The sequence below is a fragment of the Dendrobates tinctorius genome, unplaced genomic scaffold (genome assembly GCF_039654945.1).
Source record: "Dendrobates tinctorius isolate UK_male_01 unplaced genomic scaffold, ASM3965494v1 ptg000003l, whole genome shotgun sequence".
In the NCBI taxonomy this organism is placed as follows: Eukaryota; Metazoa; Chordata; class Amphibia; order Anura; family Dendrobatidae; genus Dendrobates; species Dendrobates tinctorius.
In genome coordinates, this window is record NW_027361671.1 from 18,755,490 (window position 1) to 18,827,578 (window position 72,089).

The window sequence follows — 72,089 nt, forward strand, 5'->3', positions numbered from 1 at the left end:
ATTGCTGCTATACCTGGCTGTAAGCAGCCTGGCAGGCCTGCATTACATTCAACTGGAGATCAGGCGGTAGGTTTTCTGACACGCACCGCTCGATTAAAGAAAAAAATGTTGTGCCGGTCTCTGAAGGTCGACTTCCAGACGGTTGAGGCATCTGTGGACTTCCTGGAAAAGTGTGTTTACCTGAGTGAACCCACTACTCATTCTTTCCAAAACCGCCTTCATCCCATCCCAGAAGATCGAGCCTAAATGAATAAACTCGGGAATGACTGGCCTCTCCCAGGCCCTCTGCCACTGACGAGAAGAACCAACAAAACCAGTGGGAGAGGGGAAAACCAGATGGAACGGCTGCCAGTTCCCCAGGCTGTGAAGCCTGCCTGGTTGCTCCATCACTGGTAGATGATTGGGATTGGGCCTATTTGTTGGGCGGTCGATGAGGGTCCGCTCCAACTGAGGACAATCCAGGTAGTGTTGTACTGCTCCAGGTTCTGTGTGGAAAATAAATGAAAAACATTACTAAAAAATGTATATAGTTTATATAATAGTAAGACAACATAAAAGATACTCACGTTAGCTGAGCAAGATCAGGCCTCAGAAGCAAAAGATGATGTTACCAACCTTTCTGGTTGCCTAGCTTATTCCCCGACTATCCTCCTCGGTGACTTAATCATAGCTGTTACTTTTTTAAACCAAGCATAGGTAAAAAATTGTGGAATCACTCAATTCTGAGGAAAAAATTATATGTTTGGTGGCTACTTCATAACTATGCAAGTATTATCTATTTTGTATGTAGATATGATAATATATCTTATTGTGCGCAGGCACTTATGTTCTGTGTAGTTTAACAATGATCTTCCATCTGCGCATGCGCCTATCCATGCCATTATTTGAATTCAGTGTTGGATCCTGACTTTGACCGGCGCTCTGTATGTATATTTCAACTGATGTCATGTCCTGATGGAGCAAGTGCTGTAGGCTCCATGTTTCTCACAGGACACTGCAATTAGCGCATACGCATACATCAATTGTAGTTCAACGGAGTCGATTCATCTGTACATGCGTCAATCTGCTGTTGATATGTTACCTTAGTTTTGTGACTTATTTCTGCTTTGCTCTGGTCACTTCCCACCTGGTAAGCGCCGCAGCTGCTTTAGATTTTTAATTTGTATTTTGATATTTATAGGATGCATAAGGACGATATCTCCAGCCCCTGACGAAGCCATTGAGGGTGGCGACATGCGTCAGGCATTCCTCTTGGTCCCCCTTGGTGATCTCTTTGGCAAGAACTTTTCACTTATGGTCACTGGACCTGGTATTGTGTAACTCAGATTTATTCACTTTCACTGGATTACCATTTTTTGTCTTAGAACCTAGGTTCTGGACATTTCTTCCCATTTGCACTTTTATGCTTATTTAACGTCTGTTTAGTGGACATTATAGCATATTATAATTATCTTATCTTGGATTATTAGATCCTTCTTTGACCCAGATGAGTGATAGTGGCATGGATGTTTGAATCTTTTTCTATTTGATATATTTACTTTTTGGAAGGTTCTATATTGTATATCCCTATATTATGGGTTTTCACTTGTTTACTATCATTGCTGCTTATAATAGATTTGCCTGCAACTTTTTGTCTGATATTTAATCTATATCAATCACAGGGGTCATGAATTTAGGTGTCAACCATATCCACCTTACACAGAATGCTGATATAGTGCTTGTATAGTTTAATGTCCACCCTGTATGTTGATCCATGTTTGCACCTTGGGGGCTGTAGCTCTATTATGGGCGATTGTGTGTAGTTTGTATGTCATGGTATGACTTTTTAAATGCTTTTATATGGTGTTGTTCTTTTTGTATCCAGTAAAATATATTTGTATTTTTAGTGATCCTTGTTATGGTCTGTAGATCATGAGGGTTTAGGAATGCTGATCGCTCTCGTACAGATTGAATGAATTGGTCGTTATCAATCTCTGATTGTGGTACCTATAGATAAAAAAAATAATAATAATTTGTAAGTACAACTGAAAACAAATTCAATTACAACTCTGATAATGAAAAGACTACTTACACCCCGTCTTTCCTCCTCGGAAACTTGAGGCAGGCGACCCTGGGAAGATTCATTTTCACTTGACTGTTCATGCTCTTCCGCACTGCAAGGTACCTGTAAAGAAAATACATGATTTACCACTTGTATAGTATTGCCAGTCAATACATACCAATCAGTGTATCAAATGTGATTATATATTCAGTGTCATGTCCACTCTGGGAAGCTTCACTGGAGGACATGCTGGATGAGCAGACAGCAGTCAAGTGAAACACTACAGAAAAGAACATAAGAAAAAATGAAAAATTAATCTTGTTAAGAGCCAAAAAAAAAATATATTAAAAACACAATGGACACCGATACTTACATTACAGGCAGTAGTCCAACAAAACAGCAGTCAGACAGCACAGAACGGGACAGCAGCACAGCATCGGAACAGCAGCACAGCAACGGGACGCCAGCACAACACCGGGATGGAGAAATCCTGGACAGGAGAACTGAAAGGCCAATACCACACCACTGACCAGAGTATAAAATATTGGACTAAGTAAAAAAGGCGGTTTGAGTTGGCATACATGCAGCACATAAACGCATGTTCACATTGACCATAAAACATACAAAACCTACAAGAGACAAAATGAGCAAAAACCCTGCTGTAGCTAAATAAGTAAAAAGCAAAAGTGCATTTAAATAACACAGAGTTCTTAGTAATACTGTTTTTGATTAAAAATAGCATAAAAGCCATCCCACCACCGACAAGGTGACTCTGATCAGGACAGTCCTACACTGCCTAATATTAAAAACCTTACCATGTGAATTAATGAGAAAAAAAATGAACTTTTTGAATTTATCAAATGGTTGCAATGAAACAAAGAGTGAAAAATTTTAAGGGGTCTGAATACTTTCCATACCCACTGTATGCTCCTGCTTGGGGGCGGCCAGTGGGGGGTCTGTATGTTGTGCTCTAATAAACTATTCATAATAAAGACTGTTGATAGGTCACTGATCGCTCAGTGACCTGCCCACCTAGTTTATATTATGAATATTATATATACATAGAAAAAAAAACCTTCTGCAGGCAGGCCCCAGCCATGGCATCTGTACTGCAGCATGAACGTGTATGTAATGTGTATACAACTAATGTTTGAGGTTCTCCGGATATTCAAAAAAAAAATCCATTTGAAAATTGCGCCCACTGAACCTGCACAGTAGCAGCTATCGGTGATCTGATAGTTGCTACTACACAGGTGCCGGTGACGCCATCTTGCTAGATAAAAAAAAATTCCTCCTCCAAGATGGCACTGCTGATGCCTGCGCAGTAGCAGCTATCGGTGACAGTCAGCAGCTGCTATTGCACAGGTGCCGGTGACACCATCTTGCTAAAGAAGAAAAAAGATTTCCTCTTCCAAGATGGCGCAGCGGGAGCCTGCGCAGTAGCATTTATCGGTGATCACTGATAGCTGCTAATGCACAGGCGCAGCAGGCTTTATTTTCAAATGGATTTTTTTTTTTGGAATATCAGAAAAACCGCAAACATATTAATTATATGCAAAGTAAATATGCAATTATGCTGCAGCGCAGGTGCCACAGATGGGGCCCGCCGGAAGAAGGGTTTTTTACGATATATATATATAAAATTCATTTTATTAACTAGGGGGCAGGTCAGTGAGGGATCAGTGACCTCTCAGCAGTGTTCATTATGAATAGCTAATCAGAGCACCACATGACGACCCCCTCACAGGCCGCCCTGGAGCACGAGCATATCATTAACTCAAAACTGAAAATAAAGATTAAACAACAACCACAAGACAAATTTCATCATCCAAGGTATCATTTCAATCAGTATAATGGCACCAACCTGACACTGTAGGTTACTGTGCACAAACCTGCTGACAGGTTCCCTTTAATGTACTTGCAGAAGCTAAATTTCCATATCTAAAGGTACCTATACTTCCATTGTCTAGCCATGCAGTAGAACGACTAGGATTTTTGTACATACTGTGCAATAATTAATCACAGATTTATCTACCTTTTTTGTACATGATAGCTGGGAAGCATGGCAGAATCCTGTTTTAGTCTGGGTCAGCTGTAAAAATTTCCCAATATTTGTAAAAAAAAAGTATTAAGTTACGTACCGGTAACGGTATTTTTCGGAAGCCCATGACAGCACCACGAGAGAGGGGATCCGCCCTATAGGAACAGGAAACCTACAGATACAAAAAGGGCGGCACCTCTCCCACGCATCAGTTGGATTACAGAGCTTGAGAGGCTACCATGGTTAGTACACAATATATACAACCTATCTACCCTATTTACCAGAATTATTTTATACCATCTCCCACATAAGGTGATTTTATGAACAATCTTCTAAAGGAGTGCACCCCTATATGTGAACAAGGGAGGGAACTAAGGGTGCTGTTATGGGCTTCCGAAAAATACCGTTACCGGTACGTAACTTAATACTTTATTCGGACTCCCATGACAGCACCACGAGAGAATTACAGAGATGTAAACTAACTTAGGAAGGGACTACAGCCTGCAGCACCCTTAGCCCGAAGGTGAGGTCTGAGGAGGCACCCATGTCTAACCGATAGTGGTTAAAAAAGGTGGAAGGAGATGACCAGGTGCCTTACATATTTGATCAATTGATACTCCAGATCTTTCCGCCCAGGATGATGCCATGGCCCGAGTGGAATGCGCCCTCAGATTCTGTGGAGCTGGGCCGCCACCTGCTGTGTAGGCAAGAGAGATAGCCTCCCTAATCCACCTTGCTAATGTGCGTTTTGATACTCTGTATCCTTTCCTGGGACCTTGGAAGGATAGGAATAATGCGTTCTCCTTCTTCCAAGGATCCGTGGCTGCTAAATATGTCAGTAAGCATCTCCTAATATCTAACGCCTGAAGTTTCTGCTCTTTAGGGTTGGTTGGGTTAGGGAGGAAGGAAGGCAGAACTATCTCCTGTGTCCTGTGGAATTGTGTTGCTACCTTGGGAAGGTATGCTGGATCTGGCCTTAGGATTACTCTATCTTGTAAGAACTCTGTGTAAGGGGGCAATCTGGAAAGTGCCTGTATGTCGCTCACCCTACGTGCGGATGTTATCGCTACCAGAAATGCTGTCTTAAGAGATATAACCTTTAGTGAGGCGGAATCTAAAGGTTCAAACGGACTTTCCGTCATGGCTGTAAGGACTAAGTTTAAGTCCCACGGTACGCATCTGTCTTTGTGTCTAGGTCTCGATCTGGCCGCTGCTCTGATGAACCTTGCTACCCAATAATTTTTTGCAATATCCCCTGCAAACAGGGCCCCTAAGGCTGAAACTTGCACCTTTAGCGTACTTGTGGAGAGACCCAATTCGAAACCTTTCTGGAGAAATTCCAGAATATGTTTCGTGGGAATTCCGTCTCTGATGTCAAATTGAAAGGTGTACAGGAAGTGTTTCCAGGTCCTAGCATAGATATTAGTGGTAGTTAATTTTCTGCTTTTTAGGAGGGTGTCAATTAAGTTCTTGGAGAACCCTCTATTTTTTAATAGTGACCTTTCAAACACCACGCCGTCAAATGGAGTCCCGCTACCTGTGGGTGGCTGACTGGCCCCTGGTAGAGGAGATCCGGAAGGTTCGGCAGTACCCAGGGATCGCATACCGACATGGTCCTCAACCACGCGAACCAGGTCCTCCTGGGCCAAAAGGGGGCAATCAGTATGACTCTTGCCCGATCCTCTCTGATCTTCCTGACTACCAGAGGAAGAAGATTCAATGGTGGGAAGGCGTATGCCAGAGAAAAGTCCCATCTTATCAGGAGGGCATCCACCGCCAGGGGATCTTCCCTGGGGTTCAGAGAGCAGAACAATCTTTCTTTTCTGTTTTCTCTGGTGGCAAAGAGGTCTACCTCTGGCTGACCCCATCTGCGGACAATCTGGTGGTAAATATCTTTGTTCAAAGCCCATTCTCCTTGTCTTAGAGCCTTGCGGCTTAAAAAGTCTGCTCTTACGTTGTCCTTTCCACTGATGTGGAGCGCGGTTAAAGATAGACAATTTCTCTCTGCTATCTGGAGGAGCCGTTCTGTTATCTGCATCAGAGCGCTGGAGCGGGTTCCACCTTGGTGGTTGACATATGCTACCGCTACCTGGTTGTCCGAGTGTATCCTCACATGATGGCCCTGTAGGTAGATAATGAGTTTCTTGACTGCCCGTTCTATCGCCAATAGCTCTCTCTGGTTGGATGAGATTTCAGAATCAGAATCCCACTGTCCCTGTAACACTATGTTCCCCATATGGGCTCCCCAACCGAAGGAACTTGCGTCTGTGGTTATAATACGGGTTATCTGTGTTATCCAGGGCACCCCTGACGCTAGGTTCTCGCTATCAAGCCACCATCTCAGTGATGTAACAGTTGAGGGGCTTAGCAACATCCGACCTTGTAAGGAGCCTTCCAGGGCCCTGCTATTAACCAAGACGTCGTTTTGAAGGGGTCTGGTATGGAATTGTGCCCACCTAACTGCTGGGATGCATGACGTTAGAGAGCCTAACAGGGACATGGCCTGTCTGAGGGTCATAGATGGATTATCAATTGCCCGAAGAACCTGCTCCTGTATCTTTTGTAACTTATCTAGTGGCAGTAGGCACTGCTGAGTCTCTGAATTTAGTAATAACCCTAAAAATTTCTGTATTTTTAAGGGCTGGAGTCGGGATTTTTCGTAGTTTAAAATCCATCCAAGGTTTTCTAACTTGGATCTAGCTTTTTCTATCTGGGATTTACAATGACCCACTGATTTTCCTACAATCAAGAAATCGTCTAAATATGGAATGATTAAGACGTCAACCTCCCGTAAATGAGCCATAACTTCGGCCACTATCTTCGTAAAAACCCTGGGTGCTGCTGAGAGACCAAAGGGAAGGGCTCTATACTGAAAATGACGCACTGAGCCCTCTACTGAAACTGCCACCCTCAGGAACTGCTGGAAGTCTGTATGGATAGGTACATGATAGTACGCATCTTTCAAATCTATGACTGCCATAAAACAACCTTTAAACAATATTTTTATTGTTGTATTAATGGACTCCATTTTAAATGTACGATTAAACAAAAACTCGTTAAGAGAACGAAGGTTTATAATCGTTCTGAATGTCTTATCAGGTTTCTGGATTAGAAACAGGGGAGAGTAAAACCCTCTCCCTCTTTCAGCTTCTGGAACCTCTACCAGGACATTTTTCTGGCATAGGCTCAAGACTTCCGCTTCTAAAGCCGCTTGTTCGAGATGAGAAGATCTTAAGGGGGTTAGCTTAAAGGTGTCCCGCGGGATCTGGGTAAATTCCAACCTAAGCCCGGTGGATATTACCTGGCGCACCCAGTCACTATTCGTAATCTGTGACCATGCCGGGAAGAAGGATGACAGTCTACCCCCCACGGGAATTGCTAGTCATTGATTTGGTCTCTTTTGATCTCTCGACGAGCGTGTGAACATATAGCCCGTACCTCGTCTCCTTCTGTCTTCCCATCTGGGCCGCTCTCTAACAGGCGAAGAGTTGCGCCTTCTCCCCTGGCCAAATCTCCTTCTACCAAATGGACAACGGTAGGACGCAGACGAAAGGTTTGGGAATTTTTTCTTGTCGTCCCCCACCTTCTCAAGCAGCTCGTCTAGGACAGCTCCAAACAAATATTCGCCCTCACATGGAATCGCACAGAGCTTTGCTCTGGACTGGATGTCTCCCTGCCAGCACTTTAGCCACAGGGCTCTGCGAGCTGCGTTAGAGAGACCTGCTGCTCTGGCGGCCATTCTCACTGCATCCGCTGAGGCATCTGCTAGGAAGGCTGCTCCCTCCTGGATGGTCGGTAGGGCCCCAAGAATTGTCTGTCTTGATGTACCCTGTTTCAGTTGTGACTCCAACTGGTCCAACCAGACCATCATGGACCTGGCCGTGCACGTTGAAGCCACTGCTGGTCTTAAAGACCCGGCCGCCATTTCCCAGGTGTTTTTCAGGAAAGTATCAGCCTTCCTGTCTAGGGGATCTTTAAGGGATCCCATGTCCTCAAAGGGGAGCGAGGATTTTTTTGATGCCTTTGCAATGGCTGCGTCTAATTTGGGGGCTCTGTCCCAAGAATTCACTGCCGGATCGTCGAAGGGGTATCTTCGTTTGAGGGCTGGTGGTAGCGACCCTCTTTTTTCCGGTTTTTTCCACTCTCTGTGGATCAGATCCTGTATCTTTTGATTTAACGGAAAGACTCTCCGCTTCCTCTGTTTCAGCCCACAGAACATGACATCCTGCATGGACAATTGGGGCTTAGGCTCCTCTACCTCCATTGTCCCTCTGACTGCTTTGACCAGCTTGTCTACCCGGTCAAGAGGCAGACAAAATCGCCCCGAGTCCTCTTCTCCTGAGGAGGACGAGGGAGATGAAGCCTGGGAGTCTCTGCTCTTTCTCCACTCTACCGAGGAATCGGACTCCGCCGGGACCTCGCCCCTTAGACTTTCCGGCTGGGACAAGGACTTTAGGGTTTCCCTCATTTCTGCCCTGACAATGTCCCTTAAACTCGCCGCTACCGTGGGCGACTCTTCTGCCACCGTCTGCTGAATACAGGGGGGCACAATCTTTTGAGGCACGCGTCCGGTAATGGGCATGCACAGAGTGCGCATTCCCTATGTTTATTTTTACTTGTAGCTTTTTTCCCCTAGAAAAAAACACAGAAGGGGGGTCCCGTCACTGAGTGAACTTTCACGAAGATCACTTACCAGTGCCACAATCAAGTACCGGAGAATGAGGGGGATTTCTTTCAGTTGATGCTCCTGTCTGCCTGGAGGAGCTCTTACGAGTGGACTGGTCACCTCGTCCCGGCCGCTCATTACTGTCACGGGACACTTTCTTTTTCTGTTTGACCTGCCGAAGGTCATCCAGGGGCGGCAGTGATGTTTGCCGCTGCTGTCGCCCTTGCTTCTGTCGCTGCTGCTGCTGCTGCTGCTCTCGATCACTCTCCATTACCACTGCTGCTGCTGTACGCTGCTGCATGTAATAATGTGGCCAAGGCAAGGTACCCTGCCAGGGTCCTGCCTAAATACCCCTCCTCCGGTCAGCAGTATGCATGCCGTGCCCCTCCCCCCTTAACAGGGCTCCCTACCCCAGCTGGCGCCGGACCCGGTCCGAAAGCCGATGCTATCGGTGTTTTTGATGGGCGCCGCCCCCTGACGTCACCGCTACCCCGGGAAAGACCGGAAGTCACGTGGGACGCCCGGGAGCCCTGGAAGCAGCGCCACCCGGTTGCAGCCCCCTGCAGCCGCGCTGCCGTCGTACCTGCGCCGCCGGAGCGGGGAATATACTCACCGGCGGCGGCCTAATTCCGGAGACGGACATCCTCCGGACGCCGCTCCCTGCTGCACCCGCCACCGCCGTGTCACCCATCCTGGGCCACCGTGGCGTCCTCCAGGAGATCCGCACCAGGCCGAGGTAGGAGACCCCCTCGCTACCGGTATCGGCTGGCCGGCCTGGGATCCGGTTCTTCTGTAGGATCCCGTCCCCTCAGGAACAGGAAACCAACTGATGCGTGGGAGAGGTGCCGCCCTTTTTGTATCTGTAGGTTTCCTGTTCCTATAGGGTGGATCCCCTCTCTCGTGGTGCTGTCATGGGAGTCCGAATAAATATTTCTCACTTCTTGGGCATGGTTGTCAATAATCCGGTATATTACCAATAATCAATAATGGTTGTCAATAATCAATAATCAATAATCCTAGTTTGTTCAGTTTCTTCCTTCTCACATTGTCTTAGCAAAGAGGATCTATTTTTAGTGCATCCTCATATGCCATATTCAAGGTGTCCGGTGGGTAGCCTCTCTCCAAAAATCTCTGTCTTAATTCCCTAGCTTGAACATAAAAAGTACTATTTGTAGAACAATTCCTTCTTATCCTACGGTACAGACCTTTAGATATCCCCTTTTTTAGATCATATGGATGATGACTCCCCAATGTTGTAAGTTATTTGTGGAAGTTGTTTCATGAAATATTTTAGTTACAAACTCGCCTTCTTGATCTCTTTGAATGGTAATGTCCAAAAAAATGATACTGCTATAATTTATCTGAGATGTGAACCTCAGTCCAATTGTGTTATTATTGAAATCAGTTATAAATTTAGCAAATGATACAGTATTTCCTGAAGAGAGTAATAGGACATTGTTAACATATCACCCCCAAAATATGATATGTGTGCTCCAACAGAGGACATCTACTTCCCTAATCATCAAGGTGACCTCCCACCAGCCCAGTGACAGTTTAGCATATGTGGAAACACATGGGCTCCCCATCGCAGTGCCCCTGAGCTGGTAGTAAAATTTGCCATCAAATTGGAAATAGTTATGGCTCAGCACAAAGTCGATAATCCTAGAAATGAACTGATTGTGACCACACAAATGGATACTTCAAGAAGTATGAAAATAATTGGTCACTTTTTTACGATGTTCATGAGGGATATTGCTATAAAGTGCCTTAACATCAATGTCGGCCAGCTGTATATCATCATCAATATTAATATCTTCAAGTTTTTGTATTACCATATATACTCGTGTATAAGCTGAGATTTTAAGCCCATTTCTTTGGGCTGAAAGTCCCCCTCTCGGCTTATACACGAGTCATATACCGGGGGGGGTCGGGGGTGTCAGAGATCAAACTCACCCCCTGCAGCCCCCCTGCTTGCTCCATGTTCTCTGCGCTGCTGTGCTCTTCCTGCTTCAGCGGTCATGTGGTACCACTCATGAATATGCGCATATTTGTGAGTTTAATGAGTGGTACCACATGACCGCTGAAGCAGGAAGAGCACAGCAGCACCGAGAATATGGAACAAGCAGGGGTTGGGCTGCAGAGACAAGTGCCATGATGGAGTGAGTATGAACGGGGGGTCATATTCACCTGTTCTCGTTCCAGAGCTGGCAACGCTGATGAGCAGCGGGAGGTGAGTATACAGTTTTTCTTTTGTAATGGAAGCAGTGGCAGCAGCAGCAACATGATGGGGCCACTCACTGTCCTAATTATCTGGGGTCACACACTGTGCAGCAAAACTGGGGCCACTCACTGTGCAGCATTATCTGGGGCCACACACTGTGCAGCCTTATCTGGGGCCACTCACTGTGCAGCATTATCTTTGGCCACTCACTGTCCTCATTATCTGGGGCCACTCACAGTCCTCATTATCTGGGGCCACTCACTGTGCAATAAAACTGGGGCCACTCACTGTGCACCCTAGGCTTATACGCGAGTCAATACGTTTTCCCTGTTTTTTTGTGACAAAATTAGGAGAGTCGTCTTATACAATGGTCGGCTTATACACGAGTATATAAGGTAAATCTGAGGTTTCCCTCATATACGAAGATAGGGACATCACAAATTTTTTAAGGATCTTATCCAAATAGGCACTGCAATTCTGAGTCAATGAGCCAATACCGGAAACAAAAGGATGACCCTTGAGCAGTGTAAGTCCCTTCTGTATGTTTGGGTTGGAATAGCACATAGTTATCGTAGAGTGCTTAACTTGCATAAAGTCAAATTCATTTTTTATATAAGTCTTAGATGAAATGCTTTGGTAAGAATGTTCTCTAATTTCCTCCCAAATATAATGGTGGGGTCTTCTTGCAACATAGTATAGGTTGAACCATCCTGCAAGATATCAAAACACTTCTTTTTGTATATTGTATGATCAAAAATTACACGATTACTACCACCCTTCCCAGATGATTTAAAGATCAAGTCTTGATTTCTTGATAATTTATCAAGAGCCTCCCTTTCTGCTGATGGTAAATTTCTAGGATAACTTTTATTACATTTCGCTAATTTTGAGAGGTCCACTATTACCAATTTATTTAGTAAAGATGTCTATACTTGTCCACTCTGACACTGGGGCCATGCAAGTGCTGGTTGGTCTATGGGTAGTAAAAGGTCCTTTCTCCGGGTCCCTGCTGTTTTCATCTAAAAGACTGACTAATGTTTTAACACTAGGCAATTCCTTCTCCATTATAACCAAAGCAATGCTTTCCTCTCTATCATGGTTCTTAAAAAAAATTCCATTTTACTTTCCAAGCGAAAAGATTTATGTCTTTAATCCACTCAAAGTCACTGTATCGACTTATAGGTACGTATGATAGTCCTTTGTATAGGAAGTAAAGTTCCAAAGCGGAAAGAGAATATTTATTGAGGGTGATCAGCTTATTATCACATTGGGAGATTATTTCCGATACGAACGCCTGGTTCATTCTCTCAGGCCACACCTGCCATTGTCACATATCGCAGTTACATTTGTTCTTTTGTCTTTTGTTTGTCCGAAATGTCTGAAAATACCAATGGTCAGGAAAGTGTTCTTCTACCCAGTAGTTGGCCAATGTATAAGATGCATAAAGTTCAAAATAATTCCATGATGTCCATCTCGCTAGTTTGTGTCCAGATACAGCGACATGTCTGGCTGTGCCTGGTATTGCAAATCAGTTATATTTACTAATTACATTTTTAAGGACAAAATGCAGAACAAATTATTAATATATTCAAAGTTGAAGTAAAGTTTATCTAAAGCATAATCAAGAAACAGTCTACAACATTCTTTGTAACTGGGGGGGGCATTGAGGCTCCAAATGACACAGATAAGGGAAAATTACAATCAATTTAGAAGAAAATATTTTATTTTTTTTTTTAAATAGCCACCAGCATCTCTTGTCATATTTTATTATAACATATTAGCATAAATGCTTTCTTTATAAGCATTGTCACACGTAACTGGAAAAATAGTCCTTAGTGTACTGTCTTTGTCAGATCTAGCTGTAGGCAAAACACTATTCTGAAAATGTATCCACCATAAACATTACAACCATCTTGACACTAATAAAGCGTATCTGGCTATTAAAATATCCAAATAATTGGAGAAAAAGAACCTAGATTGAATGTTTTCATCTCGTTGGCTTTATTCTTTTTAAGATAAAATGTTGAACTTAAGAAGACTTGTTGCCAAGTTTTTTTTATAGTAGGAGAAAACTATATATTGCTATCCAGAGGTTTGTATAGTTAGAAGAGTTTAATAGCTAAAGACCAGTTATATTATGCTTACCAGACCATGTGTGATTTTATTCCACTGGCAGAATATTTTATTCACTAAGTGTTGGTTTATAATTTGATCTAATTGAATCATGGAACAAAATATGGACAATATTATTTTAATATATGGTCAATGCTGATTCCTGACCATATTAGACGTTATCTTCATTATTTTATAAATGGCTATATTTAGCAACCTACCACCGTAACCTGTTTTCACCTTCCTGACCAGGCCAAATTTTTCAATTTTGACCAGTGTCATATTATCTGGTAATAATTCTAGAAAGCTCCAACATATCCAAGTGATTTTGATATTTTTTTTCATGACACATAGTACTTCCTATTAGTAGTAAATTTAGGTCAATATGATTTGCATTTATTCATGAGAAATTGGAAATTTGACGAACATTTTGAAATGTCTTAATTTTTGAACTTTGAATTTTTATGCCCTTAAAACAGATAGTCATATCGCCCAAAATAGTTAACAAATAACATTTCCCACATGTCTACTTTACATCAGCAAAATTTTGGAGCCAACATTTTTTTTGTTAGGAAGTTATAAGGGTTAAAAGTTGACAAGTAATTTCTCATTTTTTCATCAAATTTTACAAAACCATTTTTTAGAGACCACATCACATTTGAAGTCACTTTGAGGGCTTAATTGTCAGGAACACCGCACTGCACTTGCTCACTGAGCCAGTGCGCATGTCCTGAGTAAGACAACCTGTGCTCAGAGATACCTGTGGAGTGGGCAGCAGCAGAGAAGATGCGTGCTTCAGACCCACAGGACCTGAAACATGTGACTGCTGGGGGCGTGGCCTAAACTCTCGAGAGTTAGGAGCTGCAGGAAAACTCCTAGAATGGTAACTACGGAACAAAGTTACAAATAGGCATAGACAGGGAAATAAACCTGATCAGGCCGGGGTCAAAGCACGAGATAGCACGACAATTACCAAAGGGAAAGACAGAATGGATATTCAAGACGTAGCCAAGAAGTCAGAAACCAGAGAAGCAGATATACAGTACAGAATCAACAGGCAAACTCACAACAGGGGACAGAACCGGATCAGAACCATATAAGCAAGCTGTACGACAACGAACAGGCACACAGGGGTCACAACACTCGGCCAAAGGCAAAAGTATAACTGCCAGGGATTGGAGTATCTCAGGGCAATAAAAAGCTCTACCTGAACCAAAGAGAGGCCACAATAATTAACCACAGATGTGCAGGTCAAAGCCTGCACTGAGCTCAAGACATTAACCCTTGACGTGCAGGTGAAAATCTGCACCGGGATCATGACATTAATATGATAGAAAATACCCAAAAGTGACACCATTCTAAAAACTGCACCCCTCATGGTACTCAAAACCACATTCAAGAAGTTTATTAACCCTTCAGGTGCTTCACAGGAATTTTTGGAATGTTCAAAAAAAAATGAACATTTAACTTTTTTCACAAAAAATTTACTTGAAATCCAATTTGTTTTATTTTACCAAGGGTAACAGGAGAAATTGGACCCCAAAAGTTGTTTTACAATTTGTCCTGAGTACGCTGATACCCCATATGTGGGGGTAAACCACTGTTTGTGCGCATGGCAGAGCTCGGAAGGGAAGGAGCACCGTTTGACTTTTCAATGCAAAATTGGCTGGAATTGAGATCAGACGCCATGTTGCATTTGGAGAGCCCCTGATATATCTAAACAGTGGAAACCAACTATTCTAAATCCAACCCTAACCCCAACACACCCGTAACCCTAATCCCAACCCTAACCCCAACCCTAATCCAACCCCAACCCTAACCCTAATGGGAAAATGGAAATAAATACTTTTTTTTATTTTATTATTTTTCCCTAACTAAGGGGGTGATAAAGGGGGGTTTGATTTACTATTTATAGTGGGTTTTTATGTTTGGCAGCTGTCAAACACTAATAGATGCTTTTATTGCAAAAATAGTTTTTGCATCACCACATTTTGAGAGCTATAATTTTTCCATATTTTGGCCCACTGAGTCATGTGAGGTCTTGATTTTTGTGGGAAGAGTTAACACTTTTATTGGTACCATTTTTGGGCACATGACATTTTTTGATTGCTTTTTATTCCGATTTTTGGGAGGCAGAATGAACAAAAACCAGCAATTCATGAATTTCTTTTTGGGGGTATATATACCATTCCGCATGTGGTAAAACTGATAAATCAGTTTTATTCTTCGGGTCAGTATGATTACAGCGATACCTCATTTATATTTTTTTTATGTTTTGACGTTTTTATACAATAAAAACTATTTTATAGAAAAAATAATTATTTTTGCATCACTTTATTCTGAGAGCTATAACTTTTTTTTTTGCTAATGACGCTGTATGGCAGCTTGTTTTTTGCAGGACATGATGACGTTTTCAGAGGTACCACGTTTATTTATATCCGTCTTTTGGATCGCGTGTTATTCCACTTTTTGTTCAGCAGTATGATGTTAAAGCATTGCTTTTTGCCTCGTTTTTTTATGGTGTTCATTAAAGGGGTTAACTATTGGGACAGTTTTATAGGGCGAGTCGTTATGGACATGGCAATACCAAATATGTATACTTTTAGTGTTTTTTATTTACATAAATATATGTATTTATTGGTAAAATATTTTAAAATTTTTTCTTTATTTGGGGATTTTTTAAAAAAATATTTTTACACATTATAATTTTTTTTTTTACTTTATTATATTGTCCCAGGTTGGGACATTACTATATAAAGTCAGATCGCTGATCTAACACTTTGCACAGCACTGTGTCAGGTCAGCGATCTGTCAGGCAGTGCAGGAGGCTTGCCAGTGCCTGCTCTCAGCAGGCACTGACATGCCACCTCACTGCAGGACCTGGAAGGACTCCATGGCCATCTTGTAGCCGGGTGTCGCCATGGAGACCACAGGAACAACGTGATCACATCCCTGAGCGATAGTACCGACAGCGATAATCAGAGGGGTTAAATGCCCACGATTGGTGGTGCAGAATCCAACCAGAGGAGCAGCACTTTTAGACTTAATACTATCTAATAGACCTGACAGAATAACAAATCTGCAGGTCGTCGGGTATCTAGGTAATAGTGACCACAATATTGTACACTTTCACTTGTCTTTCGCTAGGGGGACTTGTCAGGGAGTCACAAAAACACTGAACTTTAGGAAGGCAGTTTGACCAGCTTAGAGATGCCCTTAATCTGGTTGACTGGGCAATTTCCTCAGAAATAAGAATACAGATAATAAATGGGAAATGTTTAAGAACATCCTAAATAGGCACAGTAAGCAGTTTATACTTTGTGGGAATAAAAGGACAAGAAATAGGAAAACCCCAATGTGGCTAACAAAGTAGTAAGAGGGGCAATTAGCAGTAAAAATAAAGCATTTAAACTACTAAAGCAGGATGGCACCGTTGAAGCTCTAAAAAAAACTATAGGGAGAAAAAAACTAAAAGACTAATTAACCCCTTTCCTACATTGGACGTACTATTCCGTCCATGTGACACATGGTGAGCGCCGCTGATCGCGGCCTGGTGTCAGCTGATTATCACAGCTGACACCCAGCACAATGTGTCAGGGGTGGTCACGGACCGCCCCCGACACGTTAACCCCTGGCACACCGTGATCAAACATGATCGCGGTGTACCGGGGATTAAAGGAAGCATCGGCAGGGAGGGGGCTCCCTCCGTGCTTCCCTGCGACCCCCACAGCAGCGCAATGTGCAGCGCTGCTGCGGGGGGGCTCTTTCCCTACAGGTCCCCGGATCCAAGATGGCGACGGGGACATTCGGGGGCCTGCAAGCAGCTGGCTTCCTCACTGCTCGCAGAGCGCAGGCATGAGGAAGCCTGCAGCAGTGCCTGTGACAGATCGCTGATCTGTCACAGCGATCTGTGATGTGACCGATCAGCGATCTGTCACAGGACAGTGATGTCCCCCATGGCACATTATAATAATGTAAAAAAAAAAGTGTAAAAATAATAAAAGAAAAAAATATTCCCTAATAAATTCATTTTTTGAAAATAAAAAACAAAAAAACAATAAAAGTACACATATTTGGTATCGCCGTGTCTGTAATGACCCACCCTATAAAACTGTCCCATTAGCTAACCCCTTTAGCGAACCTCTTAAAAAAAAAAAAATACGAAGCAAAAAATAATGATTTGTTATCATACCGCCGAACAAAAAGTGCAATAACGCACGATCAAAAAGACGCATATAAATATCCATGGTACCGCTGAAAACATCATTTTGTCCTGCAAAAAACGAGCCACAACACAGCGTCATCAGCAAAAAAAATTAAAAAGTTATAGCTCGCAGAATAAAGCGATGCAAAAATAATTATTTTTTATATAGAAATTGTTTTCATTGCATAAAACCACCACAACATAAAAAAATGACATAAATGAGGTATCGCTGTAACTGTACTGACCCGAAGAATAAAACTGCTTTATCAATTTTACCCCAAATGGAACGGTATAAACGCACCCCCCAAAAGAAATTCATGAAACGCTGGTTTTTGCTCATTCTGCGTCCCAAAAATCAGAATAAAAAGCGATCAAAAAATGTCACATGCCCGAAAATGGTACCAACAAAAACGTCAACTCGTCCTGCAAAAAATAAGACCTCACATGACTCGGTGGGTCAAAATATGGAAAAATTATAGCTCTCAAAATGTGGTGATGCATAAACTATTTTTACAATAAAAAGCGTCTTTTAGCATATGACAGCTGCCAAAAATAAAAACCCGCCATAAATAGTAAATCAAACCCCCCGCTATCACCCCCTTAGTTAAGGAAAAATAATAAAATAAAATTTTTTTTATTTATTTCAATTTTCCCATTAGGGCTAGGGTTAGGGTTAGGGTTGGAGATAGAATTGGGGGATTTCCACTGTTTTGGCACATCAGGGGCTTTCCAAACGTGACATGGCGTGCTATCTCAATTCCAGCCAAAAAATGGCACTGCTTCCCTTCCGAGCTCTGCCATGTGCCCAAATAGTGGTTTACCCCCATATATGGGGTATCAGCGTACTCAGGACAAATTGCACAATAACTTTTGGGGGCCTGTTACTCTTGGGAGAATAAAAATTGCTGGTGAAAAGATCATTTTTGTGGAAAAAATATGATTTTTTTAATTGTACGGCTGTACATTATAAACTTCTGTGAAGCCCTTGGGGGTTCAAAGTGACCACCACATATCTAGATAAGTGTCTTGGGGTGTATAGTTTCCAAAATGGGGTCACTGTTTAGGTACATCAGGGGCTCTCCAAACGTGACATGGCGCCCAAACTGAAATCCAGCCAATTTTGCAGTGAAAAAGTCAAACGGCGCTCCTTCCCTTCCGAGCTCTGCCATGCGCCGAAACAGTGGTTCCCCCCACATATCAGGTATCAGCGTACGCAGGACAAATTGCACAATAACTTTTGCAGTCCAATTTCTTCTGTTACCCTTGGTAAAATAAAAAAATTGAACCTGAAGTAATTTTTTTTGTGAAAAAAAGTTAAATGTTCATTTTTTTAAACATTCAAAAGTTCCTGTGAAGCACCTGAAGGGTTAATAAACTTCTTGAATGTGGTTTTGAGCACCTTAAGGGGTGCAGTTTTTAGAATGGTGTCAATTTTGGCTATTTTCTATCATATAGACCCCTCAAAGTGGCTTCAAATGTGATGTGGTCCCTAAAAATAAAACGGTGCTGTAAAAATGAGAAATCGCTGGTCAAATTTTAACCCTTATAACTTCCTAACAAAAAAAAATTTTGGTTCCCAAATTGTGCTGATATAAAGTAAACAGGTGGGAAATGTTATCTATTAAGTTTTTTGAGTGCCATATCTCTGTGATTTAAGAGCATAAAAATTAAAAGTTGGAAAATTGCGAAATTTTCAACATTTTCGCCAAATTTCCATTTTTTTCACAAATAAACACAAGTTGTATGAATGAAATTTTACCACTAACATGAAGTACAATATGTCACGAGAAAACAATGTCAGAATCACCGGGATCCATGGAAGCGTTCCAGAGTTATTACCTCTTAAAGGGACAGTGGTCAGAATTGTAAAAATTGGCTAGGGAGTTAACGTGCAAACCACCCTTGGTAGTGAAGGGGTTAAAGCTGCCAAAAAGGAAACAGGCACATAGCTATGGAGAGAAAAACTAATCCCAAACTGTTCTTCAACTATATCAATAGAAAAAGAATCATAAGTGAAAGCATAGGCCCCTAAAAAAATTGTGAGGAAAGAATGACTATAGACAAAGAAGAAAAAGCTAATATATTAAACACCTTCTTCTCCACGGTATTCAGGGTGGAAAATGAAATGCTAGGTGAAATGCCAAGAGACAAAGAAAACTCTATATTAATGGTCACCAATCTAACCCAAGAAGAGATGCTAAACCGGCTAAATAAGATTAAAATAGATAAATCCCTGGATCCAGATGGGATACACCCACGAGTACTAAGAGAACTAAGTAATCTAAAAGACAAGCCATTATTTCTTATATTTAGGGACTCTATAGCGACAGGGTCTGTTCCACAAGACTGGCACATAGAAAATGTGGTACCAATATTAGAAAAGGGCTCTAAAACTGAATATTGAAATTATAGGCCAGTAAGTCTAACCTCTATTGGTGGTAAAATATTTGAAGGGTTTCCGAGGGATGTTATTCTGGATTATCTCAATGAGAATAACTGTTTAGCTCCTTATCAGCATGGGTTTATGAGGAATCGCTTTAGTAAAACCAATCTAATCAGTTTTTATGAAGAGGTAAGCTATAGACTGGACCAATGTGAGTCATTGGAAATGGTATATCTTGATTTTTACAAAGCATTTGATACCAAGCCACACAAGAGGCTGGAACACGAAATGAGAATCTTGGGTACGGGGGAAAAAGTGTGTAAACGGGTAAGTAACTGGCTTAGTGATAGCAGAGGTTGGTTATTAATGGTATATTCTCTAATTGGGTAGCTGTGACCATTGGGGTACCGCAGGGGTCGGTCTTGGGACCTTTTTTCTATAACATATTTATTAACGATCTGGTAGAGGGTTTACACAGTAAGATATCGATATTTGCAGATTATACAAACCTTTGTAAAGCAGTCAATACACTAGAAGATAGTATTCTGCTACAGATGGATCTGGATAAGTTGGAAACTTATGCCAAAAGGTGGCAGATGCGGTTTATCAATGATAAATGATAAATGTAAGGTTATACACATAGGAAGAAGGAATCAATATCACCATTACACACTGAACGGGAAACCACTGGGTAAATCTGACATGGAGAAGGACTTGGTAAATGATACCAAGTGCCAGTGCCAGGCAGCGACTGCCAAGGCAATCATGATCATGGGGTGCATTAAAAGAGGTCTGGATACACATGATGAGAGCATTATAAATCCCTGGTTAGAGTACTGTGTTTTGGGCACCGGTGCTCAGGAAGGATATAATGGAACTAGAGTGAGTACAAAGGAGGACAACAAAATTATTAAAGGGGATGGGGGAACTACAATACCCAGAGAGATTAACAAAATTAGGATTATTTAGGCTAGAAAAAAGATGACTGAGGGCCGATCTAATAACCATGTATGAGTATATAAGGGGACAATAGAAAAATCTCTCAGAGAATCTGTTTATACCAAGGAAGGTACCGGTCACACTGCGTCTAGAGGATAGAAGGTTTTTCTACAAACTTAGAAGAGGATTTTTTATTATTAGGGCAGTGAGAATCTGGAATTCCTTGCCTGAGGAGGTGGTGGTGGTGAACTCAGTTGAGGGGTTCAAGTGAGGCCTTCCTGGAGCGTAGCAATATTAAATCTTATCGTTATTAGGTTCTTTAGAAGGACGTAGATCTGGGGATTTATTCTGATGGAATATAGGCTGAACTGGATGGACAAATGTTTTTTTTTTCGGCCTTGCTAACTATGTTACTATGTTACTAAAGTTGCAAGCTTTTGAAACGCATCAGATATTGTTCATTCTATTAGCCTGACTTACATTTGGACTTGAGTGACGTCACTCACCACGGTCCGCTAGCGGTGTACTACCACTCGGGTCAACCGGCAGCAATCCTCTCAGCACTCTCCACTGGTCGAGGCTGCGCTGATGCTTCTGGATCACTGCACAGACATTGAATATCCACCACCCGACCAGATGGATGCTTTGCGGTCCTGCAGTATTCTAACACAGGGTACTACGGATTGCATGGGATATGACACTGAGACCAAAGTGGATGCAAATAAGTATATTTAACAAGTGCAACAGAACTAACAGGGCACTTCCTGCAATAGTAAGAAAACACTGCACAATATGGAATGATGCAAGTAAAGTAAAACTAACAGAGCACTTCCTGCAATTGTAACAAAAACACAGCTCAATACAGAGATGTCCAGAATAACTGAAGAGCGGGGTGTGACCGCTAATATAATCAGTCTAACAGTAATATAATGCAGGTGTGTACAAGGCACTAAACATAAGAGTCCAGCAGAAAGTATGTGAGTAAGCACACCACATTTAATGAGGCAGCCCAGCAATATTAAGAACTAGCTGAAGAGCCCGGCGCTGCCCGGGCATAGTAACTAACTGTGGTTAGTTTTAACAAATTATAATTATCCTCCATCCCATAGTCCCGTGCCCATATACCCATCATACATATCCACCATCCCATAGGCCCGTGCCCATATACCCATCATAGATATCCTCCATCCCATAGTCGAGTGCCCATATACCCATCACACATCCTCCATCCCATAGTCCCATGCCCATATACCCATCATACATATTCTCCATCCCATAGTCCCATGCCAATATACCCATCATACATATTCGCCATCCCATAGTCGAGTGCCCGTATACCAATCACACATCCTTCATCTCATAGTCCCATGCCCATATACCCATCATACATATCCTCCATCCCATAGTCCCGTGCCCATTTACCCATCATACATATCCGCCATCCCATAGTCCCATGCCCATATACCCGCCATACATATCCTCCATCCCATAGTCCAGTGCCCATATACCCATCACACATCCTCCATCCCATAGTCCCGTGCCCATATACCCATTATGACATCATCATCACCATGGCAACCGTTATGACATAACCGTCACCATTGCAACCTATTAAGACATCATCATCACCATGGCAACCATTGTGACAGCATCTTCGCCATTGCAACCTATTATGACATTAGCGTCACCATGGCAACCATTATGACATCATAATGAGGGGCAGGGCTTGATATACACACACTTTTTCCCCATTATGTAGGTAGGGGCAAAATTGTTTGGTGAATTGCAATGCGCGGGGTTAAAATTTCACCTCACAGCATAGCCTATGACGCTCTCGGGGTCCAGACGTGTGACTGTGCCAAATTTTGCGGCTGTAGCTGCGACGGTGCGGATGCCAATCCCGGACATACACACACACACATGCATACACACCCACATTGAGCTTTATATATTAGATGAGTACGCACACAGCACTAAAGTGTAGAAGTCCAACAATCATAAAGGTGGGAATGCCCTCGGAACTTAAAAGTGGAAGCCCAGCTTTATACAGGAGTGGCATTAACAAGAGAAGTTCACTATTTGTACCTTTTGGGCTGTAAGTCCTGCGCAAGTCCCGCACAGCAACCTACACAAACACAGCCCTAGAGGAGAAGATGATGTCAGGATTCCTTACAGGCGACAGCAGTTCCAAGGGCAAATAGCTCCAACTAGAAGTCCAGACAGTAGTTAAGCACAGACAGCATCAGGGAGACGCCCAGAGGACTGTAGGCAGCAGAACGAGGAAAGGTAGACTACCAAGTAACGAGCAGCAGCAGCAGAGAGTCCACCAGCAGAACAACAGGAGATCAGGATCCAACAGCAGCAAAATACTCAGGCAAAGAGGAGCACACGACCTGGACTTAAATAATCAGGACAGACAGGAAGTTCCATGGCAGGGCGAGATACAAGACTCCATCTTGGATCAGGGCAAACAGGCACAAAGGAAAGTCTGGAATCCTTACACTCTTCTCATCTCTCCAAAGGATCAGAGACAGAGACAGCAAATGCCATGCATCTCTTGTGCAGTGACACAGTAGCAGGTAAAACGCTTTTCCTCCTGCAAATCACCAATACCATGTGAGACATTGACCTCACTCATTCAGTAACTGCACTTATTTACTTTTCTCCTTTTTCTCCTCCACACTCAGGGATCACTTTACAATAGAGGTCTCAAATCTCCCCTTACTAGCAACTATGTACCATATTGACCGCGATACCCCTGGGCATAATATTTTATTACATGGTGATACGGTATCTTTAGAGTAGCGACCTTGTCACACTGCTGTCCTGCTGCAGCTATAGTGTACTAGACAAGTTCTTTTATTGTCCACACCAAGCAATTTATTTCATTGTATCCATTTGAGATTTGACTCCAGGACCAGTTCCTTTTGGGTCATTGTATGTGCACACTCTCCTTTGCCCTTAGCGCTGTTTGGACTTTTTTTAAGCTAAATCTGGAACCTCATTATTTTCCTGGTTTTTGCCACTTTAGGCTGTTCTTGTTCCTTTGGCCACTATCCTCTAACCCACTTTTTGGGAACTGAGTAACTATGTACACTTGCTGTCACCTTACCTAGTGTGCATCCAGCCATGCTGACTATCTTCCTGACTGCAGCTTCTAAGCTTTTGCAGATACTAGTGTGGCACCCCAGGAGTTCGGATGCCACAGTGGCATTGCCTCCCTCACAGGGAATAATGTCATGCCTGGAAGCAAGGAGGGGTCCCCTTACCGGGTGTCTGTAGGAGAGAAGTCGAGCAGAACCTGGGGAGTGGAGCTGTGATTAAACTCACCCCAGAGCTGAGCGCTAGTAACCGGATACCGGAGTCCATGGTTGCACGGGTACTGAAGTCCCAGCAGCTAAATCCGGAGGGCAGGGGGCTGCAGGTCTCCTGGCCCGATCTAATACCCGGCGGCACAGCAGCATACCAGAGCCTGGAGCCGACACAAAGGAGCGGCACCTGTGATAGACTCAAGCTGCCTGCCATGTGGGCAATGGTTTGTTTTTAAAACAGAGAGAGACAGTTCAAAGCAGGAGGATGAGCTATTAGGCAGCGAGGAAAAAGGGAGGACAGCGCAGAAGGAAGGCCTCAGTTCCTACCTGGCCAGGTGTATCCAAAATTGTTTCCAGGCTGCCCGGCTCTCCATTACGATTTGTTAGCAGTGCCCTGGTCTGTACTATCAACCATCAAGTAAAGGAAAAGAAAACTGTGGCTTCCAGTGATCTCTTGCGACCAGAGTTCTGCACCCCAAGGTACACGAAGCCTGACATAAATGGAACCGGTAGCCCTGGGGCTCCACTCCACCTGTGGGGAGCAGAACCATCCTAGCTGCTTCACCATCAGCCCATGCGGTCTCCTTTTGCAGCGTCTGCCATCTGTTGCTGAATACCACAGGTGGCGTCACGTTAAATCCCATATACATATCCCTATTTTATGGCACAGCCAGGGCCACGGAGTCGGGTCATGGCCCTGTGACTTCCCAAAGAACTGTCCGACCCAGTTCCAAGCACCCCACGGCCCTGGTGGGTGTGTAGGTAGTACATTCCTCAGAGTCCCTTAGGGAATTCCAGAAAGCTACTGGCTGAATATTTCCCAGACTCACCTGCTTACAGAAGACCACTGCCACTATTTGATTCTTCTCCTCATGTTTCTTGAGGTTATTGCTCTCTTTGCCCACACACACACCCGGTGAAGATCACCTTTTCTAAGAGTGTCCTGACTTCTTTCTCTCTCTTTCCTAACTGACTACAGAATCTCAAACTAACCCAGAGATTTCCAATCCTCCTCCCACTATGGGCTGGCCCTACAGTAAACCCTGTGATATCCAGCTGAACAGGAACTGCAGTCAAGGAGGAAAACAATAAAATGCAGTAAAATACATTCTTATACATTTAAACATCAGGAGCCATAAGAGGAGTAGAACACCATCCTCTGCTCCCTCATGTGTGCAAACCAGTCACAATGAATTCTTGGGCATGATACATTACATGACTGCGAACTCCATCAGTAGAGATGAGCGAACTGGAATTGTAAAGTGTCTGGTCCTGAACTCTGAACACGGACTTATCCCAGAGAGAGGGGAGACTGACTCTGAGGGGGTACTCTGCTTCCTTTGGCCACCTTACTATAACCATTTTACAGCCCTTTTAGAGCACCACATTTCAAGTCCGCATTGACTTCTATAGCATTTGGTTTAAAATTCGAGTAGAGATCTGGTACCCAAAACAAACTTTGTACAAAAGTTCGGTCGAATCCGAACATCCATGGGTCCACTCATCAACATCCATCACATCTACCCCTGTCCTAAAGCACATGTTACTGATAAAGTAGAAGTAGAGTTTAAGACTACTTATGAATATGTAATTTAACTTTGAGCGTTGGGGCAAATGCCATGTATAGTACAATAAGAAAGTGAACAGCTCCGTTAACTGTGGTCTAAAACTAATGATGTGGAATTACTCTTAAAATTATGTTAAGCATCTTGTAAATTTTAGGGTTTTTTACAAAAGGGGAGACACGAAAGGTGGATGGTAACAATTGCTTTTAGGCTGAGTGCAGACGGAGTTTTGAGCCCTGCGGATTTTTCCGTGCAGAATGGAAGAAAACCGCAGGTCAAATGACCTGCATTTTTCCTGCGGATTTCTTCCATTTTTCACGCGGTTTTCATGCGGTTTTTGTGCGGTTTTCCATTGCGGTTTTCCCCCTGGGGATTTGGAGACAGGGGAGATAGAAAACCGCACAAAAGAAGTAACATGCTGCGGATTTTGTACCGCAGGAAAACCGCGCGGAAAAATCCGCAGCGTCTGCACAGCGTTTTTTTTTTTCCATTCATTTTAAAGGTACTGTACATCACAATGTGGATATGCAACGTTTCTGCGCGGTAAAATCCGCTGCGGAAACGCTGCATATCTGCATCGTGTGCACACAGCCTTATTGTTCGGACCAGCCATAGTGTAAGAATCGGGTGTCCCTGTTGCTGCATGAACCAGTTAACAGTCTAAAAAAATCCCATTTTCTCCTGCTGTCCTTGTTAAAAATGTTAAAAAATTGGGGCTAAAATTATTATTATTATTATTATTATTATTATTATGCATTTATATAGCGCCATTTATTCCATTGCGCTTTACATGTGAAAAGGGGAAATATAGACAAGTATAATAAACATGTGTAAGACAAGGGAAACACAACTACAGAAGGAGAGGGGACCATGCCCGCGAGGGCTCACAGTCTACAGGGATGGGTGGGGATACAGTACGAGAGGGTAGAGCAGGTCATGCGGTGGTTCAGTTAAAAGAACATTTGCGGGTGAAAAATGAATTTTTTCCATTATCACAGTTCAACATTGTAAAATTCTGTGAAGCACCTGTGGGTTCAAGGTGCTCACAACACATCTATATAAATTCGTTGAGGGGTCTAGTTTCCAAAATGGGGTCATTTTGAGGGTTTTAATTATTCCGGACAATTTTGCATTCAAAAAGTCAAACGATGTGTGGCATCAGTTAAGTCAGAATAAATTGCACTACAAATTGAGTGGTGCAATTTCTTCTATTACCTTTTTAAGAATTCAAAATTTGGGGGCTGAAACAACATTTTTAAGGGAAAAATATGATTTTATTTCCCTTTGTTATAAAATTCTGTGAAGGACCTAGGGGTTCAAGGTGCTCAAAACATGTCTAGATAAATTCCTTGAGAGGTCTAGCTTCCAAAATGGGTTCATGTGAGGGGGTTTCCTTTATTTAGGTACATCAAGGGCTTTGTAAATGCGACATGGTGTCCAATATCTATTCCAGACAATTTTACACTCCAAAATTCAAATGACACTCCTTCCCTTCAAGCCAGCTGTGCACCCAAACAGTAGTTTTCTACCACATATGAGGTATCTGCGTACTCATAATAAATTGTACAGTGAACTATATGGTGCATTTTCTCCTGTTACCCTTGTGAAAATGCCAAATTAGGGGCTAGATTAACAGTTTTGTTGGAAAAAGTAAAATTTTCTTTATTTTCTTCCACAATGCTTTTGTTCCGGTGAATAACTTGAAGGATTAATAAACTTCTTGTATTTGGTTTGAGCAGTTTGAGGGGTGCAGTTTTTAGAATGGCATCATTTATGGGTATTTTGTGTCACGTAGGTCCTTCAAAGTCACTTCAAATGTGATGTGATCCTTAAAAAAATGGTTTAGTAAAATTTGCTGGAAAAATGAGAAATTGCTGATAAACTTTTTACCCTTCTAACTTCCCCCCAAAAAAATTATGCTTCAAAAATTGTACTGATGTAACTGATGTAAAGTAGACATGTGGTAAATGTTATTTATTAACTATTTTGTATGACATATCTCTCAGGTTTAAGGTCATAAAAAGTGAAAGTTTGAAAATTGCAAAATTTTAGCAAAATTTCTGATATTTTCACAAATATAAACACAAAAAAATTGCACTAAATATACCACTAACATGAAGTACAATATGTCATGAAAAAATAATCTCAGACTCATTGATATTTGTTGAAGCCTCCCAGAGTTATTACCTCATAAAGTGACACTGGTCAGAATTGAAAAAGATTGGCCTAATCAGGAATGTGAAAACAGACTGGGGGTGACGGGGTTAATTTACAGTATGCTCCTTGTATTAAATTGCGATCCACCCGTGCTTATTTACCCGTTAAATGCCGCTGTCAAACGCAAATGCTGACAGCGACATTTAACTCGCACTTCTGGCCATCGGGCTGGAAACCCACCCACAGGTGACCGCCGTCACGTGATCGCGAGTCACTGGTTTGTTGGCATGACAACCAGATGTCTCCTGGAGACCTCTATGGTTGTCACTGCCGGATTGCTATGAGAGCCTCCCAGTGACTGGCGCTCATAGCAAGTGAGTAATTCTGCTAGATAGAGGAGATCTGATCATCGCCTCTATGTAGCAGAGCTGATCAGGTTGTGGCAGCTTCTAGTCTCCCATGGAGACTATTGAAGCGTGCCAAAATTAAAAAAAAAAGTTTTAAAAATAGAAAAAAATAGAAAAAATAACTCACCCCCGCTTCACCCCTGTCAAAATAAAAAAAAAATCAGACATACACATATTTGGTATTGCCATGTTCTAAATTGCCCAATCTAATATATAAAGCTTAAAAAGTGTGTATGTATGTGTGTGTGTGTGTGTATGTGTGTGTGTATGTCCGGGATAGGCATCCGCACCGTCGCAGCTACAGCCACAAAATTTGGCACAGTCACACGTCTGGACCCCGAGAGCGTCCTAAGCTATGTTGTGAGGCGAAATTTTAACACCGCGCGTTCCAATTCACCAAACAATTTTGCCCCTATCTACATACTGGTGGAAAAAGTGTGTGCGTGTCAAGCTCAAGCCCCGCCCCTCATTGTGATGTCATAATGCCCCTATTTGCATACTGGGGAAGCAGTGTGTGCGTATCAAGCCCCGCCCCTCATTATGATGTCACAACGGTTGCCATGGCGACGCTGATGTCATCATAGTTCGCAAGCACCGCCGCCGCTCATTATGATGTCATGGGATGGAGGATGTGTGATGGGTATATGGGCACTGGACTATGGGATGGAGGATATGTATGACGGGTATATGGGCACGAGACTATGGGATGGAGGATATGTATATGGGCGCACGGGACTATGGGATGGAGGATGTGTGATGGGTATATGGGCACTGGACTATGGGATGGAGGATATGTATGATGGGTATATGGGCATGGGACTATGAGATGGCGGATATGTATGATGGGTATATGGGCATGGGACTATGAGATGAAGGATGTGTGATGGGTATATGGGCACTCTACTATGGGATGGCGGATATGTATGATGGGTATATGGGCACTCGACTATGGGATGGCGAATATGTATGATGGGTGTATGGGCATGGGACTATGGGATGGAGGATGTGTGATGGGTATATGGGCATGGGACTATGGGATGGAGGATGTGTGATGGGTATATGGGCATGGGACTATGGGATGGAGGATGTGTGATGGGTATATGGGCACGGGACTATGGGATGGAGGATAATTATAATTTGCTACAACTAACCACAGTTAGTTACTATGCCCGGGCAGCGCCGGGCTCTTCAGCTAGTCTATCAATAAAAGAAAAATGATTAACCCGATCGCTAAACGGCGTAGCGAGAAAAAAGTCAAAACGCCAGAATTACAGATTTTTGGTCACAGAGACATTGCATTAAAATGCAACAACGGGCGATCAAAAGATCATATCTGCCCCAAGCTGGTATCATTAAAAACGTCAGTTTGGCATGCAAAAAAAATGCCCCCACCTAACCCGATATCACGAAAAATGGATACACTATGGGTATCGAAAAATGGCGCAATTTTTTTTTTTTAGCAAAGTTTGGAATTTTTTTTCACCACTTAGATAAGAAGAACAGAGACATGTTTGGTGTCTATGAACTCATAATGACCCGGAGAATCATAATGGCAGGTCAGTTTTAGCATTTAGTGAACCTAATAAAAACAAGTGTGGGATTGCACTTTTTTTGCAATTTCACTGCACTTAGAATTTTTTACATTTTCTATTACACGACATGGTGAAACAAATGATATCGTTCAAAACTACAACTTGTCTCGCAAAAAAACAAGCCATCACATGGCCATATTGATGGAAAAATAAAAAAGTCATGGCTCTGAGAAGAAGGGTAGCAAAAAAACACAAAACCGAAAAAAGCTCCAGTCATGAAGGGTTTAAGAGGCCTTTTTCCTCAGCTCCGCTTTTTAACGGCTGACACCCTGCAGTATTGGCCCCGATGGTTACCATGGTACGCTGAGGTATGGTGGCCTGTGAGATCCAGCTATTAGCTGGGTCTCAGAGACTGTGTCAATGAGACACTTAAGCCGAGGTCAGACTTGCAACTGCAATGCAAGAAAGTTGCGCGAGTCTCTCACATCAATACCTGGCACTGGAGTGTACAGCTGCATGTATTTCTATGCAGCTGAACGCTCTGGTCCCGAGTGCTGGCGGCAGTGCCAGATATTGATGCGCGAGTTTCTCGCATTGCATCCCTCAAAAAATAAGTCCTCATACAGCTCACCAAAAAATAAAATAGTTACAGCTCTCAGAATATGGTGGTAACTACATTTTATAATATAGCATTTTTACTGTGCGATAGCAACAAAATCTGAAAAGAAAAAACAATATAAATCTGGTATTGCTGGTATCGCACCTGCCTGAAGAATAAATCCACCTTATCACTTACACCGCACGGTGAACTGAGCAAACATAAAAATAAGAACTGTGCTTATTCTATGCAGTCTATTTGTTCTTTTCTACCTGCCAAAAATTGGAATAATACTTGGCTCACACTTATCCTGTGCTCTCTGCTGATCACTTACATTGGGGTTACCGGGTAATTTCCCCAAAACCACAATGTAGATGTGGTCACTTTGGTCTGATTTCTGCTCTGGCAGTATCCCATCATTTTCGGCATCACAAGTGTTGGTGACCACAGATGTTTGCACGACTAAAAAGATAATACCACCAGAGCAAACCCCATATGGGGTATGAAGTGTCTCCATTTGCCTCATTATGGGGTTTTTTTCCATTGGAGATTTTGTCTGAATCTCATTTTTGGATTTGCATGAAAACCCCGATGTAAGTGCTCAGCGTAGAACACAAGTATGTGATTCAGCCTTATACTGAAAGTGATCAAAAAATATTATGTACCCCAAAATGTTACCTTTAAAAGCCCTAATTTATCCTGCACAAAACTAGCCATGCTACTGTTAGAACAAAGTCTCTGGAAAAGCGACATGGCTCCCGCCTCCCTCAAATAAAGCTAGTGAATTCTGAACCCTACTGTGCCTAAGACCGGTCTCACATGTCCAGATAATTCCGGTATCGGAGAAAACGGTACCAGAGCTATCCGTGTATGTGTGCCCATGTGGATACGGCTGCTGGGGAAGAAGCGCTACAGTAAGCGCTGTTCCCCTGTGGCTGATGCTGAACGCAGCTGTCATTCTTCTCTCCTGCTCAGCCTGCAACAGCGAGCAGGAGAGAAGAATGAATGAAAACCCGACGTGGGGTCCCCATCTGTTTGTGAACCAACCAGACGAAACTTCCAGCTGAGGGCTGCAGCCCTCAGCTGTCAGCTTCAGCAAGATTGGTTCTCAAGAATAGAGGAGTCCCCATGCTGTTTTTTAATTATTTAAGTAAATAATTTAAAAAAAGGCGGGGGCCCCCCTTATTTTTGACAACCAACCTGACTAAAGCTGACAGCTGAGGGCTGATATGCTCAGGCTGGTAAGGGACCATTGATCTTGGTTCCCCAGCATAAAAACAGCAGTCTTTTCTGGAGCTTTGCCCGGATCTTCCCACTTGCCCTGTAGTGGTGGCAGGTGGGGTAATAAGGGGCTAATGCCACCTTTCTATTGTAAGGTGACATTAAGCCCGGGTTAGTAATGGAGAGGTGTCAATAAGACACCTATCCATTACTAATCCTATAGTAATTAAAGGGCTAAATACACACACACATAATTAGAACAAAGTCTTTTAATGAAAGTATACACTGCATACATTGTTTCAAGCTTTATTACACTCCTAATTCCATAGCGACGCCATCAATCTCCTGTAAAAAAGTTTAAAATAATAAAGCAAAAATATACATTACCTGTCATGTCCCATGGCATAATCCATCTCAGGGGTTAATCAGTTTACAGGCGGAGCGCTGCTAACACAGCCGCTCCGACTGTAAACTATTGTAGAATGAATGGAAGCAGCAGGCGCAGACTCAGTGATGAGCGGTGATGTCACCGCTAGTTACTGAGCTGTAAGTTTCATCTGGTTGGTTTACAAAGAGAGGGGGACCCCACTTCAGGTTTTCATTCAGTCTTCTCTCCTGCTCGCTGTTGCCGGCAGAGCAGGAGAGAAGAATGACAGCCACGTTCAGCACCTGCCGCAGGGGAGCAGCACTTACTGTAGCACTTCTTCCCAGGCGGCCGTCCATGAGCACGGAGGACAGTGTGAACTGTTCTCCATGTGCGTGTGTTCAGCATGTGTTCAGCACTTTTGTGGACCATGCGCTCCCACACACACTGACATGTCTCCGTATTTTTCACATGGAATGTGTGTCTGTTAAAACACGCTGACATGTGCAGAGACACATTCATTTTAATGTGTCTACGTGTGTCAGTGTGTCAGTGTCTCCAGTACGTAAGGAAACTGACACTACACTACACACCGTAGCCACTAACATGTGAAACCGGCCTAAACCACAATAAACAGCCACATGTTTAGCATTATTGTAGTGGAGAGAGCGCACTAAACAATTTATGTGGTGTATGTCACAGAAAACACAAGCTGGACACAATGCATAGAGGTACTACAATATACAGGGGCACAATGTATGGGTACTAGACTGGCAGATATGCAATTCTCGAGAAAAAATATTGGCGTGGATGTCACTGCCACCATAGACATATTTATTGAGAGAAGCAATTTCTACAATGGGGTCTCTTTTTTGGGCTTTTCTGCTGTTCTGGCACATTTTGGGCTCCGCAAATGTCACCCACAAACTATTCTAGCAAAATCTGTGCTCCAAAATCCCAATAGCACGCCTTCCTTTTCAGTCCTGATGTGTAGCCTCACAGTAATTTCTGACAACATATGTGGCATCAACACGTTTGGGAGAATTGCGCAATAAATTGTGGGTCCATTTTCACCTATTAACCCTTGTGTACCTTACAAATTTGCAGCAAATACAAAAATTACATTTTTACCACTAAAATCTCATATTTCCACGTTTCAATGTTATAAAATTCTGTGAGACACCTATGTGTCTAAAATACTCACTATACCCCTAGATGAATTCCTTGAGGGGTCTAGTTTCTAAAATGTCACTTGTGGTGGGTTCTTCTTTTTTCACATCTTTCACAGGGTCTTAAAACGCGATGTAGCATTCACAATCTATACCAGGCAAATAGTGCTCTTTCCTTTCCTAGCAATGCCGTGCGCCTAAGCAGAAGATTTTGATGACATATGGGGTCGCATTTTGGACAAATTGTGCAACAAATTGTGGGGTCCATTATCACCTATTATCCATTGTGAAAATTACAAACTTAGGGCTAAGCAACATTTTTGTGAAAAAATTAATATGGTCAATATGATAACCTAATACTATCAATTTCTGTGCGATACCTGTGGGTTCAAAATGCTCACTAGACCCCTAGATAAAATCCTTAAGGGGTGTAGGCACATCAGGGCACTCCATACCCAACATGACACCTGCAGAACATGCCATCAAAGTCTGCCTTGCGAAACGTCTCTCCTTCCTTTCCGACCCCTGCCATGCACCCAAACCATAGTACATTTTCTCCAGTTACCATTGTGAAAATAACATTTTTTTCTTCCACATTCCTTTAGTTCCTGTGAAGCACCTGAAGGGTTAATAATCCTCTTAAATGTGGGGTTCAGTTTTTAGAATGATGTCATTTTGGGGTATTTTTTGTCAAATAGGCCCCCAAAGTCACTTCAAATGTGAGGTGGTTCCTAAAAAAATTATTTTCTAAATTTTGTTGTAAAAAATGAGAAATCGCTGGTCAGCATTTAACACTTCTAACTTCCTTACAAAAAATATGCTTTTTTCGGTTTTGCGTTTTCGTTTTTTGCTCCCCTCCTTCCCAGAGCCATATCTTTTTTATTTTTCCATCAATATGGCTATGTGAGGGCTTGTTTTTAGGGGGACGAGTTATACATTTGAACAACACCATTCGTTTTACCATGTAGTGTACTAGAAAATGGGAAAAAAAATTCCAAATGCAGTGAAATTGAAAAAAAAAAGTGCAATCCTACACTTGCTTTTTGTTGGGCTTTTTTAGTAGGTTCACTAAATGCTAAAACTGACCTGCTATTATGATTCTCCAGGTCATTACGAGTTCATAGACATCAAACATGTCTAGGTTCTTTTTTTATCTGTGATGAAAAAAAATTCCTATCTTTGCTTAAAAAAAAAAATTCTGATACCCATAGCGTCTCCATTTTTCGTGTTCTTAGGTTGAGCGAGGGCTTATTTTTTGCATGCCGGGCTGACATTTCTAATGATACCATTTTCGTGCAGATACGATCTTTTGATCGCCTGTTATTGCATTTTAATGCAATGTCGCGGCGACCAAAAAAATGTAATGGGCGTTACTTTTGCCTCTGCCTCTCCCCACGCCACTCCACCTACACTCTCTGCAGGATTGAACCTCTTCCTACCAGCATCTCCTTACCTAGAGCAGGTCATATGGGGTTTTTTCTTTGGGGGGTTACTACATTTAGGCTCCTTGGACCTTTTCTTCTGCTTATCTTGCAGTAACTATAGATTTTTGAGTGTTAGGTGCATTTGGTGGCCTTCTAATGTGATTTTGTGATTTAACATTTGTATTGCAATTTGTGGGGTTTGTACAGAGGCATGTACCCTTTTCGGGGTCTGTATGTAATGGTTGCATTTATGCGGTTTTAATTGTTTTTAACCTGCACGCAGTGTTGTTTTGTTTTTGTTGGTTCCATTAAAGGTTTATATTTTTGTACTCAATTATATTGTTTTGGTGATCCCTTTCTTTACATGCATCTTCTCTTTGGTTTACTTTTCAAAAAAATGTAATTCTGGCATTTTGACTTTTTTCTAACTACACCGCTTAGCGATCAGGTTAATCCTTTTATTTATTCATAGATCAAACGATTCTGAACGCGAAAGGGGGGTGATTTGAACTTTTATATGTTTTTTATTTTTTTAATTTTTAAACACTTTTTTTTTACTTTTGGCATGTTTCAATCCTCTCCATAGGAGACTAGAAGCTGCCATAACCAGATCAGCTCTGCCACATAGAAGTGATGATCAGATTGCCTTTATGTAGTAGAATTTCTCACTTGCTATGAGCACTGACCACTGGGTGGCGCTCACAGCAATCCAGCACTGACAACAATAGAGGTCTCCAGGAGACCTCCGGTTGTCATGCCGACACATTGGTGACCCGCTATCACGTGACAGGGGTCACCAGTGGGAGTATTTCCGGTGCGATTGCCGGAAGCGCTTGTTAAATGCCGCTGTCAGAATTTGACAGCAGTTTTTAGCTAGTTAATAGCCGCAGGTGGATCGCGATTCCACCCACGACTATTCCAGGAACATGTCAGCTGTTTAAAACAGCTGACATGTCCCGGGAAAGATGTGGGCCTACTGCCGGAGCCCACATCCAAGGAAGGGAATCCGACATCATCGTAAATATACGCCCGATGTCAGAAAGGGGTTAAGTGCATAAGAACTGAAAGTTTAAAAATTGTGAAATTTTTGAAATTTTCGCCAAATTGATGATATATTCACAAATAAATGCAAGTCACATTGAACATATTTTGCCACTATTGTGATGTACGATATGTCACAAAAAAACAGTCTCAGAATCAGTGAGATCAGTTAAATCTTTCCAGAATTATTATCACATAAAGTGACACTAATCAGATTTAAAAAATTGGCCTGGCCTTTAAGGTCAAAATTGGCTCAGTCACTAAGGGGTTAAGGCTCTTCACAATTGGGAACTTGCAAAACAATTCGATTTGGGGATCACCATTCACTGGAATAGTTGGTTGGCACAGAAAGCAGTCCAATACAGTGGATTAAGTACAAAACTGGGAAAATCTTGAAATTACATCACAGTACAATAAAAACCTGGATCATCTGGTCATTAATTTGGAGTCATTTACTTTTAGAGGTATCTAAGTCTACAGCTCAGCACTTTAAACTGAAACATAGTCTATATTATGCCTCACTGGTGACTCCCATAGGCCTTGGCAAAGCCTAATCTAATCTAAAAATGGATGTTCTTCTGTCAGCACATCTATACTTTTTATAGTTTATGGCTTTTGCATATACAGTATATATATAAAAATTGTGGTAGAGTGGCTCTCTCAGCGGTACACAAAAGTGGAAACAGAACAATGTCTCTTTAAGAACGTTCTTGGTTTATTTAGAGCAGCATAAACCCGCTCTATGAATGTCCACATAAAAGCCAGCCCATTATAACAAATTATCTTAACCCCTCACCGCACTATATATATTCTGTATATATCTAATATATAAACCTCAATGTGTGTGTGAATGTATGTATGTCTGGGATTGACATCCACACCATCGCAGCTACAGCCACAAAATTTGCCACAGTCATACATCTGGACCCCGAGAGCATCATAGGCTATATTGTGAGGCGAAATTTTAATCCCGCACGTTCCAATTCACCAAACAACTTTGCCCCTATCTACATAATGGGGCAAAAGTGTATATATGTATTGGCATCTGCACCGTCGTAGCTACAGCCACAAAATTTTGCACAGTCACACGTCTGGACCCCGAGAGCGTCATAGTCTATGCTGTGAGGCAAAATTTTTACCCAGTGTGTTCCAATTCACCAAACAATTTTGCCCCTATCTACATAATGGGGAAAAAGTGAAAGCAAAAGTGTTGGAGGCAAATTGACAGCCGCCAGATGTGAACAAGGGGGACTAAAAGAATGAGAGCGATGGCGCCAAAAAGTATATACCATACAGTTGCTAAGGTGGGGCCCTGACATGAGATACTCACCACACACGGGGATATGAACACACACAAAATGCGCCACACACTACCACGTGCTTCAACACATATACCACCCTCAGCACATATTTCACCACACGTACACCAACCTTGCCACATAAAAGTCGAAACACAAAAGTCGCCACTCAAAACTCACCACGCTGTCCCAGAGCTGATTAAAAGATGAAAAATGAGCTGTGATTGGTTGCTATCAGCAACAGTTTTCTTTGAAGACAGTTGTGGTAACTAAGGCCTATTATTCTTATCATTTCTATGGTGTTTTCGTCCTTCTGTAAAGCTGGAAATAAGACAATTTATTACCGTGCCGACACAGACCACTCTCTGACACAGACTGCAGGGGGAGCCCAGTATCACACAGGATAGGAATAGATACATGGCTCAGCAGTCAGTATCACACAGGATAGGATTAGATACATGGCTCAGCAGTCAGTATCACACAGGATAGGAATAGATACACGGCTCAGCAGTCAGTATCACACAGGATTGGATTAGATACACGGCTCAGCAGTAAGTATCTCACAGGATAGGATTAGATACACGGTTTTTATGTGCAATATAATCATTATAATTTGTTATAACTAACCACAGTTGGTTACTATGCCCTGGCAATGCCGGGCTCTTCAGCTAGTATATATATATATATATATATATATATATAAATATATATATATATATACATATATATATATATAGTATATATACAAACTCACAGCAAGGCACAAAATGCTATTAACCTGCAATTATGGGGTTAATCTGCAGCTTAATAGTGTTCCGAAGCTACCTGGTGCCCACGCTGGGCGCCCACACTTGTTCATGTGGCCTCATCAGGCTTTCAGTCATAGAGGCACGTTCAACATGATTTCAGTCATCTCTCAGTGAATAGTGAGGGGCAGCTGTAACCACGCCCTGCCACTGACTGACAGCTGGTTCTAATATTAAGCTCTGATTCTGAGCCGGTTCTCAGTCAGCACCAGGGCATAGGTACAGTTGCTGCTCACAATACCCTGAGCGGGGACTGAAGCCTTGCCGGCTATGCCTCTATGACTGAAAGCCCAAGGCTGCTGGGAGGAATAATTCTAATTTCCTCTCAACAGTGTGGTTCACAGTGTGGGCATCAGGCAGATTCAGAACATTAGTATTATTATTTTTCATGACCGGTTACTTTTAATACGTGGTATGGTGAAGTTAAATGTCTATTACAAAAATATATATTAAGATGTTTTTTCTTATCTTAGTTTCTAATTAGTACCTAGACCTCTGTTGACACTTCACACATTTTGGGGGGTTTTTTTAGCTGCATTTTGTCGTTCTGTGCAAGTACAAACTTATTTTCCTGGCGGCATTTATCATTGTTCCTTGGTGTTAACACATTGAATTTTTTCTCTTACAAATGTTAAAATATGAATAATGATGTGTTAATGACTATACAAGTAATCATTGAGACTCCTCCTGGCTAAGCCTCATTCCCCTCAGTATGTGTGTGACAGTTACTTGATCATCCTTTTTTCTCTGCTGGTAATTTGTACTTTATAATAATGTTTTTTCCTAGCTGTGAAGAGTCAGTTCTGAAAGCACCGACTTCCTGCTGAGGGTGTAATAGACTTGTGTTTCAGATGCTTCAGCCAATCTGAGTAAAAAAAAACTGTAAGGCGGAGGTAAAGAATAACAGGCTGGACCAGGGATAAGACAGAAGGTGTGACCAGGGTCGGGACAAAGTATTTTGGTACGCTAGGCAGACGAAGCCAATGGCGCTCTTCCCATCCACCCCTACAGCAAAGGAATCGATCAAATACTAAGGTAACAGGACCCCTAATCCACCTTTCCCCCTTTACCTCCCATGTGTTAGGTAGGAATCTCTGATGGCCACTTCTACTAGAATTGCTACCTTTTTCACAAAAAAAGTAATCAACCAATTTTTGTGGACCATTAACACAATGCAGGAGAAATAATAGCAATATTCATCCTTGATGGCCTATGTTTTGAATGTAGAACCCAAGGATAGTGATGGAAACTAATAAAGTGTAAATAAAACCAGGGTCATTTTTCAATTGAGGTGTCCAGCATTTGGCAGGTACCGTAATGAAAAACAAACAGACCCCCATTATAGATAAACGGATACATCTGATGGTTTTTGCATCTGTCATGAGAAAAATACAGCCTGCAGAAACTGATGGTGGTTCTGGAGATGTATTCAGGTTTTGGTGACATTCATGTACTCATGATTGTTCTGGTGCAGAATTCATATACTGATGATGTGTAACGAATGGAAATGGAGGCACAGGTGGTGAAGTTCACATTCGTTTATTTTTTGAGTGGAACCTCAGGACCACGGTCCAGGGGCTCTGAAGGGGGCATGACTAGCGAGCCCCAGGTATCCATAGTAAGAACCCTCGAACAGGATCTGAATGGAGTACCGGGAGGACACAGGTGCCTCCCCCAGTTAGACCCTAGACACGTGGCAGCTGTCTCAGCGGGACAAACGGGTAACCAGAATATACAATATACAGGCATGGTAGAGCTGACCAGCGGGAGCCGGGTGTACGGGTAGAAGCTGGCACTGAAAATGACCGGATAATCTAGAGTATGCAAGTCGAAGCTGACTACAATGGAACAGGCGTAGTGCAGAGGTTCGGATGGCTAAGTGGCGGGACAAGGCGGAACTGAAGCGGTTGTTGCAAATGTCATGCTGGATAGCCAAATAACAGGTCACTGATATTCTGCGGAAACAAACAGTGTAAACAGAGTACTAGACGGAATACTGCAGAAGCACAGACAGGGCAGACACAGAACCGGAGCTAGCAACAGTAGATACTTGTTGCACCAGCGCCCTGCCTATGGCAGAGGGGTCAGAAATAGCAATCAGTGCGCTGCCATTGGCTAATTACTCTATTTGAAAAATGCACGCTGTCTCTTTAAGAGACCTAGAGAACACGCGACCACAGCCTTAATCTCATACCAGGGGATGTGCTGGCAGCACGCCAGGAAGCAGGGGAAGCAGCAGGACAGCAGGCAACGGATTGAGAGTGAGGACCCCGTCGGGAGTCTCGCAGAGGTACGGCCCTCATAGCATGAGGACGGGAACCCTGCCGAGGGTCTCGCTGAGGTACAGGCACAGAGGTAAGATCATCATCAGTACATAATTAGAACACCAGAGCCATCAATAGTACATGAATATTGCACTAGGTACATCTTCTTTGGAGTCATCTTTCTTTTCACCTCCATCTTGCCAAGATGACATGATGGCATTTCACATCCACAGCTGGTCTTTACAGACCTCCCTCTTCTCTGATCTGTTGCAGCACATCCCGTCACAGTGCCCTTAAAAATGAGTGTTATTAAAATGCCCTCTGCATAAAAATATCTGCTCGTATTATGATAACCTAAATAAGCATTTAATAGTACAGGGTGGGCCATTTATATGGATACACCTAAATAAAATGGGAATGTTTGGTGACCCAGATGTCATGTCAGACACTGTTTGCACCAGGGTGTCCGGCAGACAGTGGTAATACCCCATCCTACCACTTGGTTCTCCGTGGCGCTGGTTGGTCTTCTGATCTGGCTTGGATTGGGTTAACCAGGTTGTCATTCTGGCTGAGGGCTTAGCCACGCCCTCTATCTTTAAATTGTCCTGCGTGACTATGGGCTTCGCCGACTATAGCTCTTGCCTTGTGCTAGCGATACCGGTCTGGAGTGGTGGTCTAAGGAGCATATGGTTTCTGATGTAGTATATTCCGTTGTTGCCATTTTGCCTCCCTGTGTTGTATTTTTTGGTTGCCCTTGCACATTATTGTATTCTCCTGTGTGTACGCGGTGTGGTGCATTTCCTTTATCCCTGTCCATACTTATTTGTGGGGTCTGGTGTTTGGTCTCCTCACTGGGTGGAGGGTGGTGGGTTCAGCTTAGGGCTGGATAGGAGACAAGGACAGGGTGGAGGCCCAGGCAGGCACACCTTCAGTGTAAACCCTGGGTTGAGGGACAGGCAGGGTCTCCCCTAGTCTGAGGGACACCGCAGGGGCCCCGGGGTTTCAGCCTAAAGTTACCTAGGCTTCCCATGACATTATAGTCGGCCCAAAAAAAAAAAGGATTATTTACCATGGATCCTATAGTCTCCATAACCAAGCAGCTGGAGGCTCTGTCCATACAGGTCACTGAACTGAGGGGGGCGGTCCAGCAACAAGGCCTGTCAGTTCCTGTTGTGCAAACTGAGGCAGCAGTCAGGGCAGCTGAACCCAAGTTACCTCTTCCTGAACGATTTTCTGGTGATCGCTGTAAGTTTGTTGTATTTCGTGAATCCTGCAAATTGTATTTTCGTATGCGTCAACTCTCCTCAGGAAATGAGGCTCAGCGTGTGGGCTTGGTAATTTCCTTGCTGAGTGGTGATCCACAAGCATGGGCTTTTTCACTACCTTCTGATTCACCTGTATTTGAGTCCGTAGACTTTTTTTTTTCTGCTCTGGGTTTAATCTATGACGATCCTGACAGACTGGCGTTAGCAGAGTCTAAAATGCGCTCTCTACTCCAGGGTGAGCGACTGACGGAGGATTATTGTACGTAATTTCATCGCTGGGCTGTGGACACTCAATGGAATGACCCTGCACTAAGGAGTAAATTTTTGCATGGGGTTTCTGGAAGGGTTAAACAAGCTCTGCTAATGTATGAGACTCCCGCATCTCTGGAGGCTGCTATGGTGCTTGTAGTACGCATTGATCACCGCTTTCTTCAGAGGTCGCAGGAGACATTGCCTGTGGGGGGGCAGTCTCTGGTGAGGTTGCCTCGGGTGAATACGTGGAACTTATGCAGATCGCTGGTATATCACTTAATAGCAAGCATAAATGTCCCTTGCCCAGAAAGTAAGGGGTCTGTTTTTTTGTAGCAAAAAAGGACATTTTATTAATGCTTGCACCCTGGTACCTAAGAAAGACGTGCCGGAGGAAAACTGCTAGGCTCAGAGGGTTTGGAGGAGTCTAGTCTGAGCCTTTGCATATCCTCCATGGTGGTCTCCCAGTGTATGCTCCCTGCCAAGGTAGTAATCGGGGGCCAAGAGCTGTCGATTACTGTATTTGTAGATAGTGGTTCAGCCGCTAATCTCATTGATGAAAAGTTTGCGCGTACAGCGGGATTTAAGGTGGAGACGCTGCCTAATCCTATCCTGGTGATTACCATGAATGCCTCCCCTCTCTCACAAGGGGAGATTAAAGAGCTTGTGGCTGATGTAAAACTCCATATTGGGGTCCTACACTCTGAGTGGGTAACATGTAAGGTGCTCAGTAATTTACCTGCTCAGGTAGTTCTGGGGTTTCCATGGTTGTCTATGCACAATCCGGTGATTGATTGGAAAACCCAGGACATAATCCAGTGGAGTAGATATTGTCAGGAGAGATGTCTGGCCACATGTATCTCCGCTGTGACTCCCAGCATCCCGGAGCCACTGCTGGACTTTGCTGATGTATTTTCTGAAAGAGGTTGTTCAGAGCTGCCACCGCACTGACCCTATGACTGTGCTATTAGGTTAAAACCAGGGGCCAAGTTACTGAAAGCCAGGATGTTTAATATCTCAGGTCCTGAGAGGCAAGCTCTCAAAGAATACATTGCAGAAAGTCTAAGCAAAGGGCACATCAGGCCTTCATCATCTCCATTGGCAGCAGGGTTCTTCTTTGTCAAGAAGAAAGATGGCGGATTACGCCCGTGTCTGGATATCAGGGAACTCAACCAGATTACGGTTCGTGACCCATACCCGATGCCACTGATACCCGATTTGTTCAACCAGGTGTCTGGTGCCAAATGGTTTTCCAAGCTTGACTTCAGGGGGGCGTACAATCTCATAAGAGTCCGTCAAGGGGATGAATGGAAGACGGCATTTTAATACCCCTGAGGGTCATTTTGAGAATTTGGTGATGCCATTTAGGTTGACGAGCGCGCCAGCAGTATTTCAACATTTCATAAATGATGTCTTTTCTCATCTCTTGGGGAAATTGTTATTATATACCTTGATGACATTCTTATTTACTCACGCGACCGTGATGCACACATAGAGCATGTTAGGCAGGTATTGCAGTTGCTCAGGGAGAACAAGCTCTATGCCAAGCTTGAGAAATGTGTATTTGTCGTCCAAGAATTACCTTTTTTGGGTTATGTAATTTCCGCCTCAGGGTTTAAAATGGACACCGCTAAGGTGCAAGCGGTGCTGCAGTGGGATCGGCCTGATAATCTCAAGGCGCTTCAGCGATTCCTGGGCTTTTCCAACTATTATAGGAAATTTATTAAGAATTTTTCTATGATTGCTAAACCGCTCACCGACATGACTAAAAAAGGTACCAATTTTTCTGACTGGTCTGAGGCTGCTGTGCGCGCATTTGAATTCCTAAAAAACAGTTTTGCTTCAGCTCCCATCCTGGATCAGCCTGATGTCTCCCTACCATTTACCATGGAGGTGGATGCATCTGAGGTTGGAGTGGGGGCGGTACTGTCTCAGGGTTCATCCTTGGGCAAATTGCATCCCTGTGCCTACTTCTCCAAGAAGCTGTCGCCTGCCGAGCGTAATTACGATATTGGTAACAGGGAAATGTTGGCCATCAAGTTGGCATTTGAGGAATGGTGACACTTCTTGGAGGGGGCTGTCCATCAGATTACTGTTATAACAGACCATAAAAATCTGCTTTATTTAGAGTCTGCTAAACGCCTGTCCCCCAGACAGGCTCGCTGGTCGTTATTCTTCACCCGGTTCAAATTTTGTGACTTACCGACCAGGTTCTAAGAATACTAAGGCGGACGCCTTGTCCAGATGTTTTCCGGGTGGAGAGCCACGTGAGGATTCGGTGCCTATCCTCCAAAAGGGAGTTCATAGAATCATAGAATCATAGAATCGCAGAGTTGGAAGGGACCTCCTGGGCCATCTGGTCCAACCCCCTGCTCAAAGCAGGATTCGCTAAATCATCCCAGTCAGATGTCTGTCCAGCCTCTGTTTGAAGACTTCCATTGAAGGAGAACTCACCACTTCTCGTGGCAGCTTGTTCCATTCATTGGTCACTCTAACTGTCAAAAAGTTTTTTCTAATATCTAATCTGTGTCTCCTCCCATTCAGTTTCATCCCATTGCTTCTAGTCTTTCCTTGTGCAAATGAGAATAAAGTTGATCCTTCTACAATGTGACAGCCCTTTAGATATTTGTAGACAGCTATTAAGTCTCCTCTCAGTCTTCTCTTTTGCAAACTAAACATTCCCAAATCCTGCAACCTTTCCTCATAAGACAGGGTTTGCAGACCGGTCACCATTCTGGTCGCTCTTTTCTGAACTTGCTCCAGTTTGTTGATGTCTTTTTTAAAATGTGGTGCCCAAAACTGGACACAATATTCCAGATGAGGTCTGACCAAACAGGAGTAGAGGGAAATAATGACTTCATGTCATCTAGACTGTATGCTTCTGTTAATACATCCTAGAATTGCATTTGCCTTTTTTGCTGCTGCATCACACTGTTGACTCATATTCAGTCTGTGATCTATTAGTATACCCAAGTCTTTTTCACATGTGCTGTTGCTTAGCCCTATTCCTCCCATTCTGTATATGCTTTTTTCATTTTTATTGCCCAGATGTAGTACTTTGCATTTTTCCCTGTTAAAAACCATTCTGTTAGTTGCTGCCCACTTCCCAGTTTATTTATATCTTTTTGAATCCTCTCTCTCTTCTCTAGTATTAGCTATCCCTCCTAGCTTTGTGTCATCAGCAAATTTAATCAGTTTACCCTCAATTCCTTCATCTAAATCGTTGATAAAGATGTTGAACAATACAGGGCCCAGGAGAGAGCCCTGTGGTACCCCACTTGAGACATTCTTCCAGCTGGATGTGCAGCCATTTACGACCACTCTTTGGGTCCGATCACTAAGCCAGTTATGAATCCACCTAACAGTTGCCTTGTCCATTCCATACTTAGTCATTTTTTCAATAAGGATTGTATGAGATACTTTGTCAAATGCTTTGCTGATATACTATATCTACAGCATTTCCTTGATCCACCCAATCAGTGATTCCGTCATAGAAGGAAATTAAGTTAGTCTGACATGACTGAGTTGTGGTCTCGGCTTTCACGAAGTTGAGGCAGAGATTGCGGAGGCTCAGGAGTAGGTACCGCCGGATCTGCCTCCTAATAAATCGTTTGTGCCACTACACCTATGCTTAAAGGTGTTAGGGGAACATCACGATACTGTCCTGTCGGGCCACCCAGGGGTTAAGGGCACTCTGGAACTTGTATCACGTCATTTTTGGTGGCCCAAAATCCAGCAGGATGTGGCCTCATATGTGTCAGCCTGTACCACGTGCGCACGGGCCAAGACACCATGCTCCCATCCTGCTCGAATGTTGCATCCTCTCTGTGTGCCCAGTAAGCCAAGGACTGAGATTTCCATGGATTTCATTACGGATTTGCCCTCCTCGGCTGGGAACACGGTCATTCTGGTAATAGTTGATCGGTTCTCTAAAATGTCGCATTTCGTTGCTTTGCCATCTTTGCCCAATGCGAAGACCCTTGCTCAGGTATTTATTCGCGAGGTGGTCAGACTTCATGGTGTCCCATCTGACATTGTATCTGATAGAGGTACACAATTTGTGGCAAAATTTTGGAGAGCTTTTTGTTCATGCCTAGGGATTAAATTGTCTCATTCATCGGCTTTCCATCCGCAGTCGAATGGGCAGACTGAGCGTATGAACCAAAACCTGGAACAATACTTACGCTGTTTTGTGTCTGACAATCAGGAAGAGTGGTCGGCGTTTCTTCCTCTGGCTGAATTCGCGATAAACAATCATTGTCAGGAATCATCTGGGGAATCTCCTTTCTTTTGTGTTTATGGTCAACATCCCCAATTCTGTACCTTGCGCCAAGGGTGCTCTGCGGGCGTCCCTGAGGAGGACCAGTTGGGAGCACAATTGTCATCCGTTTGGAGGAGAATAAAGCAGCGCTTGCTGAATGTAGGTTCTAGGTACAAACGTGTGGCTGACGGTAGACGTGTGTCAGGTCCGGACCTGTGTGTGGGTGATTGGATGTGGTTGTCTACAAGGAACATCAAACTCAAAATACCATCGCTTAAGTTGGGTCCCAGGTTCATTGGTCCGTTTAGGATCAATTATCAACCCTGTGGCATTTCGTTTTGAGTTACCTGCCGTATACAAGATACATAATGTGTTTCACAAGGCGTTAATTAAGAAAGTCGTGGGTGCTGTTGATGTTTCTCCCATGCCACCACCTCCCATCTTGGTGGATGGCACGTTGGAGTTTGAGGTGTCCAAGGTGGTTGACTCTCGGGTAGTGCGTCGCACTTTACAGTACCTGGTTCACTGGCGTGGCTATGGTCCTGAGGAGAGGACTTGGGTGCCGGCTTCCGACATACATGCGGACCGACTGATTACAGGGTTTCATCGCCGCCATCCAGACAAGCCGGTTCCTCGACATTGTGAGGTTCCTGGGGTCCCTCGTAGAAGGCGGGGTACTGTCATGTCGGACACTGTTCGCACCAGGGTGTCCGCCAGACAGCGTTAATACCCCATCCTACCACTTGGTTCTCAGCGGCGCTGGTTGGTCTTCTGATCTGGCTTGGATTGTGTTAACCAGGTTGTCATTCTGGCTGAGGGCTTAGCCATGCCCTCTGTCTTTAAATTGTCCTGCGTGACTATGGGCGTTGCCGACTATAGCTCTTGCCTTGTGCTAGCGATACCGGTCTGGAGTGGAGGTCTAAGGAGTATATGGTTTCTGGTGTAGTATATTCCGTTGTTGCCATTTTGCCTCCCTGTGTTGTATTTTTTGGTTGCCCTTGCACATTATTGTATTCTCCTGTGTGTACGCGGTGTGGTGCATTTCCTTTATCCCTGTCCATACTTATTTGTGGGGTCTGGTGTTTGGTCTCCTCACTGGGTGGAGGGTGGTGGGTTCAGCTTAGGGCTGGACAGGAGACAAGGACAGGGTGGAGGCCCAAGCAGGCACACCTTCAGTGTAAACCCTGGGTTGAGGGACAGACAGGGTCTCCCCTAGTCTGAGGGACACCGCAGGGGCCCCTGGGTTTCAGCCTAAAGTTACCTAGGCTTCCTATGACACCAGATTGGGGCGCTGAATTTGCAGAATGGGCAAAACAAAAATTGGAACAGGACCCTCAGTTTACACAGAACATTATGTTCATTGATGAGGCAAACTTTTTTGGGTGGGCCATTTATATGGATAAATAAAAAAGAAATAATGCCAGCTTACCCGGTTGGTTCAAAAGATAAGCTGCTATACTGTATAGGCTCTCAGCAACGGATAAATGACAGGAACTCTTGCCAACAATAAAAGCGAAAAGGAGATGAATCCAGCGAGCCAAGTTTGAAGTACATAAAAAATCTTTTTCTTTATTTCAAACGTAGATTAAAATATTTATCCATAGCAGCATATAATATAGGCAGAGATAGGAAAAATTACTGCTGTAAAGCGCACGGCAAGACGCGTTTCGGCTAAACCTTTATCACTGCCATAATACACATTGCTATTTTTCTGGGATATAAGAAGGAAAAGATCCTAAGGTAGGTGGTGCTATAGTTAATTAAGCGTTAATAGATCACACTTGTGGGCATCCACCTATAAGATTAACTATTTAAAAACAAGTGTTAACCCTAACACTTGCAGAAAACCAAATTACTTATGTAGCAAAAAAAGCACCTACTTTGCAGGATAAACTATCGCCCAGTCTGTATTTGAATTCCTCGCTGGAAACCAGTGACACCTGGCTGAATTTAAAGGGGTTTTTTAAATGTGGAAATAAGAGATGTACTTTTATTGTTGGCAAGAGCTCCTGTCATTTATCCATTGCTGAGAGCCTATACAGTATAGCAGCTTATCTTTTGAACCAACCGGGTAAGCTGGCATTTTTTCTTTTTTATTGTTTCATGAGAGTTTTTTTGCCTTGCCTACCCTTATTAGGCAGAAGATTTTAATGATTGAACTTTAACATGAATACAGAACAGATAATTTTGGATGTGGATGATTATGCCAATAGACTAGACAGATCTGCACAGATCTTTAACCCCTTCACCCCCAAGGGTGGTTTGCACGTTCATGACCGGGCCAATTTTTACAATTCTGACCACTGTACCTTTATGAGGTCATAACTCTGGAACGCTTCCATTGATCCCGGTGATTCTGACATTGTTTTCTCGTGACATATTGTACTTCATGTTAGTGGTAAAATTTCATTCAAATAACTTGCGTTTATTTGTGAAAAAAAATGGAAATTTGGCAAAAATTTTGAAAATTTCGCAATTTTCCAACTTTGAATTTTTATGCCCTTAAATCACAGAGATACGGCACACAAAAAACTTGATAAGTAACATTTCCCACATGTTTACTTTACATCAGCACAATTTTGGAACGAAAATTTTTTTTTGTTAGGAAGTTTTAAGGGTTAAAAGTTGACCAGCGATTTCTCATTTTTACAACACCATTTTATTTTTAGGACCACATCACATTTGAAGCCACTTTGAGGGGTCTATATGATAGAAAATACCCAAAAGTGACACCATTCTAAAAACTGAACCCCTTAAGGTGCTCAAAACCACATTCAAGAAGTTTATTAACCCATTAGGTGCGTCACAGGAATTTTTTTGAATATTTAAAAAGAAATGAACATCTAACTTTTTTTCACAAATAAAATACTTCAGGTTCAATTTTTTTTATTTTACCAAGGGTAACAGGAGAAATTGGACTGCAAAAGTTATTGTGCAATTTGTCCTGAGTACGCTGATACCTGATTTGTGGGGGGGAACGACTGTTTCGGCGCATGGCAGAGCTCAGAATGGAAGGAGCGCCGTTTGACTTTTTCAATGCAAAATTGGCTGGAATTCAGATCGGACGCCATGTCACGTTTGGAGAGTCCCTGATGTACCTGAACAGTGGAAACCCCCTACAAGTGACCCCATTTTGGAAACTAGACCCCCCAAGGAACTTATCTAGATATGTGGTGAGAACTTTGAACCCACAAGGGCTTTACAGAAGTTTATAACGTACAGCGGTACAATTAAAAAATCATATTTTTTCCACAAAAATGATCTTTTCACCCCAATTTTTATTTTCCCAAGGGTAACAGGACCCTAAAAGTTATTGTGCAATTTGTCCTGAGTACGCTGATACCCCACATGTGGGGGTAAACCACTATTTGGGCGCATGGCAGAGCTCGGAAGGGAAGCAGCGCCATTTGACGTTTTTGGCTGGAATTGAGATCGGACACCATGTCGCGTTTGGAAAACCCCTGATGTACCAAAACAGTGGAAATCCCCCACAAATGACACCATTTTGGAAACTAGACCCCCTAAGGAACTTATCTAGATGTGTGGTGAGAACTTTGAACCCCCATGGGCTTCACAGAAGTTTATAACATAAAGCCATACAATTAAAAAATCATATTTTTTCCACAAAAATGATCTTTTCACCCTCAATTCTTATTTTTCCAAGGGTAACAGGACCGTAAAAGTTATTGTGCAATTTGTTCTGAGTACGCTGATACCCCACATGTGGGTGTAAACCACTATTTGGGCGCATGGCAGAGCTCGGAAGGGAAGCAGCGCCATTTGACGTTTTTGGCTGGAATTGAGATCGGACACCATGTCGCGTTTGGAAAACTCTTGATGTACCAAAACAGTGGAAACCCCCCACAAATGACACCATTTTGGAAACTAGACCCCCTAAGGAACTTATCTAGATGTGTGGTGAGCACTTTGACCCCCTCAGTGCTTCACAGAAGTTTATAATGCCCGGGCGTGAAAATAAATAATTCGTATTTTTTCCACAAACATGATCTTTTAGTCACCATTTTTTTATTTTCCCAAGGGTACCAGGAGAAATTGGACCCCAAAAGTTGTTGTCCAATTTGTCCTGAGTATGCTGATACCCCATATGTGGGAGAAAACTACTGTATGGGCACACGTCGGGGCTCGGAAGGGAAGTAGTGACGTTTTGGAATGCAGACTTTGATGGAATGGTCTGCGGGTGTCATGTTGCCTTTGGAGAGCCCCTAATGTACCTAAACAGTGGAAACCCCCCACAAATGACACCATTTTGTAAATTATACCCCCCAAGGAACTTATCTAGATGTGTGGTCAGCACTTTGAACCCTCCAGTGCTTCACAGAAGTTTATAACGCCCGGGCGTGAAAATAAAAAATTCGTATTTTTTCCACAAACATGATCTTTTAGTCACCATTTTTTTATTTTCCCAAGGGTACCAGGAGAAATTGGACCCCAAAAGTTGTTGTCCAATTTGTCCTGAGTATGCTGATACCCCATATGTGGGTGAAAACTACTGTATGGGCACACGTCGGGGCTCGGAAGGGAAGTAGTGACGTTTTGGTATGCAGACTTTGATGGAATGGTCTGCGGGTGTCATGTTGCCTTTGGAGAGCCCCTAATGTACCTAAACAGTGGAAACCCCCCACAAATGACCCCATTTTGAAAACTAGACCCACTAAGGAACTTATCTAGATGTGAGGTGAGCACTTTGAACCCCCAAGGGCTTCACAGAAGTTTATAATGCCAGGGCATGAAAATAAAAAAATCGTATTTTTTCCAGAAACATGATCAATTAGTCCCCAATTTTTTCATTTTCCCAAGGGTAACAGGAGAAATTGGACCCCAAAAGTTGTTGTCCAATTTGGCCTGAGTACGCTGACACCCCATATGTGGGAGAAAACTACTGTATGGACACACGTCGGGGCTCGGAAGGGAAGCAGTGAGGTTTTGGAATGCAGACTTTGATGGAATGGTCTGCGGGTGTCATGTGCGTTTGGAGAGCCCCTGATGTACCTAAACTATTGAAACTCCCCACAAGTGACCCCATTTTGGACACTAGACCCCCCACGGAACTTATCTAGATGTGTGGTGAGCACTTTGAACCCCCAAGTGCTTCACAGAAGTTTATAACACTCGGACGTGAAAATAAAAAAATCATTTTTTTCCACAAAAATGATATTTTTGCCCCCAATTTTTTTATTTTCCTAAGGGTAACAGGAGAAATTGGACCCCAAAAATTGTTTTGCAATTTGTCCTGAGTAGGCTGATACCCTACATGTGGGGGTAAAACACTGTTTGGGCGCATGGCAGAGCTTGGAAGGGAAGGAGCACCATTTGACTTTTTCAACTCAGAATTGGCTGGAATTGAGATCAGACGCCATGTTGCATTTGGAGAGCCCCTGATGTGCCCAAACAGTGGAAACCCCCAATTATAACTCCAATCCTAACCCCAACACACCCGTAACCCTAATCTGAGCCCTAACCCTAGCCCTAGCCCTAGCCCTAACCCTAGCCCTAACCCTAGCCCTAACCCTAGCCCTAGCCCTAACCCTAGCCCTAACCCTAGCCCTAACCCTAAGGCTGTGTGCACACGCTGCGGATTTTGCTGCGGTTCCGCAGCGGTTTTGGCTGCTGCGGACCCCAGTACCATGATTCCCTATGGGAATCAAAAACCGCAGTGCAGACGGTGCGGAATTTTCCGCGCGGATTATCTGCGGTTTTCAATCCGCAGAAAGAATTGACATGTCAATTCTTTCTGCGGATTCTCCTGCGGTTTGCCATCTCCTCTATTGAGGAGATGAAAAACCGCAGGACAAAACCGCAGAGCAATCTGCAGGTAAAACCGCAGGTCTTTTGACCTGCGGTTTCACCTGCGGATTTTACAAAATCCGCGCGGATGAATCCGCACCTAATCCGCAGCGTGTGCACACGGCCTTACCCTAACGGGAAAATGGAGATAAATACTTTTTTTTAGTTTTATTATTTTTCCCTAACTAAGGGGGTGATAACGGGGGGTTTGATTTACTATTTATGGCGGTTTTTATTTTTGGCAGCTGTCACACGCTAAAAGACGCTTTTTATTGTAAAATAGTTTTTGCATCACCACATTTTGAGAGCTATAATTTTTCCGTATTTTGACCCACCGAGTCATGTGAGGTCTTATTTTTTGCGGGACGAGTTGACGTTTTTATTGGTACCATTTTCGGGCACGTGACATTTTTTGATCGCTTTTTATTCCTATTTTTGGGACGCAGAATGAACAAAAACCAGCGTTTCATGAATTTCTTTTGGGGGGGTGCGTTTACACCGTTCCGCGTGCGGTAAAATTGATAAAGCGGTTTTATTCTTCGGGTCAGTACGGTTACAGCGATACCTCATTTAGGTCTTTTTTTATGTTTTTGTCGGTTTTATGCAATGAAAACTATTTTATATAAAAAATAATTATTTTTGCATCGCTTTATTCTGTGAGCTATAACTTTTTTATTTTTTCGCTGATGATGCTGTGTGGTGGCTCGTTTTTTGCGGGACAAGATGACGTTTTCAGCGGTACCATGGATATTTATATGCGTCTTTTTGATCGCGCATTATTACACTTTTTGTTTGGTGGTATGATAATAAATCATTATTTTTTGCTTCGTTTTTTATTTTTATTTTTTAAGGGGTTCGCTAAAAGGGTTAACTAATGGGACAGTTTTATAGGGCGGGTCATTACAGACGCGGCGATACCTAATATGTGTACTTTTATTGTTTTGTTTTTTTATTATTTTCAAAAAATGAATTTATTGGGGAATATTTTTTTTTTTTTTTACTAATTTATTTGGCGATTTTTTTTTATTTATTTTTACATTTTTTTTTACTTTTTTTTTTACTTTATTACATAGTCCCAGGTGGGACATCACTGTCCTGTGACAGATCGCTGATCTGTCACATCACAGATCACTGTGACAGATCAGCAATCTGTCACAGGCATTGAAGCAGACTTCCTCTTGCCTGCGCTTTGCAGGCACTGAGGAAGCCAGCTTCCTCAGGTCCCCGAAGGCCCCCGTCGCCATCTTGGATTCGGGGGCCTGGAGGATAGAAGCCCCCCGCAGCAGCGCTGCACATTGCGCTGCCGTGGGGGGCTCAGGGAAGCACGGAGGGAGCCCCCTCCCTGCCGATGCTTCCCTTTAACTCCCGGTACACCGCGATCATGTTTGATCGCGGTGTGCAAGGGGTTAACGTGTCGGGGCGGTCCGTGACCGCCCCTGACACATAGTGCCGGGTGTCAGCTGTGATAATCAGCTGACACCCGGCCGCGATCAGCGGCACTCACCACGTGGGCGCCGCTGATTGCGCCGACGTACTATCCCGTCCCCGGTCATACGGGCCCGGGTACCGTGGACGGGATAGTACGTCGGATGGCAGGAAGGGGTTAAAGCCAGTAATGTGAACAGGGTGCAACTTCCTGATGAATTGTCCACCATCATAAAAAATCTGGAACATAAAATGAGCAAGGAAATAAAAACTTGGTGGAATCATAACTCTCTAAATGTATATCTTGAAAAGGAGATGATTCCCCGTGGACTAAGACTACGGAAAAAAGCTACAGCTCATTTCAGTGAGGAATTCCAGAGAAAATGGGAGGACATTCTCAGCACATGTTTCTTGAAGGTTATTCAACTGATTATCAAGGAGGAGGAAGTTCACCTAGCTTCCATATAGACAGATATCAAAGATCTTAAAAATGATCTGGCTAAATTTTCACAACATGTGGACTTTCAAAAATTACAAGACAAAATGAAATCAAACTTGGTTAAATTGGAAAATTCTATTACAGATATTAAGAAAAGAAAGTTTGAAAGAGGTCTGAAAGACTACAAAGAAAATAAAGTCTATAATTGGCAATCCTATCCACGCCCTACATTAAAGAAAAATCTGTATACACAGAATAGAAACAAAGTGACTTTTTCAGATGGGAATAAAAGTTCAGATTCCTCTTTATACAATTTTACAGAGGACACTTTGGATTCTTCATCTTTATTCACTTCTATTGAAGAAAATGACGGCATATACAATTCTGGAATACAACAAAAGACTTTTGTATTCTAGAAAGGTTTCAAAAAACGGAGGAAAAGAGGCGGGCGGAAACACCATAGTGCCAGCAAGAAGAAATCCGCAAAGGAACAAAAATCGGAGGTACTAGAGGTTCCTATATGGAACCTCTCTAGTTATATACTAACGGAAGATCAAATTTCCTTGTTATCTAGAGGACTAGGCTATTGTCCGACATATAACTTTGATTTGTATAAAACCTTGTTAGATGTTAACAAATTGGCACGCAATTTTACCATTAAATGTCATTTTTCTGATGATAATGTTACAAAGTTATATGATGATATGCCTATTATAGATGAAGATATCATGTTATCCTATGAAGAACAAAAAACACTTTTGTCTGCAAAAAAACTACAATGTGAAAGTACAGATAGTTATATAGATCTGAATTCAACCTTTTATGCAAAAAAATCCTCAATTTTATCCCCTGAAGTCACGACCACCAGTCCTGGATTCTTTTCAGGAGCTGATGGAAAGTGAACTTATAGAGCTGGATAAAGAAATTAGAAATAACCCTAGAAATAGAAATAATTTATCTACAAAAGAAAGAATGGCTTTAAAGGATCTAATAAGTAATAAAGATCTGTTAGTACGTGAGGCTGACAAAGGGGGAGGAGTAGTTATCCTTAATGCAGGATTGTATGAAAAGTTGAATTTATTAGACCTTGAGAATTCTCATGCCTATCAAGAAATATTCTATGATCCTACTATTGAATTTAATGGGGAGCTTAAAGCATTGCTAGAGGAGGGCTTATTCAATGGGGCTCTAACACAGAGGTTATTTGACTATTTACATGTCACCTGACCAATTGTTCCTATTTACCATTCCCTCCCTAAGGTCCATAAGGATGTATTTCCACCTCCACTGCGTCCTATAGAGGCAGGTATTGGATCTTTGGGAGAGAGATTAGGAGAATGGGTGGATCATTACTTACAGCATCTGGTGAAAGAAATCCCTAGTTACATCAGAGATACCAAAGCTTTAGTTACCATGATGGAAAATTTTGTATGGGAGGATCAATACTCCTGGATTACAAGTGATGTGGTTTCATTATATCTATCGATCCCTCATGGGGTGGTCATAGATTCCTTAATCTATCACTTAGAAACATTTAGTAATTATGCTATATAAATCAAGGATTTTTTGGTAATGGCAGTAAGGTTTTCACTCAGTCACAATTATTTTTCTTTTAATAGCAGATTTTTTCTGCAGAAGACTGGAGTCAGCATGGGGGCCAAGTTCTCCCCGTCTCTGGCAAATTTAGTTATGGCCAGATGGGAGGAGTTGGTCCTATATGCTGACTCCAACCTTTTTTCTAAAAGCCTGGTGTGGACAGGGCGCTATATAGATGACTTAGTCATTATATGGAAAGGAACACAGGAGGAAGCCTCCAGTTTTATAAACAGCATTAATGTGAATGATTTCAATTTAGCCTTTACACATTTTTGGAATAAAAATTCAGTGAATTTTCTAGATGTTACATTAACAGCAGGTCTAGATGAAAATGACAAGAAAAAAATCTTTATTAGTCCCTACCGCAAAAGCACTGCCAAAAATACAAAAAAATATAAAAATGCACAGGAATTAGTTAATATGAGACTAAAAAATAGAGGATATCCAAATTGGATGTTACAGAGAGCAACCAAAATAGTCAAGGATATTGATAGAAAGGATTTAATAATAAATAAAAAAACAACAAAAAAAATCACAATTTTCAAATTTTAAAAAAAATGTTTTTCTCTACTCCATATAGTCTTCAGTATAACAACATAGTTTCCATTATAAAGAAATATATTCCAGTGTTAAGCCAGGATCCAAAACTAAAACAAATTATTGCAGAAAACCAAATTACTTATCTAGCAAAAAAAGCCCCCACTCTGTAGGATAAACTATCGCCGAGTCTGTATTTGAATTCCTTGCGGGAAACCAGTGACACCTGGCTGAATTTAATGGGGTTTTTTAAATGTTGAAATAAGAGATGTACTTGTTGTCAATATGCACATAAAATCATCAAATTTTCCTCATTCCATAGTAACAAAGAATATCCTATTAACAGTTTTCTGAACTGTAATTCCACCTATGTAGTATATTTGATTGACTGTACATTATGTTGTAAACAGTATATAGGTTGTACAATGGGAAAACTGAGGAAAAGAATTAGAAGACACATTTCTGATGCTATTAACCCCTCCAGCTTCAATCCATCAGCGGTCTCCAGGCATTTTTCACAATACCATTCTGATAATTTTGATAGCTTCAGGTTTAAAGCAATAGAATTAGTAACACGGTCTACCAGAGGGGGCGATAGAAAACGTAAACTACTTAACAGAGAATCTGCTTGGATTTTTACTTTGGAAACTAGGATGCCAATTGGCTTAAACAATAGACAAGATTTAATTAGAATTTATTAAAAATACAAAAATTATGATTCTTATGTTAATAATTATAACCTGCTCTGTCTTATGTTCATAAATATATATATTTTTTTGAGTAAAAATTATATTATGGAAGTATTGTGGAGGATAACATGAGAATAAAATCTCCATATATATATTCTGTTATTTCATGTATTGTAAAATATTTGTAAAATATATGGAAAAATTACTGCTAGCGTATTAGCTTTTGTTAGGGTTAACACTTGTTTTCAAATAGTTAATTTTATAGGTGGATGCCCACAAGTGTGATCTATTAACGCTTAATTAACTATAGCACCACCTATCTTAGGGTCTTTTCCTTCTTATATCCCAGAAAAATATCAATGTGTATTATGGCAATGATAAAGGTTTAGCCGAAACGCATCTTGCCGTGCGCTTTACAACAGTAATTTTTCCTATCTCTGCCTATATTATATGCTGCTATGGATAAATATTTTTAATCTACGTTTGAAATAAAGAAAAAGATTTTTTATGTACTTCAAACTTGGCTCGCTGAATTCATCTCCTTTTCATTTATATGGAAACACCTAAATTAAATGGGAATGGTGACAGCTTTCTTGCTTAGGGTGTCTTGCATTGAAATCTGCTGCAATGACCCGGGTTCTGTGTTTACCAGACATCAATACAATTTCTAGCCACTCCTTACGTGTTAACCTCTGCGACATGTCAATGGCTGTAAACAAAGAGAAACTTGTAAATAATGCATGAATGAGTAAAGTTACGTTAAAACCAAGCACACCATTGTTTTTCTTGTGAAATTATCAATAAGTTTGATGTGTCACATGACCCTCTTCCCATTGAAAAAAATAAAGTTGGATACAAAATGGACTACTTCAAAATATCCACCATGGTCACCACCCATCTTGAAAAGTTTTCCCCTCCCATATACTAATGGGCCACAAACAGGAAGTTGATATCACCAATCATTCCCATTTTATTTAGGTGTATCCATATAAATGGCCCACTCTGTATATGACCGCCGCACTGTCTACAATTATCAACTTTAACTGCCACATGATCTGCCCTTATGAACCATGGCCTACACTGTGGCTGTCCCCTCTCTAATTCTCCATTACACTTTCTACATCTCCACACTGTCCTCCCACCATGCCACTTCTCTATATTGTTCCTCCATTTCACACTGCCCACTCCATATCCATTCTGTGCCCTTTTTCACACCATGCCCTCATGCTGCCCACCACACTGCCATCTTCAAACTGTAACCACTCATAACGCTGTCCCCCTACACATTATAATTGTCATCACAGCCATCCATATGGTACGATATCCACAACAAGCCACCAATACGTAGTATGACAGAGGTGAATACAGTTGAGTGCGGGGAGGGAGCAATGGTGGGGGCACAGATAGAGAGAGGGGTGAGCGGTGTCAGTGACTGACATCACTCACCTCTGCGCCTGCCTGTGCCATCACTGTGCTGATGTCTGCAGCCTCAGGAAGGTGCCGAGTGGTTGTAGCTATTCAGCCATTTTAGTGTGCCCTCTCGCGGGTAGGCAGGAGTTGGCACACTATGCAGAAGCCTACATTGCCTACCCCTTGTCCCGGCCCTGGGTGTGACTTCCTCAAATTCTGTGTACCACTATAGCTAAACTGTAATCACAGATCACAGTTTATGTCTGTGTTATCAGCTTATTATCGGCTATCCTCTCACCCAATCTACTATAGGCTGATAACCTTATTATTGGGTACAACTGACAAGTGTGGGTCACCCTCCCAGGGCAGTGGGATACTCGGTATCGGGCTGGTATCAGTGGGATGTGTCACAGCAGCAGTGACACGGACCGTGGCCCTGGGCACCCAAGTAATAGGAAAATGTGAATGGTGGAATGTAGTTAATGGAATAGTTCGTGACGCCACCTGTGGTGCTCGGCAAGGGAGGTGTTAAGTATGGTGTTGGTATGGTGCAGCAAAGATGTAAAAGCTCCCCACAGGTGACGCGGTAGTCCCAGGGCAGTGTAGATGTGGTTGGCACGGGGATGTAGCGGTGCTGGAAAGGTAGGAAGCAGACAAGACACAGCGGGGTGCAATTTCTGTACCTTTACTTGGTAAATGCAGTCCAGGGTCCTGATTACAGATGGTACCTGAGCAGGCTAGCCTGGAAGCAACTCAGGGATTCTCTCTCAGCAGATGGGCTGTGCAGTCTCCTTCCTAGCGCTTACTTGAGGGATCTCCAGTACTGAGTTACACTGAAGTTCCTACTGTCAGATGTTCCCAAGAACTCTACTTGTACGGCAGACAACAGTAGCCTGTTCCAGGGACTACTCACTCCTAAGTCCCGGCTCACTATCTGTGTTGCTGTTGTGCCCTCAAGTCTTAGATGGGAGTATTGCATTTACAGCCTTCTACTCCCCTGGTGTCTGCTGTAGGACCATCAGTGTCCATACAGCAGTGGAGACCAGGCTCCAGTTTATGCGCTCTTACGGGAGATGAGCTCTTCCTCTCAGCTCTATCTCAGGGCTCCTTCCACACGTCTGCACACTTCACCCTCCACAGACTAACTAACTCCTCCTTCCTCTTGGCCCTCAGAGAGCACTCCTCCCCTTAATTCCGGTTCAGAGTCCACCCTGCTGGCCTGGAGTGGAACTGTTTTGTATTCATAGATTGACTGCGAGAGAGACCCGTCATTGCCTCCAAGCCTGGCATTACCCTCCCTGGAGGAAGGCAAAGCCACTGTGGCGACCATACTCCTGGGGGCGCCACTGTGCTGTAATCTGCACTCTGATATGATCTATATTACTGAACATGCATAAAGATTACTACAGTCTTGTTGTTACTGTGTCCTGGCAACTGCCATCAAATGAACATTTTTACAAGGAATCTGTCACCAGGTTTTTGTCACGTAATCAGACAGCAGCATAATATAGAGACAGAGACTATGATTCCAGCAATGTATCACTTACTGGGCTGCTTATTGCACTTTTTCTAAAATCACTGTTTTATCAGTGGTATGTTATCAGTAGAGTACTAGTAATGAAGCTGCCAGGTAGTCCTCCATATTCACAAGCTTTGTATAACCCTACACCCACCACTGATTGGCAGTTTTCTGTATACACTGTACATGGGTAGAAAATTGCCAATTAGTGGTGTGGGCTGGGTTATATAGAGCTCAACATTCAGAGAACTGATAGGTCTGCATCAGAGAAAACAGAGATTTTATTAAAATGACAGCAAGCAGCCCAATATGTGACATATCGCTGAAATTAGGGTTTCTGCCCCTACATTATGCTACTCTAAGAACAGGTAAGAATAACCTGGTGACAGATTCCCTTTAAAGACTGAGCCATCAACTTTGTGTTTAGTGCTATAACTGTTAAAAACCTCACTAAAATCATGATTTTATCAATGTTTTCTTTGGATATTTTAATGAAATTACTTCCCATCACTTCACTGGCTTTTCAAATCCCAATGAACTTGCCACTTTCCATTAAGGTTTTAAAAAGCAGTGAGTTTTAAGGTTCGTTCTTATGAGCGTATTAAACATTCTTGTGCTGTCTTTATGTAAAATGGGTAGCATACAAACAGCACACTGACTAATGTAAATCGATGTGATAGTTTACATGAATATCTTTGCACATGGACCGATGGACTTCAAAATTGTACTAAAAAATTCCACAGTATCTTATGCAAAAAAATTATGGGTCTGGGAAAGATGCAAAAAAATAGTTACTTTATTGTGCAAAAGTATTAAAACATTTAAGAAGGCATAGTATAAAATTATACCTTTATTTATCCAGCAGAAAGAACACTAATAAATATTTAATTGAGAGTATTTATTGTATAAAAGTAATAAAAAATAAATGAAACTCCAAAAATTTGATATCCCCATAATCATGCTAACCCACAGAATAATATAAAGCCTTTTGTATGCAGCAAATGCAAAGGTTATCATTTTAAATGGCAAAAAAACTGCAGCAGATTTGCTATGTTGTTTTCTATTTCTTCCTATAAAGAGTTAAAGTAAGATAGATATTAAATTGTTTGGACCCCAATATGGTGCCTGTTAAAAACACAGTTCATCCTGAAAAAAAAAAAAAAACCTCATACAGCTACGTCTATAAAAAAATATAAGTTATGGCTTCTGGAACGTGATGATGAAAAACATAAAAAGATTTTAAAAAATGTCTGGCCATTAAGGTCATATTATCCCTGGACCTTAAGGAATCTGTCAGTAGGATTAACCCTCTTAAGCGGTCTTTATGGACATGTAGGATGTAGGAAGCTGAATAAAGTGATACCTTCTAATATGCAATCCAACCTCTTATTCCAGAGAAATTCACATTATTCTTATATGTAATTGAGTTGTTCAGATCTATTGCCCAGACACTGATCTGCATGAGAATCTGCCTCCAAAGTGTATTTTACATAAAAGGGGCATAACCAGTGTGAACCAAGTAATGACTGACAGTCTGCCCTTCTGATTTCACTGCAGAGCTGTGTGTGATTATAACTAACACAGAGCTGAACTTTGTTTCATTACTAACAAATCTGTAGCTGTAGCTTTTCTCTCTTAGTCTTGAACAAGAATGGTGCACATATGTAATAAATTCTCTAAGCCAGGTCCCTTATTCTAGACTACTTTAATAATGTTGAGGTAGGTGATAAAAACATTTTAAATGGATTGTAAAAGCAGGACTGCATACCTGAACTATTATTTTTACTGGACATTTTTTCCAGAAACTTTGGGCAAACATCATTTTTACAAACTGTTAAGGAATATCAGGACAGTTCATAACAATGGTCATGTATTCTCTTTGTGGTGTAGTTTACAACAGAATTCTAGCACATTTTTGTTAAAGTATCTATCATTTTGGATTATTTCTGGCCCGAATTAGGCATATATACTATCTTTGTTGATGAATAATAGCTGACATTAATCAATAGTTTCAGGCATCTGATGTAATCATGTAAAATATTTGATTTTGACCTACAATCTGCCAGTTAGTATTTAGCGCAATAATCAAAATCAAACAAAATGAAACCAATGCTAGAAGGCCTGTCTGAAATAAATTAAGCAGGCCTTTAGTATGCCAGTACATACACACTATCATTGAATGTCTTTGGTATCGTTTTGCACTTATAACTTTGAATGGTCATTCTGGTTTATATAACAGGTAAACACCATATTCCAAAGAAACATTGTCACGTGATCCTGATCATTTCCTTGATCACTCAAGGGGCATAGGAACATAACTGGGAATCTTATTTCCCTCTATCCGAGAATACAATTATATTCAAATATTTATTTGCTTGTGCACCAAAACAAGGTCAAAGACTTAAGATACCCCTTTTACCCCGAGCCTGTTTTCACCTTCTGACCAGGCCAAATTTTACAATTTTGATCAGTATCACTTTATGTGGTAATAACTCTGGAACATTTCAATGGATCCCACTGATTCTGAGACAGCTTTTTTCTTGACATATTGCACTTCACGATAGAGGTAAAATTTATTTGATATGACTTGCATTTATTTGTGAAAAAATTGGAAGTTTGGTGAAAATGTTTAAACTTTTTCAATTTTCAAACTTTTAACTTTTATGCCCTTAGATCAGGGAGTTATGTCATGCAAAATAGTTAAATAATATTTCCCACATGTCTACTCTACATTAGCACAATTTTTGAAACACAATTTTTTTTTTAGGAAGTTAGAAGATTTAAAAGTTAACCATAGATTTCTCATCTTTATAACAAAATTTACAAAACCATTTTTTTAGGGACACAAAAAATTTAAAGTGACTTTAAGGGGGTCTATATGACAGAAAATGCCCAGTATTGATACCATTATAAAAACTGCACCCGTCGAGGTGCTTCACAAAAATTGAAGTAGAATAAAAAAATGAATATTTAACTTTTTTTTCACAAAAATTTTAATTTAGACCCAAATTTTTCTTACTTTCACAAGAGTAACAGGAGAAAACGGACCACAAAATTTGTGCAATTTCTCATGAGCATGCCAATACCATATATATGGGGGAAAGCTACTGTCTGGATGCACAGTAGAGCTCTGAAGGGAAGGAGTGCCATTTGACTTTTTGAATGCAAAATTGGCTGGAATCATTAGTGGATGACATGTTGCATTTGGACAGCCCCTGATGTGCCTAAACAGTGGGAAATCCCATCAAGACCCATCAAGGAACTTATCTAGATGTGTGCTGAGCATCTTGAACCCCCAGTTGCTTCACAGAAATGTATAATGTTGAAATGTGAAAATAAAATAGATAGTATTTTTCCCGCAAAAAAATTATTTTAGCCCCAATTTCTTATTTTCACAAGGGTAACAGGAGACATTGCACCATACACTTTGTTGTGCAATTTCTCCTGAGTGCACTGATATCCAATATGTGGGGAAAACTACTGTTTGAGAGCATGGCAGGACTTGGAAGGGAATCATTACCAGACACAATGTCGCATTTAGAGAGTCTCTAATGTGCCTTACCACAGGTGACCCTATTTTGGAAACGAGATCCCTCAAGAAACTTACGTAGATGTGTGGTGAGCACCTTGAATCCCCAGGTTCTTCACAGAAGTTTATAATCTTGAGCCGTCAAAATAGAAAAAAATCATTTTTCCAACAAAAATGCTTTTTAGCCCCAATTTTTTTCATTTTCACAAGGCTAGCAAGAGAACATGGACCTCAAAATTTGCTAAGCAGTTTCTTCTGAGTACACAGATACTACTGTTTGGGAGCATGGCAGGGCTCAGAAAGGAAGGAGTGACATTTTGGGACGAAGATTTTGATGGAATGGCCTGTGGATGACATGTCACGTTTGGAAAGCTACTAATGTGCCTAAACAGTGAAAACCTCCCACAAGTGACCCCATTTTGGAAACTAGACACCTCAAACAATTTATCTAGATATAAGGTGATCACCTTTAACGATAAGTGCTTCACAGAATTTTACAGCATTGTTCTGTTAAAATGAAAAAAAATATTTTTCCCACAAAAATGTTGTTATAGCCCCATTTTTTCATTTTGACAAGGATAGCAAGAGAAAATTGGCCCTAAAATTTGTTGTGCAATTTCTCCTGACCACACTGATACCTCTTATGTGGTTGAAGACTACTTTTGAGACAAAGTGCAAAGCTCAAAAGGGAAGAAACTCCATATTGGATTTCGAGTTTTGCTCGACTAGTTTGAGGGTGCCATGTCACATTGGTAGAGCTCCTGAGGTGACAGAACAGCAGAACCATCAATAAGTGACCCCATTTTATAAATTACACCTCTAAATGAATTCATCTGAGGGTGCAGTGATCGTACTGACACCACAGGTGTATCACATAATTTTATCCCATAGGGCAGTGAAGTAAAGATAATTGCATTTTTACAACCAAAATTTTGTTTAAGCCCCAGATTTTACATTTTCACACTAAGAAATGGGTAAAAATGGCACCAAAATTTCACCCACAATTTCTGCTGAATGAAGCAATACCCCATATGTGGCTGTACAGTATTGCTTAACCACACGACAAAACTCGATAGGGACGGAGCGTTATTTGCCTCCTGGAGCGCAGATTTTCCTAGAATGGTTTGCAGACTCCATATACAAAGCTGCTAAGTGCTAGAAGAGCAAAATCCCCCCTCAAATGCCTGTATTTTGGAAATTATACCCCTTTGGGTGACGATTTTGACTCCATGGGTGTTGTTTTATTCAGAAACAAGATTTAGTGAAATTTTCAAACATGCACTGGTAAATTAGGTGGGCTGTCATCCCTACAAAAATGCCAAACATGTGGACACAAAATGTGGTTTAAGAAGAATTTAGGGGGAATTGGATTTGGGTGAGCAGAAATTGCGGAATTTCTTTTGTGGCGCAAGAAGCCATAGCATTTTTCTAGAGCCTTTGCATCAGCAGTAACATGGAAGCCCCCTTTATTTCCATTAACAGATGATGGACCTGAGTAATGACTTGCTTTTTTTGGATTGAGTTCAAGCTTTTGTTGGGAAAATTTTACATAACGTTTGGGATCACAATTATCCGGCGCTCTACGCTGAGCTCTTAGATTGGAGTTTCCATCTAAATCTCCAAGTGATGTGATTCAGATGAAACCTCCATTCACTATATTGAGGTAGCAGTGTTACTCTGGACTCCGTCTGACCTCTGTTCTGGGGTCTTCCTTTTTAAGAAGAAGATCACAAAACTGTGGTGAACCGTGCTTTATGCTTACCTAAAAAAGATGGACAACGCCTAATCACAGTTCAGATGCCATCCACAGTGCCTCCATCTGCCTTATTGTATGGAATTTTCTGCTATGGGTTCGGTCTGAATCACGTATTTCAGAGATTTACATGGAAACCCAGGTGTAAGTGATCAACGTAGAGCACAGGATAAATATGGCCTTGCTGCAATCTTTGGGAGTAAGAATGAAAAAAATGAACAGCAGGTCAGTAATTGGTTTTATTTATTTTTTATAAGTATAAGTGATTAAACGACTTTATTCTCTGGGCCGGTGTGACTACAGCGATACCAGATTTATTTAGTTTTTTTTTTATATTTGGCTGCTGTCACACACTAAAAGATGCTTTTTACTGCAAAAAAGTTTTTGCATCCCCATATTTTGATGCAATAATTTTTTCATATTTTAGCTGACAGAGTCATGTGAGGGCCTGTTTTTTGCCGTATGAGTCGACATTTTCATTTATACCATTTTCGGGCACATTATTTTTTTCATTCGCTTTCTATTCCGATTTTTGGTAGGCAGAATGTGATATCACATTTATACCTTTTATTATGTTTTGGCGCTTATTCACAATGAAAACTATTTTATAGAAAAAATACTTATTCAGCATCACTCTATTCTGAAAGCTATCATTTTTTTAATTTTCCGTTGATAGAGCTGTTTGGTGGCTTGTTTTTTGTGGGACAAGATGACGTTTTTAGAGATATCAATTTTATTTACATTCGTATTTTTGATCGTGTTTTATTCCATTTTTTGCTCAGTGGTATGATGACAAAGCAGTTGTTTGTCTGATTTTTTAATATTTTTTTATGGTGTTCACTGAAGGGGTTAATTAGTGGGACAGTTTTATAGGTCGGATCGTTCCGCATGTAGCAATACCAAATATGTGTACTTTTTTGTTTTACTGCATTAATATTTTTCATTTTTTTGTTCTTTAATTTATGGGGTTTTTTTCAATATTCTTTCAATTTTTAATAACTTTTTTTTTTTATGCGACATCAACTTTCCCTGCCCTGAACGCTGATCTAACACTCTGCAATGCTTTTACACTGCAGGGTACGAGATCTACCATCATATAATAAAAAAAAAGTACACTAGAATCAAAAAGTACAAACATATACATTTTATTAAGTATCAAACATACATAGATTAAACATGTTAAAAAAAGGTATTAGATCTGTCAAAAAAAAGAAGAAAATAGAAAAATTCAGCTTCATAAAGTTCCAATATTTATTCAAAAATATATTTTTTCATAAAGCATCAATCCATGATATATAGCAACTTGTTTCAAACGCACACTGGATCCTTTGCCAGAGCTACACATACAATGGCTATAATACATTTAAATGAGCCAATGAACAGATAGAAAACTGTCACATGACTAGCACTAAAATCAAGCATTCAGTATAAAAAGGAACAAAATACATCAAGATATGTTACATGTGTATAAAAAACAAACAACCACAAATGCATAGAGTCGCATTAATAATGAAACATCAATTCTTTACGAATATTAACCCCTTTCCTACAATGGACATAATATTCCGTCCATGTGACCTAATTCCCATGGACGGAATATTATGTAATAGCGATCAGCGGCGCCCATGTGGTGAGCGAGGCTGATCGCGGCCGGGTGTCAGCTGATTATCACAGCTGACACCCGGCACAATGTGTCAGGGGCGGTCACGGACCGCACCCAACACGTTAACCCCTGGCACACTGCGATCAAACACGATAGCAGTGTACCGGGGGTTAAAGAGAAGCATCGGCAGGGAGGGGGCTCCCTCCGTGCTTCGCTGAGCCCCCCACAGCAGCACAATGTGCAGCGCTGCTGTGGGAGTCTCCTTCCCTGCAGGTCCCCAAATCCAAGATGGTGACGGGGACCTTCGGGGGCCTGCAGGGAGCTGGCTTCCTCATGTCTGCAAAGTGCAGGAATGAGGAAAGCCTGTGCACTGCCTGTGACAGATCGCTGATCTGTCACAGTGATCTGTGATGTGACAGATCAGTGATCTGTCAGAGGACAGTGATGTACCATTTGGGACAATGTAATAAAGTTAATAAAAAAAGTGTAAAAATAATTTTAAAAAAATCGCTAAATGAATTAAAAAAAAAATATATTCCCTAATAAATTCATTTTTTGGAAATAAAAAAAACAATAAAAGTACACATATTTGGTATTGCCGCGTCTGTAACAACCCGCCCTATAAAACTGTCCCATTAGTTAACCTCTTTAGCGAACCACTTAAAAAATAAAAATAAAAAACGAAGCAAAAAAGAATGATTTATTATCATACCGCCGAACAAAAACTGCAACAACGCATGATCAAAAAGATGCATATAAATATCCATAGCACCGCTGAAAACGTCATCTTGTCCCGCAAAAAATGAGCTGCCACACAGTGTCATCAGCAAAAAAATAAAAAAGTTATAGCTTGCAGAATAAAGCGATGCAAAAATAATAATTTTTTATATAAAATTGTTTTCATTGCATAAAAGCGCCAAAACATAAAAAAAGACATAAATGCGGTATCACTGTAATCATACTGACCCGAAGAATAAAACCGCCTTATCAATTTTACCACAGGAGGAACGGTGTAAACGCACCCCCCAAAAGAAATTCATGAAACGCTGGTTTTTGTTGATTCTGTATCCCAAAAATCAGAATAAAAAGCGATCAAAAGATGTCACGTGCCCGAAAATGACACCAATAAAAACGTCAACTCGTCCCGCAAAAAAAAAGACCTCACATAACTCAGTGGGTCAAAATATGGAAAAATTATAGCTCTCAATATGTGGTGAAGCAAAAACTATTTTTACAATAAAAAGCGTATTTTAGCGTGTGACAGCTGCCAAATATAAAAACCGCCATAAATAGTAAATCAAACCCCCCCGTTATCACCCCCTAAGGCTGGTTTCACATTTGCGTTTTTTTGCGCTGGAAAAAAACGCATACGTGCGCATGCGTTTTTTCCCCTATATTTAACATGGGTGCGCATACCTGCGCGCTGGCATGCGCACGTATGCGATTTTCATGCGCTGCGTTTTTTTGGGGTGTGCGTTTGTATTTTCCAGACGCAGCATGTTGCATTTTTTGGCCCTGCAAAAAAGCGCATGCGCACGTATGCGCACGTTTTGCGCTAAAAATGGCCATTATAGCCTATGGATGCGCATACGTGCGCACTGGCATGCGCATGTAAGCGTTTTTTTAGCGCTGCGTTTTTTTGGTGGTGTACACTTGTTGTACTAGTTATAATCTTCTAAAGTCAAAAAAAAAAAGTCTATATAAAGGAGGTGCCTGCCAAAACTCTGCCACTACTACACTGACAGATTGGAGAGCAGACAGTCAACAAGGAACCCATCTTCTATCAGCGAAGAATGTGAGTATATTACATTATATGCCTGTCCTTTTAAATTATGTATGTACTAATGATTTTTATTATTTTTACATGCAGTATGTCTTCAGAATCCGAGTATTCCCCATCGCGGCAGGAATTGGCGCAAGCAGACCGTGAGGTGATTATTTTCGTGCATCGGGTAAGTATATCTGCAGCTTCTCCAAATCTCTTACGTTTTTTTCAACTTTTTTAAGACATCGTCATCATCATCTTCTGCGGACGGGACTAGTGAGGGCGAAGAGCAGGAGCAGCGAAGCCAAGTCCCGGTGGTGATACGGAATGTATGTATCAAATGATTTGTAATGTTCTTTATTTTTTATCTTCTATTTTTACTCTTTTTTATGTTTCTTTTTTTGTAACTTTTTATTCAATTTAAATTTGATTATTCTAATGAATGTGTTTTGTCTAGGTTCCACAACGGGATGAAGACGTCTACCTGGATAATGAGCAGCTCATCAGCCTGGTCCAGGAGCGTTCGCCGTTGTGGGACAGCCGTGACCGGCTGCACAAGGACATTGTGGTGACCCGGCGGCTATGGAATGAGGTGGCCGCAGCGTTGATGGATGGCTGGGACAGCGCCACAGCATCCTCCAAAAAGGCATTTAGTGAGTAATTCCCTGCTCTGTATTGTGCCGCAGTGACTGTTGTCCTTGACGGCACTGTTGGGTTTCGTGCTAGGCATATTCTAGCAGGAAACCCAACAGTGTCATCGGGGTCTACAGTGACTGCTTTGAGTATTGTATTGCTACATTGTGCCGCAGTGACTGTTGTCCTTGACGGCACTGTTGGGTTTCGTGCTAGGTGTATTCTAGCAGGAAACCCAACAGTGTCATCGGGGTCTACAGTGACTGCTTTGAGTATTGTATTGCTACATTGTGCCGCAGTGACTGTTGTCCTTGACGGCACTGTTGGGTTTCGTGCTAGGTGTATTCTAGCAGGAAACCCAACAGTGTCATCGGGGTCTACAGTGACTGCTTTGAGTATTGTATTGCTACATTGTGCCGCAGTGACTGTTGTCCTTGACGGCACTGTTGGGTTTCGTGCTAGGTGTATTCTAGCATGAAACCCAACAGTGTCATCGGGGTCTACAGTGACTGCTTTGAGTATTGTATTGCTATATTGTGCCGCATTGACTGTTGTCCTTGACGGCACTGTTTTTTTTTTAACAACAGTGGACAAAGTCCGAACACATTGGCGTTCGATCAAGGACCGCTTCAACAGTGATGCTCGTGCTGAGGGCCAGGTTCGCAGTGGATCTGCGTCAAGGACCAGAACTAGATACCGTCACTATCACGCGTTGCAGTTCCTAAGACCGATCCTTGCCACGAGATCGTAAGTATTATAAATTTTGGGTTTTTATTTTTATTAATCTGTGTTTTTCTAATCCACAGCTGATGCTTCTTGTAAAGGCATGGTAGTAATGATTTTCCTTTCTTCCACAGCACCTGGAGCAGCACCCTGCAACCTGGCCCTGGAGCGGTCCTTCCTCGGACGTCCTCTGACCCGTCCCAGCCATCCGACAGCCAGGAAGCACCTTGCAGGTCAACCACACACACAGCTGGTGACCAGGAAGCTGGGCCATCAGGTGTTCCCCTGTCCCAGGTCTCTGCCACTGGTTATGCGGGCACTACCCGCCAGCGGCAGAGGGCCTTGGACCGGAATGTCTTGCCCGAGTTTATGCATTTGAGCGAGGCCTTTAATTCCAGCCTCAAGTCACTGTCCGACAGAGTTGAAAGCAATTTTGCACTCATGGAACGTGGTTTTAACCACTTTGAACACCGCTTCAATTCTGTAGAACAGCGCCTTGACCGTCTGGAGGCCGACCTCAACAGACCAGCACACCATTTTTTTAGTAAGATTGAAAAGGGCATGGCGGAACACCTTAGTCCTGAGCAACAGCTGAATGTGCTGCAGGCCTGCAACAATGCTTTCTTGCAGGCTATGCAGCATAATCGGTACGGTCAGCAGTCAGTGGTGTCATTTCCACCTGTGCCACCATTGACTCGCTTCACCTCACTACCGACTTGTGCTGCATACCACTGCATGGACACCTCTATTCAAAGCCAGGACACCCACCGTTACACCACCACAAGTCTGAGTGCAGCTGGTCACTTCACCGACACCACCATGGCAAGCGCTGCTCCTGTCTGGAGCACCACCGCCACTCCCATGCATGCGTGGAGCTCAGCCACCACTAGGCAAACATGGAACAGCCCTGCCGCTACAACAACATGTAGTAGCCCTGCCACCACCACTCTGCAAACCTGGACCATCACTGCCGCCACCAGTCCTCCTGCAAGGACGAGCACTGCCAACGAAGAGCAGCAGCAGCAGCCACCTCAGCAGCAGCAGCCACCTCAGCAGCAGCCACCTCAGCAGCAGCAGCAGCCACCTCAGCAGCAGCAGCAGCCACCTCAGCAGCAGCAGCAACCACCTCAGCAGCAGCAGCAGCCACCTCAGCAGCAGCAGCAGCCACCTCAGCAGCAGCCACCACCTCAGCAGCAGCAGCAGCCACCTCAGCAGCAGCAGCAGCCACACCAGCAGACGGGGGACCTACATTCAATATTTGCCCCTAGTTCAAGGCGAAATCTATCAAGGCGGGCATTGGGCCAAAGTCGGTCCAGGCACACAAGCCTACGGCGACACGCCATTACAACGAATGTACCTGAACAGATTTCCTCTCCTCCAAGTGTTCCTAGTTTAATTCCCTTAACTGGACTACCTTCCCCCACAAGTTTTGTTGCCCCTTCCCCTCAAACACCGTCTTCAACTGCAAGTGTTGCATATTCCCTGCACACCCCCAAATTGAAACCATCTGCCCCCAAACGCCGGAAAAAATAATTTTTTGGTTTATTTTTGTGATTAAAAATAAATTTACATTTGTGGTTCACCATTACAAAGTTTCATTAATGTTGTTTGCGCCGCTCACACACACTGATGGGTAAATACATGTTAAAAACCAACCCAAGGCCTAGTATAGTCATATGTGAAATAACACGGACTAGTATAGTCATACCAAGGCCTAGTGTAATAACTCGAGTTTTACCAACTTGGATCTGGTTTCATGAAAAACAAACTGTTGAAACTTGTCTTAAAAATAAGTTTCTTTCTAGTTTCACCAGTTTATTTTTTGTGAAACAAGATGCTAGTTGTTAAAAATCGAGTTATTACAGTAGGCCTTGGTATGACTATACTAGGCCGTGGTATTTCACATATTACTATACTACTAGCCCCAAGGCCTACTATACTCATATTTGAAATACCACGGCCTAGTGTAGTCATTACAAGGCCTAGTGTAATAACTCTAGTTTTACCAACTAGAATCTGGTTTCATGAAAAACAAACTGTTGAAACTTGTCAAGTTTCACCAGTTTGTTTTTCGTGAAACAAGATCCTAGTTGGTAAAAATCGAGTAGGCCTTGGTATTACTATACTAGGCCATGGTATTTCACATATTACTATACTACTAGCCCCAAGGCCTACTATACTCATATTTGAAATACCACGGCCTAGTGTAGTCATTCCAAGGCCTAGTGTAATAACTCTAGTTTTACCAACTAGAATCTGGTTTCATGAAAAACAAACTGTTGAAACTTGTCTAAAAAATAAGTTTCTTTCTAGTTTCACCAGTTTGTTTTTTGTGAAACAAGATGCTAGTTGTTAAAAATCGAGTTATTACAGTAGGCCTTGGTATGACTATACTAGGCCATGGTATTTCACATATTACTATACTACTAGCCCCAAGGCCTACTATACTCATATTTGAAATACCACGGCCTAGTGTAGTCATTACAAGGCCTAGTGTAATAACTCGAGTTTTACCAACTAGAATCTGGTTTCATGAAAAACAAACTGTTGAAACTTGTCAAGTTCCACCAGTTTTTTTTTCGTGAAACAATATCCTAGTTGGCAAAAATCGAGTAGGCCTTGGTATGACTATACTAGGCCGTGGTATTTCACATATGACTATACTAGTAGGCCCAAGGCCTACTATACTCATATTTGAAATACCATGGCCTAGTGTAGTCATTACAAGGCCTAGTGTAATAACTCTAGTTTTACCAACTAGAATCTGGTTTCATGAAAAACAAACTGTTGAAACTTGTCAAGTTTCACCAGTTTGTTTTTCGTGAAACAAGATCCTAGTTGGTAAAAATCGAGTAGGCCTTGGTATTACTATACTAGGCCGTGGTATTTCACATATTACTATACTACTAGCCCCAAGGCCTACTATACTCATATTTGAAATACCACGGCCTAGTGTAGTCATTCCAAGGCCTAGTGTAATAACTCTAGTTTTACCAACTAGAATCTGGTTTCATGAAAAACAAACTGTTGAAACTTGTCTAAAAAATAAGTTTCTTTCTAGTTTCACCAGTTTGTTTTTTGTGAAACAAGATGCTAGTTGTTAAAAATCGAGTTATTACAGTAG